This window comes from Ochotona princeps, chromosome 2 (assembly GCF_030435755.1).
Source record: "Ochotona princeps isolate mOchPri1 chromosome 2, mOchPri1.hap1, whole genome shotgun sequence".
In the NCBI taxonomy this organism is placed as follows: Eukaryota; Metazoa; Chordata; class Mammalia; order Lagomorpha; family Ochotonidae; genus Ochotona; species Ochotona princeps.
This window is the reverse complement of record NC_080833.1, coordinates 113,203,373-113,275,461: the sequence shown is the minus strand read 5'-3', so window position 1 is coordinate 113,275,461 and position 72,089 is coordinate 113,203,373. Positions and strand designations below refer to the sequence as shown.

Sequence of the window (72,089 nt, the reverse complement as noted above, 5' to 3'; positions counted from 1 at the left end):
GTGGTCCAGACCTGGGAGTCGGTCAAGCTGGGCAAAGTAGCTCCAACAGCTGGGTAATGTGTCAGTTGGTAATGGAACAGGGTGGATGGGGCAGGACTGAGCAAAACTTAGCCCACAAGTGAAACTAGAGACCAGGATGGAGCACAGGTCATGCCGAGCTAGGCTCTTGCACCTACTGGTCTGCATGAGCCAGGAATGCTAAGCCACAGTGTCTAAGGCAGAGGTCGGGACAGGTGAGGGGCTGAGCCAAGCTGAGTCACAGCAACCACTGGCATGCGCATGATCTATGGCTGGGAACAGACCCAGTTGGGGAGCTAAGGGGACAACCCTAGCTGGGTTGAGGTTCCCACCAAGGGGAGTGTGGGCTGGAATGGGGGCTGCGTTCTGATCAGGAAACGGTTGTAGTCTCCCTTGGCACAAGTGTGGACTGGGATTAGATGCACTGAGCCGGGTCAGACTCCAACACCCTCTGGTGTCCTGGAGGACCAGGGTAGATGTGGGATGGACTAGGCCAGGTCTCAACCCCTACTGAGCTGTGTGTGAACCATATGTGGGTATGGATGAGCCATGGCTGGGCTGAAACATCCAACAGCAAGGACCAGTTTGGGTTGAAGGCCAGTCTGGAAAAGCCACTGTTCCTGCTAGGACAGGAGGTGAACTGAGTAGGGCTGGCTCATGGACCCACTGGTATGTGCAAAATCTGGCATTGGGAGAGGTTCTGATGGAGGAGCCTGGGCAACTCCTCTGGTAGGACACAGACCCGGCAGGTAAGCACAAGAAACGTGATAGGAAACAGCCCAGAATAGGCCATGGAAAGTGTCCCACTGGCATATATTTGTCATGGGTCGGGGGCAGACCAGGCTGAATCAGTTCTCGTCATCCACTGGCAAATCCAAGCACCAGAACAGTGTGGGTCGAGCCAGGTTTGGTTGCAACAAAAACTAGTGCACAATACGGAATGCCAAGCTGAAGTTGCCTGTACCGATGTGACCACAGCACCCAATCAGCACGTGTGAGAACCAGGAAGGGAGGGGCAGAGCTGGCAGGGGAATAAGGGGTGGTTCCCTTGCTGGACAGCTACTCCCACTGGAGAGCATGGGCTGGGATGGGGGCAGACCAGACTAGGCAGGGCTACAACACCTGTGCGCCTCATGTGGACCAGATCAGGGAAAAGCCAGGCTGGGCTGATTATTCCTACTGGTGCAAACAAAACTAGAGTGGGTGAGGGTTGTTTGGGCTTAGCCACAGCATCAGCTGGCAGAAGCTGGCACTGGGGGCTAATTCTGTCAAGTCAAATCACAGAACTACCTGGAGAGTGCATAATCCGGGAGTGGGAGAGGCCTGGGAGGGAAATAGTGGGCTCCTCCCTCTTGGGTTACCACTCCCACGGGAGGGCACGAAAACCAGGACAGGGGCTGGGGTGGCTAGACAGAGATACCCAACAGCATCTGTGTGGGCTGCATAGTGGAGCTGGTTAGATGGAACAAAGCTTTAATACCTATTGACATGTATGAGAGCCGAATGGGGCGTGGGACAGACTGGACTACTTCTACACGTACTGGCAAACCAGGGCAGGGGGCGGGCCTGGTGGGGGTTACTACAGGTCGATCTGACTAGGCTGCAGCTTCCACTGGTTTATGCGAGGGCCGAGTATGTGCTGGGCAGAACCAAGCTGGACTTTCCAGTGAAGTCGAGGCTGAAAACAGAACCAACCTAGCGATGGCAACACCAGCTGATCGTGGTTATGGACTGTGCTGGGTCCTGTACTTGCTAGTACATACAAGAATCTGGTCTGAGAACACCTCAGACAAAGTTTCTTTGGAGATCTCCCCAATCGAAATGCCGTACTCAGAACCCTAACCAGGAAAAGACAGAAGACAGAACAGGTAAATCAACCACCTCAGTTATATGTTGGCAGCGAAATATGGGGCAAATGGAGACTCTATGATGGACTATGTCAATCAGTGGATTCTCCAAAGACCTCATCTTGCTTGGAGTGGCAAGATTGGCAGCGATTCATAATGGGTAAACCATCAAAACCACTTGAGCAAGAACCGCGGAGCATGCCCTACATCCGGGTCCTGGGGAGGGTAGGAAATTGGGTGGACCTTCTCACTTAATATACCCCTTTAAACATGAAGGAAACAATATGGAAATAATAGTATTACCCATTTTCCTATAGCCCTTGAACCTTTTTTTACCCTAATTAACTATGTAAAGATTGTCAAAAATACAATAAAAAATTTGATTTTTTTTAACTCAAAAAAAAAGATAAAGCTATACAAATTTCAAATAGTGTTATATTAGCATACAAGCAGACCAACACAACTAAAAGCAAATCCAGATGTGGATTCCTATGTACAGGGGGATTTAGCCTCTGATAAAAACATCATTTCAAACAGTAGTAGAAACGAAGCACATTCAAACTAGAGGCCTTTGCAGTAAGTGAAATAGTCAGATAAAGACATGCTCTCCCTTTCACCTGGAATCTAAAAACTACAGCTGAGCATAGAACCAGATTACCCGATTACCAGAAACTTAGGAGTGGCAGGGGGAAATACCTACTCAAAGTTGGGTCAAAGGAATATGTTTCCTTTAGAATTACATAACACAGTGACACGCTCATAGTCCACAATAACCTAGTACATACTTTATGAACAAATAGAAGAAAAGGAGTTCAAATTCTCCACTCATCATGTAATGCAGAAGAATGGGGATTTATGATCACCCTGATTTGATCAGTACACAATGTATACATGTATTGGGATGCTATTCTGTAGCTCATAAAGGTGCTCAATTATTGTGAATAATTTTTTATTGTCTGGGTAGTTATCTGGAAAAAAATGTTGTGTAAAGCCTATTTAATGATTTCCAAGTGGATTAAAGAAGTGATCACTGGTTAGAAAATAGTCAACTAAATCTTTAAGAATATTTCCAGTGTGAATATTTCCATCTCAGCAGGTCTGAAAGTTGAGCAGTCATGAAAATATGAAGAAGCACAGTTATAGAAGCATGTGTTCAAAATGCTCAGGAAATCTATGCATGGACTACAAAACATTTTCACACTGAAATAAGCTTATCTTTTAATTCCGTTTTTCATGAAAATTTTGAAGTACTGTTGTATTACAGATATTCTATGACAAAAACGTTGTCAAAACACAAATGACCTAGGAAAAATATTTACAAGTCATCTTACATGGGACTGGCTTCTGTGTTATACATGTGGCTTTTACACATTGTTTGGGAACACACCAACAGCCTGCTAGAATTACAGGCAAAAGGCTGAAGTAGTTCAGTGGAAAGGACATATAAGCGACTCAAAAACTCATGAGAAGATCTATAATTCCCTTTGTAATGGAAGAATGCAAATTAAAACATGGCTGCGATGTTAACTTTCATCAGTCAGACTGGCAAAAAGTCAAAAGGTTGAAAGGACAGTGAGTAAGCAAGGGACACTCATTACCAACTTTTCCTGTAGGGGAAAAGGGACACTCATTTATGGCTGTAGCAAAATGAATTGTTACACTGCCTATGGCCACATGATTGTGTTTTGCTAGATTTTGTGGCTGCAATTTCAGGGGAATGATTGGAGAGGAATCCAGATTTCAGGATATAAAGATAACATTGTACCTCATGGTGTAATGCTACTTTTATGCTTGTCTTGTACTATAACTGTAATATTGTGTAGCGGTTTGTGAAAGTTTACATCATTTACAAATGATCTGCAAATATCTACCTGCAACTTACTCCCTGACTTAATTTCTGCAGTTTTCATGAAGATTTTATTTCTTCCATTAATTAATGTGACAAATATTCATTTTGTGTGTAGTCTTAGAAACTCTTTGACTCTTTACTTGTACTCTAGTTCTCGCCTCAGGTGTAGCTGACTGGACTCCCATCTTGGAGATTAATGGTGTTTGCTCTCATATTCCTCAGAACCGATTCCACTGTTTTACCTTTGGCCTTGTGAACTGGGGAGCTGGAATAAGATTCATATTTCTTCTCGTGCTATCTCTAACAAGCTGGGGTTGTTGTATTCTGTGTCTACAGCCAAGTGAAACTGCCTAAGACACTATGGGACATCTGCTGTCTCAACCACAGGATGTTAATTCAAAAAACAAATATGAATTGATTGTCCACTAAAGCACTGAGCTAGAGACACAGCAATTAACGAAAGACAGAGTTTTTCTCTTCTGATGGATGAGAGTGTGAACACTGAACTCTAGAACTACTGCCCAGGGAGCATGGAGCCTGCTGCTCGACAATCGTCTTCCATTTAGAGCTGAAAGGGATAGACCAATTAGAAATGTGGCTAAATGTGCCCTCGAGTAAGGGATGCATTTGGTAAAGTGAAGCAGGTGTGCCAGGCTGGACCATAAAGTTTCCCCATGTAAGACAGGGAAGCAATGTCACTAGGGAGGCTCCTCAGTGCCCACTATCCAAAGGAAGAGGTAAGGAAATGAATTTATATGACTCTCATTAACAGGAAAGAGCTCTGTAACAGAAGATATTCTCCCCGCAATTCTGTCCAGTGACTTCAGATAACCTAAAAGCTTAATGCAGGTGGGAATTGTAACCTAAGATTTTTGAAATTAGGAGGGCAAGACATAATGCAGAACAAAGCAGGTGGGGGGGAGCAGAGACAGGGAGTGTGTGGTACCCTCTCTACAAACAGAATAAGATTGTTCGTGGGATCAGGACCCCTTTTAACATTTATAATTAAATGTGCCTTAAATATGCAGAGGATGATAAATATTAATTGATATAAACTGGAGAAAAGGAATCTCTTTGTAAGTATATATGTGTTCCAGAAGGCTAAAAATTAAGGAGTTTTCTAAGGGTATGATTCCTTTTGTTCAGCTCTAAGAATAGAAATTATGAGAATGGATAAATCCCCACTATCTCAGATGACATGGAGGCTATAACTGCCTGCTCTCAGACACCTGCCACTGAACGTTTACTCAGCTTCAGCCTTGGCTGCAAAGCATTGATAAGGGAGTCAGAGATCTACACTGCTACAAACGCACATTTTCAGCTTCCATCATGTTCTTCCCTACAGTTTATATTTACTAAGGATCTAGTGTGGCAACAGCTACTAACGTTGCATTACAAACATTATAATTTTAAAAATGAGGGTTTAAAAATAGTGTTTTCTAAGGAACTTTGAAAAAGATCATGGAAAATGAGTTTAAAAGAGAAGTTTGTTCTACTGTGAAAAAATTTTGAAATCCACGCCTATAAGTGATCTTCAAAAAAGTTCACAAAAAACAGGCATGTTGCCAAGAAAACTATGCATGGGTTTTAGATTTATTTTGCACTAAATAAGGTTTTCTTTCTCTCTCTTTTTGGATGGACTTTTGGAAGTCCCTTCAAAAACACATAGACGTGTACACAAAGATGAAGAAACCTGGAAGGACAGTCTGGACATCCCAGAAGTAGTCTCATGACATTCTCCAAACACCTATCCTGTTTTTCTCTAAAAGTTGCACTTCCTAACTTGTAACTTCATAGATTGCTTTTGTTTGTTTTTGAAATTCATGTAAAACACAGCCTAACAGATTGAATTATTGTTTTGTGTTTGTCTTTTTTCTTCAATACAATGTTGGCAAAATCTATTCATTTTTGTTCCACTTAGTTATTAATTCTTGTTTCAGCATTCTGGTGTGTGATATAACACAATGTATCTATAGTGCTGCTAATAGATATGTAGAAAATTACCACTCTTTAGCAATTATAATTACTGCTTAAAGTTTCTTTTAATTCTGTTTAATTTTCGTTTGAAGACTAGACAGATGTATTTCCATATTTTCATCTGTTGGTCACACTCCAAATGATGGCAACTGGTAGGTTTGTATTATGGTGAATCAGAGCCAATATAAATCCCCAACATGACTCAAGCCATTATCTTCTAAAGTTGGATGGGCAGCCATATAATTGGGACTCAAATCAAGCACTCATGATATTTCATGTGGGTGTCCCAAGTAGCAACTTAAGCAGTGGAGCCAAATACCTACACTGATTTTGTTTATTGTCCACAACTTCTGGAGGAAAATATATACGTAGTTTGGGTTATACTTTTAACTGCTGAATCATGAGATGTTTGTATTAAGGGTTAGTAGAGACTACCACATAGTATTACAAAGTGGATACATGCTATTTTACCTTTGCAATAGCAGTGTGTGAGAGGTTCCAGTGCTGCACTTTTCCAAAGCTGACCATATCAAGTTTTTTTTTAATGAAAGATTATTTATTAGCAAGAGAGAGGAGAGATGACCCCAAATGGCACATCATTTCCCAAAACAAAGTGCAGATGGATTGCAGATGTAAATAAGGGAGAGTAACTCCAAAGCAGATCAGATTGACTCCATCCTGCAGCTCCTTGGCAGCCTGAACAGGAGATGGAAGCCCCTTCTAATACACTTGTCAACAATGACAGTATCCAAGTTTTGATAAAAACAAGCTAGGAAGGGCTCCATGAAGACTGTCTCTTACCCTGGTCTTCATTGTAGCTAGTGCATAGCCACTGCTTCATTCCTTGGAAATACCATGGTAAAGACACGCAAATACCTCTGGACTGTGAGACCTCAGTGGCTTATTCTGCCTGCCCCTCTGACTATATCGTTCAGGGCTTCTCTTTCTATTGCTTAAAAATAAAACTTCACTTCTACTTTCACTGTTGTGTCTGGTCTCCTAAATTGTCATTGACACTGGGACACACACCGATCACACCAGTTCTGAAACATAAACATGTAAACCAAAATGATACATTTTAGGAATGTCACACAGGTAAACTCATTCATGAGCTTGCGGAAAGGGAAAGGTTTCTTCAACAGAAGACACAGCCACTAACTCTGAAGGAAAATACTGATGAATTGAATGGCAATGCAATGAAGAATGTTCATCGAACGTTATCACTAGGAAAGTTAAAAAAGCAAGCCACAGAATGGTAGCTTGTACTTACAGTAGGAGTTTGCAACTTGGGACCGTTTATTTCTGTCTGGCTTCAGACCATGAATGGAAGATCAGAAGATTGAAAAGAGGGAGAAGCTAAGGTGCTTTGGGTGGCATCTTCGGCAGAATCTGCATTTCTTCCTTGGTTACCACTCCAAACCCAGCCTTTATTGGTGACCTCTGGGTTCCAGGAATACTTATTGTGCTTAACCCCAGCAGTGCTCTAACTCACATCCCTTCAATCACACCTCTGATTTAAGCGCAGCCTAGGAGGGCTGCTCTGGGAGGCAAAGGTATTGCATTACAAGCACTAGCACACCCGTTTACTTCCACTCTTGGGAAAAGTGGATACATGCTACTGCACTGTGGAGCAAGCAACCATGCGTTGCCAGCAAATGTAGGCCATCACTCCTTGAAGGTAACCCCCAGCAACTGAAGGAAGCCAAGGAATAAATACTTTTCCTACTCAATGCTTACATGGAAAAATACGAAAGGTTTTTATTTGCTTCCCGAAAGATCCTTGGTGGGAATGTCCCATGCACTGAGTCCACTCCAAGCCCTCACACTGGACTTCGTTTTCTGCTCTCTCTCTGGTACCTCACTGCAGCTCCTTGGATCAAACTTCTCTATCAGCTTCTTAGAAGCGAACCCTGGTTTCAGCTCTACTTTGCAAGTAGGGGTGTGGCAGGAAACAAGGAAACAAGATGCTTCTTTTTTCTTGTTCTTCCAATTTGGGGTGATATCAGATTCTTGGTGTTGGCTCATTGGTATTCTCAGCCTTTTCTATTTCTGATTCCATTTCCTTTACTAATTTCCTTCTGGCTCACATGTGTAGAGTGAACTCTTGCTTCCTTACTGACCAACTGTTCTGAACTCTTTTTTTTTAAACCATATCACCTTTTACTTTTCCCAATTGCCATGAATTTACATTGGCACGTGCCATTTTTTTCTTCAAAGAGTTTTATTATAAATAGGTCATTTGATATTATTCATCCTTCATTCCTTGTTGCAGGAAATTGAAAGCATAACATATCATTGACCTTTACGAATGTTCAGATCTTGACTTGGCCATGTCTATTATTGGGCAAATTCTTATCCTGTTTCTCTTTCAAGTTCCTTACTTGCAAGATGATGGCTATAACAACGTCTGAGTTTATTTTCTGCTAACAGAAAAATTTTGGCAAAGAAAGTGTGCTAAGTGAATGTTAGCTTCAGTTATGACTCAAAAATTTACATCTCTATGTTTTCTCAGAATTAAGGTACAAGTCTGTACTTAATGATTCATCATGAATTTTTACCTTGACACTTTGATAAACTAATTAGTACCTTCCATCGATTTAAAGTACCCCTGTTAAATGTCTTTTTTTATATTCTTTATTTACTGTTGCAGGTGTCTTTGACACTTTCAGCTCAACACATAGGAAGTCAAATTCTTCATTTACTGTATCTACCAATAATTCTTTATTCTTCGAGATAAGTTTTTGTTCTTAGTATTTTTGAAAATGCCATTTTATCATTTTTTAGACAATAATCACATCAACAATAATTTTAATACTTTATAGGATGGTTTACATTTCATAAAGCATTTTCACAATTAAAGTACTATATACCTGTTGAGGGATGGATTAGTGTCTCTATTATATATCTCCAGCAGCTAACATACCGTTTAATGTTCAGCAAATGATCTGGAAATGTTTGTCCAATGAGTAATTTTATTCTTTGTCTTTGACTTGTAATAGCTTATGAAATTGATCATTTTGTGGTTAACTTTTTGACTCAAAAATTTACACAATATTCAAATGGTTGAGAAGGTATTACATTTATTTCTATCATTTATTATCCTAACTTACGATTTATTCCTTTGAATTATGCCTCTTCTCTGGATTTTGATAGACATTATTTTTACTCTTGGCTCACCCTCTCATTCTGGGCTCCCCAGCCTGTGCCCTTGCTTAGTCAGCTTTTAATATCCTTATTTGTGGTCTTAAGGGGCTAAGGACAACCTGAGTCTTGTAATGGAACAGCAGTAATCAGAATAAAAGCTTCTGGAATTTGTTGTTAATAGGAGCCTTCTGACTTGGCTCAAGTCACTTAACGGCTCTTAGTCTCAGTGTTCTATATATGGAAATCAATGAATGTAGTTATGGGATCTGTATGATGATTTGAAATGGAAATAATCTGATTGTATGAGTTTCCTCTGTCAGTGTGACTGTATTTCTAATACATCTTTATATTTTATTATTTCATTTATTTAAAAATTTTATTAATATGAGGATAATAAATTTCATAGGTATAATTCTAAGAAGATAACTGTACTTCCCTCCCTTTCACTCTTCTTTCCTCATTTCTTCCTTTCCTTCTTCTTTCAGTTTTTGCAAAGACATAATTTGAATCCACTCTATAACTCCAGGCTAAATTCCACCACTATCCATAGCATTCAACAAATAAACAAAGATAGTTCCACAAGAATCTAAACAAGGTTGAAAACCATAATCATCTCACAATATGTCCATTTCCTTCCTGTACGTTTTCTTCCGTATTTTGTATTAACTGCCATTGATCAGAGAAAACTTGTTATTTGTCCTTTGGGTACTGGCTTATTTAATTAAGATTAATTTGCATTTGCATCTGTTTTGATGCAAAATACAAAATTCACTCTTTTTTTATGACTGAGTAGCATTTCGTAGTGTATTTATACCACATTTTCTTTCTCTAGTCATCAACTGATGGACATTTGGGATGGTTCTGTATCTCAAAGCTTGTTTATCCATTTATTTGAGAGGAAGAGAGATCTCCCATTTCTTGATTCATTTATCCAATGTCTTAAAATCTGGGGCTGAAAACAGGAGCAAGAAAGTCAACCCAGGTCTACTGTGTGAGAGGCAAGAATCCAACTAGTGTGGACACACCACCATCTATGTGGATCTTCATTAGTGAGAAGCTGAGTTAAGAGCCTGGAGTCAAACCCAGGCATAGAGTCAAATCCATGGACATCGGCATCTGATTGATCAGGCTAAATACCTGCCCCCATTTCATCTTTATGTCCCTCCTGGCTTTGCTTTTCATCTGAGAACAGTTTCACATTGTCTTGGCTCCTTCTTCTCCAGGCATAAGAACATAGTAAATTTCTTATTTACCACTGTGTTTTTGTGAGGATTTGTAAATATGAGGTTAGGTTCAGAAATGGCTGAGATACCAACATTTCTCAATTACAACCTCTCAGAGTTTAAACTGAGAGATTATCCACATAGTTTTTTGCTTATACAAAATACCATGTATGTACATTTTTATTTAATTTACATCATCATCAATGCCAGTCTTGTAAAAAATATGATTTTCACAAAAGCTCAAAGCTTGTGCAAGAGTAAGAAGTCACTCTTCATCTGTTTTTGTTGGTGATAGTGATAGCTGTGGTATTTGGGTTTGGGGTGAGTTAGAAGGTGATTCTCAAGTTCATTGTAACCTAGTCACATAAGTTTTCCAGTGCTGAGTCACTGAAGCTAGCCATGTTGCAAAATACTGGAGTCCTGTTTTCTGAGCTCTAGTATAGTTCTGTACAAAAAAAAAATGCCACTGGGGAACTTTCCAAATGTCATATTAAGAAAGAGTCTTGCAAATGTATGCAAAACAGTATGATAACCCAAACTAAAAATACCACAGGGAAGAAAACTCAACAGGAGTGAAAAATGTGGAAATATTTTTATTTGTCAAAAAATAAAGACAGCAAATGATGTGTACATGAAGGCAATGCACTTAGGAAAAATGTGAATCTAAAGGAGAGGGAATACTGACAATCTGATAGTGCAAAGAAACAATATATTTAAATGTAAGCTCTGGGCCTGAAGGGAATCTTGTTTTGTCTAGAAATAAATTAAAATAAGTGAAAAAGATAATCTTCTGCAAATATGACTTACGTGTTAATGACTGCAGTAAAAAAAAATAACCTCAGGCCACTTCTGCTGAGGTCTTTAAAAACCAATGCATTCTAAGGTGCAAAGAATAGGTTAAATAGTGCCTGGCAGTGTGGCCTACCGGCTAAAGTCCTCGCCTTGAAAGCCCCAGGATCGCATATGGGTGCCGGTTCTAATCCCGGCAGCTCCACTTCCCATCCAGCTCCCTGATTGTGGCCTGGGAAGGCAGTCGAGAACTGCCCAATGCATTGGGACACTGCACCCGCGTGGGAGACCTGGAAGAGGTTCCTGGTTCCTGGCATCGGATCGGCGCGCACCGGCCGTTGCGACTCACTTAGGGAGTGAATCATCGGACGGAAGATCTTCCTTTCCTCTCTGTATATCTGATTTTGTAATAAAAATAAATCTTAAAAAAAAGAATAGGTTAAATAATCTCCTAAGTAGTTTTTGGTAATTAAACATGAAAAAGCATACAACTGGAAAAATAGCCATCACCCCTATTCTGAAACCTATTTGCTCATGGAACATCCAAAATTGCCAGGGGAAGAATGTGAAGGTCTGTGCTTTGATGCTTTGATTATGCTTTGATGCACGTAGGTCCACCTGTGCTGTGTCAGGCTCTGAAGTTCTGGCTTTGGATGCAACCTGATTCCAAGTGCACATCCTAGCTTGACCTGTTGGTTGATATGCTCACAGGGACTTCTGTCTGTGGGCTGAAGTTCAGTCACTTGTCAAAGTAAAATAAGCAGGAGGGCCATTCACCTGGGGTTGTTTCTGTGCCCATGAGCTTTATGCAAATTAAAGTGTAACTCAGAGGACGTCCTAATAACTGATTGATTTTGAGTTGAGCTTGCATCAGTTATAGATGGCCAGATAGCTGATTTGTCACATATCTAGGAATCCTCTGTTGGACCATATGGAAATACGGCAGAAGCTTAGGTATGGCCAATCAAGTGATTCCTTTAGTTTGCTTCCTTGTCCAGCCTATAGAAATCCTGTTCACATTCCAGGACTGGAACTCCGAACCTCCTCCAGGTGTCAGTGCTGCTTAGCTCATTATGTTTTTCTTTGCTCAATAAACTCTGCTACATCTATTTGATATAATATTTTTCTTTTTTTTTTTTATTTTGGTGCCAGCATGGTGGCATAGCAAGCTAATGCTTGAACCCACAAGCACAAGTATCCCATTTGTCCCAACTGCTCTACTTCTTTTTTTCTTATTATTTTGAATTTTAGGTACAATTCCATGGGGTCTGGGCTTTCTTATCACCTCCCCATGTCCTCATCCCCCTGACTGATTTTCTGCATATTGTTACAATCGTGTGGTCCTTCATACGCAGTCATAAGTCCCTCCATGTCTTATTTAAGTGTGCCTTGACATTGCTGGTACAATGTCAGAGAGTCTAGCATCCTATTGTTTAGATATGTCCATTAGTTTCATTGGGAGTTCATCTTTGATTTGGATGTACAGATGCATATTGCATTTTATCTTCACATCTGGATATGACAGTCTGTATTACACTGTCACTACACATTTCCTTAAATGAGAAGCCACAGAACAAAGTCAACAACATGTATGAAATTAAAATAAAAAATTTACAGCACCATGGAGTTGAAAAATGCACCACTGAATAACCAATGCTTGGTGAAGAAATGAAAAGGAAAACACAAAAGCCTCTTGGGTAAAATGACTCCACTGTGTGATACATGCAGCTGCTCCACTTCTGATCCAGCTCTCTGTTTATGGTTGGGAAAGCAGCAGACGATGGCCTGGGGCCTTGGGACCCTGAAGCATATGGGGGAGATCTGCAGGAGGCTCCAGGACACAAGCCTCAGATCAGCTCAGCTGTGGTCACTGCAGTCATTTGGGGAGTGAACCAGTCGATGAAGGATCTTTCTGTCTCTGTAAAAATCTGCATTTCAAATTAAACAAATAAATTTTTAATAAAGTTTAACAACCATTTTTAAAATTTTATTAACATGTTAGACTCTCAGGATCAAGGAAGTCATAAGGAAGGGCTCTTAACCTTCTCTCCTTGCTCAGACTTTTTTATTGTTGAAATTTTTGATTCCCTGAAGGTGGAATCTTCTGGAATCCTCTGATCTTGATCCAGTATGGGTTTCCTGGTCCATCTGGGCTTTGGGCAAAAGGTTCAGCAGATTGTCCTTGCCTATCTTCGTCCATATGAGCTAAGCCCCTTTCCTTCTCATCTTCCTCACAATGGTTTCCTTTGCTGTGTTTTTGCTCTGCATTATGACCTTTGTCATGTCTGTTTACGTAAGTCACTCACTGGATTGCAAGCTCCTTGTTGAAGGATTCTGCACTGGAAAACCTCGGGAAATGACAACTGAATTAATGAATGAAGCAATTAACACATTTTTCCCAGGTGTGGATTTCATTTATTTTTATTGGAAAGTCAGATTTACAGAGGGATGTAGAGAGAGAGATATTTCATCCACTGGTTCACTCCCCAAGTAGCCACAATGGCTGGAGCTAAGCCAATCTGAATCCAGGAGTTTCTTCTGGGTCTTGTGTACAGGTTGCAGGGTCCCAAGGCTTTGGGCTGTCCTGGAGTGCTTTTCCAGGCTACAAGTAGGGAGCCAGAAGGGAAGTGGAGCAGCTGGGACATAAACTAGTGCTCATACGGCATCCCGACGCATGCAAGGCGAGGGCTTTAGCTATTAGGCTATCATGCCAGGTCCTTTAGGCATCTGTTTTGCTCCATTCCAGGTGTACAAACTGGGACATTGTCTTGCCAGACAATGATTCATCTTTGGTAATAAAAGCAGATATAGCAAATCTTAGCTCAAGACCTCCTATCTGGAAAATTACACATGCTCTTATCTTTTGGTAGATAGTCTGACTCCTTCATTTGTTACCACTTGCATGTGCAAATTAGAACTGCAAAGTGTATGCTGTACTACTGATCTATCTTTTTCATGGACTGCTAAACAGCTTTTGTTATCAACAACTGTCCTTCAGTGCTTCTCTGGATTTTGTGAATTGCTCCAAAGCAGTGTTTCTCAGGGCGTAGTTCCTAGGCACCCTGTATGAAGACATTAGCGGGTCTAATTAAAATTGAAGAATCTGGACTGGCGTTGCGGCATCAAAAGTTAAGCTTTCACCTGCAATGCTGGCATCTCGTACGCTGTTAGTTTGAGTCCTAGCTGCTCTATTTCTCATCCAATTCCCTGACAATGCACCTGGGAAAGCAGCAATAGATGGCTCAGGTCGTTGGTCCCCTGCACCCATGTGGCAGATCCAGAGGAAGCTCAGGGTTCCTGGCTTAGGATCTGTCCAGCTCTGTCCATTGTGGTCATTTGGGAAGTGAATGAGTGGATTGAAAGAGCTCATTCTCTTTCCTCCTCTCTTTAAATCTCTGCCTTTTAAGCAAATAAAAAAATCATTCAGAAAAGGTAAATATTCTAAGGTTCTTCCCTTTAGAAATTCAACAGCAGAGTCGGTATGTGTGTTCAGGCTGATTTCATGGATGTGCAACCCAAGAGGTGCACAAAGCCTGTGCTTACAAGGACCTCACACTGGGTTTAATGAAACTTTCTATAATTTTGCATACAGGCCATTTTGCACTGTAGTCTTGAGCCTATCCTGTGTGCACATAAACCTGTATCTATTTGAGAACAATGCTAGAGATATTCATTTTGGAGAAACATGTATTTCTTGGCTTTTCTTTACAAAATTTACTATAACGACTTTTTTTTGAAGTCATTTTCTAATGGTAGCAATGATATGAGAAGTCTCACGTATTTGATAATGCAATTTTCCTAGAGGGAAATTTAATTTCATGGACACACACACAGACACACACAGACACACACACACACAAGAAGTTCCCTTGGATTAGAAATTTAAAATCTTTGATACATTATTTTTCATAACTTGGCCCTTAGGGCTATTTATTTCATTTTGACTTTTATTACTTTTGTTTTTAAATTTTATTCTTATGGAGGCAATATATGCATATTGCTTAAAAATAAGATAGTACTAAAAATCTTACAATAAAAACAGTATTTTTAAACTTTCTTCCTCATTCTTAAGTCTGACTACGTGGGCGTAATTAATTTACCTTTGCTTTCTGGTATTTACTTCTATATTTTTACGTTACTCTTCTTCTTGATTGATCAAACTGAAGCAGTCTATCTTACTTAATAAATATCTATTTTGTATGCATTCTTCAGTTGTTCTGCTTTCATGTGCACGTGCTGTCAGGCTTACGAGGCTGCTATGCTTTATAGTTACACTCTCACCGAGCACTGTGTGTGTAAGATTTGTCCACGTGGTTTTATACTTGCACGTGGATGGGATAGCATATGAATATGTTGTCCACTGAAGCATAATCAGAAATGGAAAAAATAATGTCAAAATAAATATCTATTAGGAATGAAAATAGAAAATAACAACAGAAGACTAAATCAAACAATGAACAACCCATTGCTAAAATGACAGGACCAAATTACCACCTAGTCATGTTAGCCCTGAATGTAAATAACTTAAATTCATCAATGAAATGTCATAGATTAGTGGATTGGATCAAAAAAACAAAACCCTTCTATTTGTTGCCTACAGAAGACACATTTCACCAGAAATTATATCATAGGTTTTGATTTTTTTTTAATTTTCTTTTCTTCAAAACAGTTTTTTTTTCATATTAAATTCTTCACTGAGTCATAGGTCATACAGTAGCATCATTTTCTTCAAGAAGATTCTTGATTTTCTTTTTTCATTTCTTCAGTGACACATTTCTCTTTTTCTTCCTGTTGCTGATTTTGTTTTGTGGCCTTTCATCTAAGAGGATGCATAGCAACTGTGTAATGGAGACTATCATATCCAGATGTGAGGATACAATGCAGTATGCATCTCTACTACCAGATCAAATATGAACTCCCAATGCAACTGTGAACTATAGCTTGGCAATAGGATGCTGGACTCTCTGCCATTGTCCATGCCCACAATGATGGACCTATGACTGTTTTTATGAACTATACTATTAAAATAATAGAGGGAAAAATCAGGGGGGCAGGGAAGGGATTTGGGGAGGGGGTAAGGGAAATCTCAGAGCCTATGGAACTGTGTCATGAAATAATAATTATAATAAAAATGGAAAAAAGATAAAATAAAAAAGCAGATGTATAATCACATATATATATAACTATATTTGTATAAACATAAAAGTATATAAGGAAGCTTTTTTAAAATTCATGGAGAATGGAGTTAAACCTAGGCATAGATTATTTTCATAACAGACATTTTCCATAAACATTTTGAGGGGCCCTCAGATTCGTGCATAGTTATGAATATAAAATGTATGTTATATATAGCTAAAAAAAGAATGAATGGATTACATAAACATAGGGGAATGCTCCGTCTCAATTGAGAAACATGATCTGACTGCTATTCTTGGTCAGCCAGTGCGGGACAGGTACAGGCAGGCCAAAGTTTCTAAGGAGCAGCAGCCAGGAATAATCCCTCTTTGGGGCCATTTGAAACTTTTAATTTTGTACAAGCTGAGTGTTTGACTGGTACACTGAGGTGTTCACCCATATCCATGCTTTTCCATGATTCTTTTTTTTCAAAAGACCTATATTAATTTTTACCTGAAAGACAGATTTTACAGAAAGAAGGAGAGACAGTGATATAGGTCTTCCATCCATTGTCTTATTCCCCAGATGGCCCCAACAGGGGAGCTGAGCTGAACTGAGCTGAAACTGGGAGCCAGGGATTTCCTCTGTGTCTCCCACATGAGTTCAGGAGCCCAAAGCCTTGGGCCATTCTCTGACACTTTTCCAAGCCATTAAAAAAAGCTGCATCAGAAGTGAAACAGCTGGGACAAAAACTGGCACTCATATGGCATGGGAGTTATGTAGGCAGAGGATTAGCCTGCTCTGCCACCACACTAGCCCTTCCATGATACTTCTTCAGACCAACCTGGCCATGGCTTTTTTGGGTACTAGTTCTTCTTTTGGGTCATGTTTTTCTGTATGCATCCAGTTCTTTGGAATATTCTACATTTCCTAGTTCTTTTCCTGCCTGTACTTACTCCAAGTCCTTTTTATCCCACTGGGAAGAACTCTAATTGCCTACTAAAACAGAGCTCAAGTCATTAATAATGGGAAGAAGAATCAGTATCTTCATTCCTTACAGGCCAAGCCTTCAATTACAGAAGATGAAAAGGCTTAGATCTGTACATGTGTATTATATATATATAGTAGATGTATATACTATATAATATAGGATGTGTATTATGTACTGTCCTTTCCATGATTTTTTAAGATTTATTTATTTTTATTGGAAATTCATATATACAGATAGGAGGAGAGACAGAGAGGAAGATCTTCTGGCTGCTGATTCACTCCCCAAGTGGCCGTAATGACTGGAGATGTACCGATCCAAAGCCAGGAGCCTCTTCCGGGTTTCCCATGTGGGTGCAGGGTCCCAAGGCTTTGGACCATCCTTGACTGCTTTCACAGGCCACAAGCAGGGAGTTGGATGGGAAGTGGGGCTGCTGGGATTAGAACCAGGGCTCACATGGGATCCTGGTGCATGCAAGGTGAGGACTCCAGCTACTAGGCTACTGCATTGTGCCCACATTTCCATGTTTTGTTGTTTCCTTTTTCTCCACATGCCATTTTTTTTCCCTGAGGGGAAGGAGGCTTAGTAAAGGATGATTACAGATAAGGATGGTGGAAAACAACACAGGTTTTCAGAGACTCGTTACACAGTGATTTTGTTTTTTCCTCAAAGTAATTTCATGAGAATGGAAATCAATACTTTCCCTAGGTTTGCGGTCTACAACTGGGGTTTCACTATTTAGCTGCATAAGGAAAGACCAGATTAAATCAGAAGTCTAAGCTTGTGTCTTACTGAGAGTGTTAAGTAAGACATGTAGGTGATCACTCTGAAACCATTCTCTCAGGGAGTGTCTAAACAGTCCTCTGTGGGGGGCCTCTAAACTGGGAATGAGTCTGAGGTAAGGGCTGGGGAGAGATGGGCTGTTCCTTTTTGAGGAGACTGTTATTTCAGGACCAGAAGCTCAGTGCGTGCTTCCCTCTTGTTGGCTCTTAGGTGTTGAGTTCTAAAAGATTTCATGGGGTTACAGGCTAGACTGTTTCTGAATGTCTAACTCTGAATGGGAGTAATATTAGGACAGGGGTAGTGCAGATACGATTGAAAGAATGGAAAGAATGTTTCAGATATGGATCCTGGGTCATGATTTATTATTTTTAAATGGTACAGGTATATGAGCAGGAATGGTTTCCAGGGGTGGGAAACTTATGGTTTGTCTGCTGTATGAAGCCCGTCTGGTCTGGCCTTGCCAAAACAACTACAAGTAGGACTTAAAAAAAAAACTGAGTAAATTTATAACAGGATCATTTTTAGCTTGATCATTTTGTCTGGCCCATGGATGATGTTATTAATATCCAGATTGCCCTTGGCAGACAAAAATGTTCCCACTCCTCAACAGATGCCTTTCATATTTCTTTCTTACTTTTTTGTCCAAATCAGAGTAAAGAATTTGTGTATATATAGGCAGCACATTGTTTAGGCAAGGTGAGACGCAGGTCGTATCTGTAACTAGCTCCTGCTTTTTTGCAGCCAAACCCCATCCCCACTGAAATACATGCAGTTGTTCTTATTTAACTAATGTTTGGTTACCGGGCTTCTGTAAAATGACAGGCATAGTCCTCTGCATAGATGCATAGTGGAATTTGAAAATGTGTACAAACTTCTTACTTTTAAAGGTGGGGCAAAATCGTTATGTGTTTCTAAATGGTCTCCACTGAGAGCCATACAATCATACAAAATCCTGTGTTTTTGTGTCATTAGTTTATCGATCTCTTTAAACACAATTGGAAGGAAATGTATATGAATTGTTTTTTTTTTCTCCCTCCAATCTCAGATTTCAATGAGGAGTTGTAGAATTCTTATTTCCTGCCTCTTACTGTTACTCTGGGCAGATTGTATAATGATTCTGTCTCTTTCAGCTATTAAAAGTCAAGATTTCCCTCTCTTAATTATCTTTATCTTCCTTTCCAGTGGCCTGGCTAGCAAGACAAAAGACCAGTGGAGTAGGGACAATGCTCTTTTGATTTTTTTTTTCTACTCCAGTTGCAGTGGGATGTGGATGAGAAAGACAGTCTACTATTTAATTATCTTCCTCTCCTACTTTAGATATTGTGACTGGGAGGAAGTGCTAACCTGGATTTGAAGTTTCTTCACTGCTTTGTATCTTAGCACCTGACAATCATGTGAAGAAGTAGAGGGATACAAAAAAAGCCTGTGCTAAATCCACTGATATCCTTATTTGCAGTTCCCTGGGAGTGGTTATCATGGCTTCTCTGGCTTTCATTGTCAGATTTTTTTGTGTGGGACTTTTGTCTGTTAAATGGAAACCCTATGCATGCATGGGTTCTGTGGAGGTCCCACAAACTCCTCCTCTCCAGATAGTTACTTGGTGTGGGGAATGTAGGATCCCACCCTTCTCAAACTTTACTTACAGCATCCTCAACTTCTTGCTCCTGGACGCCCTTGCCTGACACACTGTCTGTGAGTGAAAATTTCTAAGTCAGGCAGCACACGACAAAGTCCATTTGGACTCAAAAAGGTCTCATTCTTTGATGCTGTTGACAGATCATCTACCTTGTGATTGGATGACCACCTTCCTATCCTATTTGTGAAGGAGAGCTCCTCCACAGTTAATAGCACAAGATGACTAAACACAAAACCCCTGACACTGGACAGATGAGGCTGGCAGCAGTTTCTCACATGACCTCTGTTGCTGGGAGGATATCACAAGCCAGGTAGAGATACATGAGATTCGTGCTAAAGAATAGAGTGAACCAGCAAGGACTGTGGGGGGAAGCCTTACAGTGACAAAACGCTGAGGGAACCTTGATAGATTTAAAAAAAATGTGAGAGCAGGCAGAGAGGTGAAATCCATTAGGTGGAGTGTGGGAGGAGATGGAGCTGGTTCTGCTAATAGGGGAACTAGTCAGATGAGGCCCCTTGCCTTTTGGATAGGAGACGCACCGGGCCAGAGCAGAGGAATTCAGGACCTTTGGGGCTTTGTGAATCTCAGGAATGTCAAAGCCACATGTGGGATTTCAGATATTTGGAGGCATCTTGTTGTGTCCTTCTGACTGCTTCTCTGTACCTTCTAGTTCCAGAGTCAATGAGTTTGTTCTTCAACAAAAATTCCAACAATGGAATTAGACATTGGTAAGCTCGTTTCACAGCACTTCCCCATTTTGATGAGTCATTATTTTGGTTTCAAGAAAGTGAGAGGATGAGGATGATGCGGCAACATTTCCTATCCCACAACATGATATTCCAAGACTTAGGGTTGTTCAGCTTATTCTGGGGTTCCTTAATAAAGCCCGAGGGAAGGTGTTGGACCTTGTTTATTACTTATCATCTTTAAGATGTGTTTTCTTTTCAGAGAGGATTTTGATTTTAACAATCACACCTGCTATTCTTTTGCACATGTTTCTTCAAGATATGAACTCCTTGGCAAGGCACTTCTAAAGGCAGCTGGGTGCCGGAAGGGAGAAGACCATAGGGGCCCTGAGGTTTGCTGCCTGGTCAGCGCTTTCCCACGAAATTCACTCCCTCTTTGTTCTTCTCCCTGTTTGTTTCCACCAAGAATAGAGAAGAGGTTGGAGGCTGACAGGACTCCTACTTCTGCACTTGGAAGAAAACTATGTGTGAAGGGTTTCTGTATGACTTCGGGTGACCCCATGCATGAAAGAGGAGGAATGAGAGAGTCAAAGGAAGAGTGGGACATTTTGCCTTTGCTCAACAACTACAAGGTCTCAGGTCTAATAGCAGTAAAATCTAAGTCTCAGTTGTCCTCTGCTGTCTCTTCCAAGCACCCGAAGGCATAAGAACGGATTATTGAACAACTTGGGACCTGGCACCCAGATGAGGCACATGTGCTGCAGCTAGTTTTCCTGACAGTACTACCTTCCCAAGCCTGAACACAGTTATTGCATCAGAAGCTCCTCAGCGTTTCACCCTAGGGCAGCATCTACCTTCCCACACATTCTTCCAGGAAAACTTACTTTAGAAAATGCAATGTTTGTGTTTATGATTCCTGCAACTCAAACGTCTGTACTCAGTTCCAAATTCATCCATCTAGTTGCTTTCTGGATATCTCCATTTCATTACTTCACAGGTGCTTTAATCTTGCAAGCCTCAGAGCAAACGTATTATCTCCTTTACACCCTAACTTGCTTCTCTTCCAGGGTTCTTGGTCAAGAGCACTGCTGTTTACTCAGTTGCCCAAGCCAGATATCTCGGGATTATCTTGACCCGATTGCCTCTCCTATTTAATCCATTACTAAGAGATGTCAGTCTTACCTTTAATAAATTTCTCAAATCTGTGAATTTTTCACACCCCAAACACAACTCCCACCGCAGCCAAATTTACTATTACCTGTCTTTTGTAGTCCCACACTATATTCCCAATCAGTTTTGCCACTTTATATTCAGTTCTTCCCTTTCACCAGCAGGTTGTCTTCAGAATTACAAATTAAACACACCGCTTCACTTAAGGACACACACATGCTTTTATTCCTCTTTAGCACCCGCCCTCCTTAGGATGGGTTATAAAGCTCTTCGTCACATGATTCCCATTATTTCTCTACTTTGCTCTCCTGTCACTCATGAGTTTTACATGTCAGTTCCATTAAACATTTGTGATTGATTTTGTTTTCCCCTTACATACCTTTCCAATTGCTACACCCTTTGCCTGGAATGTATTTCTGATCGTGCTTTCTCAGGTACTTCTGCCAAACTTTCATCCAGCTGACTCTCACTGAGTCTTTATAGTGTAAGCTCAAACTTTTCTTCTCCTGGGCATTCTCCTCTGACTCCTTTGTTTGACTAGGACCCACCAATATGTGCTCCAATGGTATCCTATATTTCTCTCATCATAAGATTTATCACACTGATGGAAACTACTTGATTGTTTCTCAGGCTTCCCTATTTCTCTGCTAGTACCATGAAAACAGGGATTGTAATATCTTTACCAATAATCTAGCCCCAGTGTCTAGCAAAGCGTCTGCATGAACGACCACTTCAATAAAGGATTTATGATACTACGTTGGTGTTGTAAATAAACATCTGCATTTATGTAGAGACCTGTTATCTTTCTAGCTCTCTTTCCTACAACCTAGAAATAGCATAAGTAGTGTAGGATTTGATGTCAGTCAGGGAGTTCTACTACTTATTGACTGAACAGCAGTTTACATGACCTTGCTAAATTGCAGGTATAATGATGGGAATAGTGAAATCTGCCGTCTTAGGTATTAGCACTACCACGTGTTATCCAATCTGGAAATACATACAGGAAGAGATCAGAACATTGAGTGAATTTGAAGAGGATAAATTAGAGCCTAGATAGGTTGATTGCAGATCCTTGTTCTTCATCTTTGTGCAATGATATCTCGTAAGGGTGCTCTTCTGAGGTAATTCTATATATTGTTCACTTGCTTTTCCTACTCTATCATAATTTGGAAACAGTGTACAAGAAGGCTTGTTGCTGTGGTCCAGCACAGTGACAGCTTAGCAGTATGATAGCTCTTATCTCGAAAACAGGAAAGGAGGCTGAAAAAGCACACAAAAAAAAAATAAGAATAAAATTTATGAACCAGAAGACTTGGTAAACTCTTTAAAATTGAGACAAAATCTGTGAGCTGGAGAACCTGGGTGTGCCACAATATGGAAGAGTGAAGGACGCCCATTGAGTCAGCAAGAGGCAGTTATAAACCTGATCATTATACATTTCAGGAACTTCATACATTACAAAGGCACTTTACAGAGCTAGCTTAAAGCAAAATTGAAAGAGTTTTGATTTGGGAATCCATGCATGAGGAGGGCTCAAAAAGTTCATGAAAAATGTTTATTATGAAAAGAAACAAACTAAGCATGGGTTTCGCAATGTTTGAAGTCTTAATGTTTTAATAAGTGGCTTACTAAGATCTATCCTGCACTAAGAGCTTTGCTAGGCACTGTAGACGCAGGAGCAGTTCTTGTGCTGATGGATTTGCTACGGTGAAGGAGACGAACCACAGCAGTACTCCAGATCTGTTGCCAAGGCAGAGGCCAGCTTAGAATGGTGCGGGAACTCATGGGAGGTACATCCTCAAGCTTTCTAAGAAGGAATCTTGTCAGAAGTGTTGTCCAGGATGAAGCCAGAGTGAGTCAAATTGGGGAAAATCGACAGTCTCAAGAAAGATTAGAGACCAGAGATGATGCTTATGTAGTGAAAACACACACTGCTTGAAATTAGGTAGTGGGCCTTGATATTAGTCCTAGTTCTGCCAATTATCAACTGTGTAACTTAAAGCAAATTAGTTAACTTTTCTGCTACTAACAAACACATACTCATATTTCATAAAGTTGTTGTAAGGATCAAATAGGACATGGTACTTGCAGACTGCTCTGAAGTGCCACATACTATAAAATTTAAGTATTAAGTAAAATGCTGTGCATGGCTGCCACTTAGCAATCATGCCTGCCCTCAAGAAATGATAATTGCCTTCTGCTTTATAGCACAGGACTTTGATGTTTAGCAATTCCTGTTCCCTTCAAAGACAAGTTTTTCAAATGCCAGACTTATCTCCCCTCTACAACTTGTCCAGTCCTCAGAGTCACCTCCTCCTTCTTTCTTCTCTCATTTTACAGAGGCAAGGCACTCCTTCAACAACGCCTTTTATAATGGTAGTCATATTTTTAATGTCTGTTTTTCTCATCTAGTTACTATCTTCATTACAATAGAAATAGGTATTGAGGAATTAGTTGCTGAGAATTTGAGGGATTGGACCACAGCATAAAGGAGGGTAAGTGTCTGCTACAGCATCCTTTAAAATCTGAAACTGTGGAAAGAATTTCTGGCTCTGGATACAGATCTGTTTGTTGTTTTGCCAAAAGTGCAATTAGGAGGCATCTTTACTCTTAATTGTATATGATGCATCATTGTCTATTTTAAAAATCTATTTCTTAAGTAAGTTTCAAAGACTACATTTCTTATTAGTGTAATAGTGATTTTTTTTTCGGTAACAATGACATTTTGTGAAAAACTTACTTGCTTCTAGTTTTGTGCCACTAACAGATTCATTAGAGCAAGTGATCAGGTTAACACTGGGCCTGGGTGAAGGTTCAAACAGTAGAGAAGTGGCTTGCAGGTATTCCTGGGAAGGAGAAAAATAGGCCCCTGTAGCTCCATCATTATGGACCTATTATTCATGTTTGTTTTAAAATGAGAGAAAACTCACAGCAGGTGCTGTGGTTTGGATGTTTGTGTCCTCTCTGAAATTCATGTTGGAACTTAAAACTCCATTTTATAACATTAAGAGATGAAGCTTTTGGGAGTGATTAAATAAGGACAAAGCCTTCACAAATGGGATTGCAACACTTAGCTAAGCTACTGCTTAACACCAGCCTTACACATTAGAGTGTTAGTTTGAGTCCTGGCTGCTCAGCTTCCTGTCCAGCTACCTGCTAAAACACCTGGGCAGGCCGTAGGAGATGGCCCAAGCATCTGGCCTGCTGCTACTCATGTGTGAGACCAACATGTAGTTATTGGCTCCCACACTTTGGGCTTGCCCAAGCATGGCTATGACAGTCATTTGTGGAGAGAACTAGTGGGTATATCTTCCTCTCTTTCTGATTCTCCCTTCTTACTGTTGCTCTGTCTTTTAATTAAGTAAGTAAGTAAATAAATTTTAAAAGGGCTGGAGGGATCTGTTTAGGTTGTTGTTTGATCTCATCTTTTCTGCCTTGAGACAGCAGGGGACCTTCTGGAGTATATGGCAACAGTGCACCATCTTGGAAGCAGACACTGGGTCTTCACCAAGCACCAAATCTGCTGAATCCTTGAGCATGGACTTCTCATTCTCCAAAATTCTGAGAAATAAGTGTCTGTTGTTTATAAACTACATTGGTTCAGGTATTTTGTTATAGCAGTCCTATTAGATGAAGATGGCTGAAGGTTTGCAAAATCTAGGATTTGGCTGGGAGTTACAGCCAAGAATGCATTCCAAATCTACATGTGCGTGGCAGAAGTTCAATTACATGAGCCGTCATTATTGCTAGGAGTTTATATCATGAAGTTTGAGGCAGGAGCTGTCGTCACCAATTGAACATATGTATACCAATGTGGAACATAGGTTTCTTAATTTCTAGGCTAAAGGCTGAGTCTTCAAGAGAGCTTTTAAAGAACTTTTTGATGAACATTGAAAAATGTTATTGTATTCAGAGATATAATTGTGATTATATCTCCGAACTCCTTGTGACTGTGGTACTGCTTTGTTTTGTTATGATATTACCTGGGAACTGCCATGATGTGTGCAATTAAAGAATGTTTTCATGGTTCTACCTCCAAACAGGGCACACATCATTTTGACCAACTCATTTTTTTTTTTTTTAAAAATGATGGTAGTAAGACAGAAGCTAATTCTATGGAAAGAACTGGAGAATAGAGAGAAATGAATTAGCACTTAGATTATAGAGATGAGAACTATGCACAATCTGTGGACGAGGCTAGCCCTCTGCAGGCGATGTCAGATGGAAGAAACAACTTCAGTATAAACTGATTCATAAATTAAAATTTCAGGAACTGGGCTAGCATTTACCAACCTTATTATTTTTTATTTGTTTTTTAAAGTACACAAATCTTATCTTTCTCATAACATCCTGATACAATTTTCTCTCAAGGGAATCCCTTAATATTGACCATCCTTATCTCACTGGGACAATTTTGTTCAGTTTTATTTTCTGTAGGTGACACTATGTAAGCAATAGATTGTTCTTTTTTTCCTAAATACAAAATGAACACATTTAATAGACTCTTTAGTTCTTTGCTCCTTCCAACAAGCTAAGATATGCTTTCTTGAAAACCATGCCCATTCTCTGCAACTTCTCACTGTTCCTTTGAAAACACCTGCACCAAACTTGGAATGCAGCCAAGTAAACTAACACTGAGATTTTTGTAATAAAGGTGCGTTCACTCGATGTGCACAGTGTATCGCAGAGCAGATCGCACAGGACAGAGTGGAGCATTTGTTGAATGCAAAGAGGAAACACATTGCTCAGGGACAAATGTCTTTATAAAAGAGCAACAGGTTAAAAACATTTCTGCGCATAACTATGTGAAAGAAGGCTTTGACTTCCTTGTTTCTTAGGTTGTAAACAACAGAGATCAACAGGGAGGATGATGGTGAAGATGACTGGGAGGATTTCCTGAGTTTGGTTTCAGGTAGGCAGTGGAGGCACAGCTATAGCAGACAAGTTTCACAGGGAAGGGCGAGCACAGGGGGCAAAGGCCTTCTTCCAGCCTTCAACAGAGGGATTTTTGAGAATAATGGAAATGTTTAGAATGTAGGTGACAAAGCCCAGGGACACTGAGTGCTGCAATCACAAGTAAATTATGCAATTGATTATCTAACGGACAGTTATCAGTGCAGGGACATTTTATGACAAGAAGGTTGTTATGGAAGAAACTACTTTGTGACAAAAAGGTAAGCTAAATATGAATGTCATCCCCACAGATGCTGTGCTCATGCTGATGCCAAAGGCACCACGCATGGCCAAGCACATACCTTCTTGTTCATGGTGACTGTGTATCTTAGACGCCCACCTAGTGGTCATACCCCATTATCTGAGCTAGAAGAAGCTGCTGCTGCTGCTGGTGTGTGTGTGTGTGTGTGTGTGTGTGTGTACAAAGAAGAACATTTCTGTGGCATGACCTGCTGGGGAGATAGACTGAATCTGGACTGTGAAGTTGGAGAGCATTTGTGAAATGCTGAGCACTGGGCATATTACCTGTGCCAGTATACTCCAGAAGCATGTGGATATGTAGAGATGACATTCAGTGCAGATGATGGACACAATGGTGATATTGCCAGCCAGTGTGAATGTGTACAGGACACAAAAGACCACAATGAGGAGGATCTGGTGTCCATGAAATCTGGAGAATCTTAGACAGAAACAACTTGGTCACTCTGTGGGATTATTTTTCCACATCCTTGAACTCAAGTGTCTTGAAGCAGAGAGTCAATACAAAGAAATTTCCATCATAACATCAAGTCTGGAACAGGGCTGGAGCAGGTATAGAGAGAGCCAAAGGGGTAAAATCAGTCAATTTCTATGTTTGCTCATTAGGAGCATTATAACTTGTGCTGTATTGCTATCTTATTCTCTATTACTTTTTAAAAAAGATTTATTTATTTTTATTACAAAGTCATATACAGATAGGAGGAGAGACAGGGAGGAAGATCTTCCGTCTGATGATTCACTCCCCAAGTGAGCCGCAACGGCCGGTGCTGTGCAGATCCAAAGCCAGGAACCAGGAACCACACGGGTGCAGGGTCCCAAAGCTTTGGGCAGTGCTCGACTGCTTTCCCAGGCCACAAGCAGGGAGCTGGATGGGAAGTGGAGCTGCTGGGATTAGAACCGGCGACCATATGGGATCCCGGGGTGTTCAAGGTGAGTGCTTTAGGCACTAGGCCATGCTGCCGCTGGGCCCCTCTATTACTTTTTGATATTGCAATCCCAATGATATCCCCCTGAGATGCTGGCCTAGAAATCAGCAATAAGTGACTTTATTGTCCCGATGTTTCCAAAGTTGTAGTTCATGGATGGCAGGCTTTTCTGTCTTTTTTTTTTTCTTTTTTCTTTTTAAAGATTCATTATTTTTATTGCAAAGTGAGATATACAGAGAGGAGGAGAGACAGAGAGAAAGATCTTGGGTCCGATGATTCACTCCTAAAGTGACTGCAATGGCCAGTACTGCGTCGATCCAAAGCTGGAGTTAGGAGTTCTTCTGGGTCTCCCACGTGGGTGCAGGGTCCCAAGGCTTTGGGTCGTCCTTGACTTCTTTCTCAGGCCACAAGCAGGGAGCTGGATGGGAAGTGTGGCTGCCGGGATTAGAACCGGTGCCCATATGGGATCCTGGCATGTTCAAGGTGAGGACTTTAGCCGCTAGGCCATTGCGCTGGGCCCGGCAGGCTCTTCTTCTATGATTGCAAGCCACCGCAACTGTGCCCCACACCATACCAGCTTTGTCCCATTTTTCTTCTGGGCAAAATACGAGTGCTGAGATGACAGCCTCTAAGCTACTAAAGTAGGAGACTTATGGTTACAGAATGGGAATCATTGGTTGGTAACTCTCCTAAAGTAAAACCTCTGGCTAATGCAGAAGGAGCAGAAATAGTGACACATGACTTCCAGGGACATTTCTTTTCTTTTTTTTAAAGCTTTATTTATTTTTATTGCAAAACCAGATATATATAGAGAGGAGGATAGACAGAGAGGAAGATCTTCTATCTGATGATTCACTCCCCAAGTGGCTGCAAGAGCTGGAGCTGAGCAGATCTGAAGCCAGGAACTCTTCCGGGTCTCCCACATGGGTGCAGGGTCCCAAGACTTTAGGCTGTCCTCAGCTGCTTTCCCAGGCCACAAGCAGAGAGCTGGATGGGAAGTGAGGCAGCTGGGATTAGAACTGGCGCTGATATGGGATCCTGGCTCATTCAAGGCTGGGACCTCAGGGACGGTCAGTAGGAGTGAAGATGAAGGGTTCTGGACCCAGGTTAGATGTCAGGGAGAGACAAATCATTGGTAAAATTGCCTTGTTGTAAATTTTTTTAAAATATATTTATTTATGAAAGATTTATACATACTTCTCTTTGAAAGGCAGATTTACAGAGAGCAGGAGAGACAGATAAATTGATCATCCACCGTTTGATTCACTCACCAAATGGCTCCAACAACTGAGATTGTGTTGATCTACAACTCTGCTGCTTTCCCAGGCTGTTGACAGGAAACTAGAATGGGAGTGGAGAAGCCAGCATTGCGAGGCACAGCATTAGCTTGTTGGACCACAATGTTGCCCTCCTCATCCCCAAATTTATTTATTTTATTAACAAGGACTTGAGTGTTTAGGGCAAGCAAACTGGGAGAGAAGGCAAAATCGGTGAAGTGAGAGGAAGATCAGCACCACAACAGAGGTTAGATCTCAAGGGAAAGAAAAAAAATTATTTTGGCAGAAGAGATTGTCTGAATAAAGAGATATGACACTTGATGTAAAATTGTTTGCTGTACCATGTTATGATGTAACCTTCCTGAGGGTCCCAAAGCCACCTTTAAAGTTTCCTCACAGACACGCTTGAGTTACGCTGCTTGGAAAGCAGAGGCGAATGGATGATGATGAGGTGCAGAGAAAGGGCCCCACATGCACAGGGCCAAATTCAGAGTGAGGAAGCAGGGAAATGCAAGGCTCTCTACCACTCTTGCAATTTCCCAGAAATCTGGGGAGCAATGCTGGAATTCCCTCTGTGGATCAAATGGTAACATGTGCCACTTTACTTATTGAACAAGATAACTCTCACAGGTTGGAAAATTTTGAAACATTTGAGGAAAAATGTTAGATTCCTAGAAGTCAAGGGAGCATACTTTAGGAAACACTGTGAGTATTCTGGAACATAACCTTCATGAAAATAAGGAGGCAAGTGGCTTGAGATAAAAGTTTCATTTATAGTAAGAGTCATTTACATGAGAAGATTCCTGAGACAATAATCCAACAGGCAAATATTAAGGATAGTGATAGGAAAGGTCTAATCAGCGTTTTAGAAAGCATGGATGGAACCACATATCTGTGGTTCCTTTATCTAAATGAACTACCTTTAATTAAAATGAAATAAAACTAGAAATCTCAGGTCTTCAGTCATACTATCCATATGTGCTAAAGAGCTACACGTGAGAAGTGGTGATCAGATTGGATAGTGGGGACATCGAGCATTTGTTTCATAATTGAAAGTCTGGTGCTCGCTTCGGCAGCATATACACTAAAAATTGGAATGAAAGTCTGTTGGATTGTACTATTACAGTGTCTTTTTAAAAAAAGATTTGTTTTCTTTTCATTACAAAGTCAGCTATAAAGAGAAGAGGAGAGACAGAGAGGAAGATTTTCCATCTGATGATTCACTCCCCAAGTGACCACAACGGCCAATGCTGCGCCGATCCGAAGCCAGGAGCCAGGAGCCAGGAACTTCCTCCAGGTCTCCCATGAGGGTGCAGGGTCCCAAGGCTTTGGGCCGTCCTCTACTGCTTTCCCAGGCCACATGCAGGGAGCTGGATGGGAAATGGAGCTGCTGGGACTAGAAACGGCGCCCATATGAGATCCCAGTGCATTCAAGGCGAGGACTGTAACCACTACGCTATTGCGCTGGGCTCTGTTACAGTGTCTTATTCTGGACAGATGTGTGGAATACATTAAATAATAGCAGGAACAAAATTCTGCCATAGGTACAGTAACATGGTATACCTCCACATTGGTTAAAAATGTGTGTGTTCATACTTATCAACATTTTATATGTGAGATAAAATATCTAAAGCAATTTGTTCCTGATACTACCATGAATTCACTATTAAACCGTGGTGGGAGTGAGTACAGAGAACTCTGAATTTTTACGCTACCATTTTTATAGGGGTGATTATAACTTTGTCTTTTAAAAATGTTTTAAGTATAAAATTATGGCTGATAAGTAGTTTGGAAGACTCGAGGAGGATGGCAGTTGAGAACAAGTACTAGACTGAGCAAACAGGAGGTTGTTGCTGTTCTTGGTGGTCAGTTTCAGGAGAGTCTTGGAATGCAAAGTCTGATTTCAAGGAGTAAGCAAAATGGGCTTTGCTAACAAGTCAGAGGAGACTAGCAGATCTTCCATACATTTCCCCTCCATGATGAATCCATAGCAGTGAGCGATATGATGAAGGTGAATCAGAGCCAGGAAAAGCAAAAGATGTAGTTGGATTAGTGAAGTGGAAGTAAATGCAAAATTGAATTTAGGAACAAAGAAACAAAATTCCTAGTATGTTTACTTTAGTGGCTGCAGAGTGCTGTTTTTTCACTCCAAAATCAGCTATTGATCTGTACTAAACATGTTGTACGCATGTAAGTGTGAATTTATGCTCTTTGGATATGTTGTAAATGTGTAGACAGGAGGGCTAATGACTCTGAACTGAATGTTGCAAAGAGCTTTATGTAGCTGTAAGTCATTGTTTTACAAATAAAAGGAGAAAAATCTAAGTTTATTGCTCATGCTACATATCTGAATTTGAATGAGCAATGAAAGAGCATCTTAAGTTATTCTTAAAATTTGGGAAACAAATGCAAAAAGGAAGGTTAGTTCAAGATATATGAAAGCAAGAAAAACTCCTTCAAATCAATTTGTTCCAAATTATTTTGATGAAAGATGTGAAGTGCGTGATGGAAGCATAAAGTATCATCATGAGAAGCTAGTGTTTCTCCCTGCCACAACTCCCTATAGCCACAATGCACAAATGGAGCAGGAGCCTGTGGATTTGATCTCCATGGAGAGCCCTTCAGTAGCTGCCTCCATGGGCCTCTGAGGGCAGGAGCCACCACTCACCCCAAGAGTAGTTTAAACATTTCTCTCTGTTTTTGTAAACCCAGAGATCTTTTGGGTTCCCTTGAGAATTAAGAGCAATTACCTAGTTATCTTACTTTTCCACTTCTGTCCTTTTTTTAATATGTGGAAATTAACTGAAAGTGCTGCTTTGAAGGTAATTATGGCTCAGATGGCAAGTATAGGGTCTGTGACTTCCTGGTGTTGAAGTCGGTAGGTCCCAGTGAAAGAGATGTGGGTGTTGGGGTACAGGAGTAAAGCGTGTTGCTACTCTTGGTTGGTCTTCTTGTGGTTGGACACAGAAGGAATCAAACAGCAATGAGCAGCAATGGAAGGGAGAAGACATTACAAAGGATACCATGGAGCCAAGAAGTATGCCAAGAACAGATGGGTCAGTTTCAACAGTGGAAGCTGTTCTCAGCAGTTAGAACTTGTGTCAATGAACTTTTAAAAAATATATATTTATTTATTTGAAAGAGAAGGAGAGAGGGAAGGAGGGAGGGAGGGAGAGACAGATATCTTCCTTCTTTTGATTTACTTCTCAAATGTCCTCAGCCTCGAGGGTTAGACCAAACTGAAGACAGTAGCCAGAAGCCAGGAACTCCACACGGGTCTCCCACGTGGATGGGAGGGTCCTAAGAACTTGGACCATCATCAGTTGCTTTCCAAGGCTCATTAGCAGGGAGCTGTGTCAGAAGCATCCCCTAAGACTTGAACCAGTGTTGTTATTTGGGATGCCATTGCCACCACCTGGCAAGCAGTGGCTTAACTGGCTGCACCACAACAGTGGCCCCAGGGCATGTGTTGATGAACTTGAGGACTGTTTTAACTACCAGATACTCACCAATTTCTTTCTTACCCGTTGCATTTTTGAATCTCTGCACAGCCAACACCGAGTGCAGCTGAGAATAGCAGCAATAGCTCTTCTACTAGACATCCCTGTGGTTGAACCCTAAGGTGTTTCTGTGGAAGATGCACACTGGTAGATAATCTCAAAAGCAGGATAGAGAGCAGAAAGGAGCTTTCAAAATGATTTATACATTCCAGAAGGCTAAAACCCTATGGGAGAGTAAAAACATCGAAATGTGCTCACACATCAAAACCGTAGTCATGAACCAAGATTTCCATCAGAGGAAAAAGGAAAGTGAATTGCAGGGGAGAACACAACTTGAGGGGAAAGAGGAAATACTGTCTACTGAAACCATGGATATCCTTAAAATTTCAATCATCATGAGCTACATTTGTGCCTAGAAATAGAATCTTTGCTTCTACAAAAAGATTTTGCAGACACATAACAATTGTGTGTGCTCGGGATGCTTCATGATGATGCTTCTGTAAATGTATACGTTGCGTAATGGCCTGTCAAGGTAAATGTTTATATCACTTTAGATATGTCACATTTCTTTAGAGTGAAAGCCTACCAAATCCTATCGAAGAATTTTTAAATAGAGAGCATGCAGCACATAAAAATAATCTAGTTACTATATTGTGCAATGGAATCCCAGAGCTTCTTATTGCCATACAGCTGTAACTTCCTAATCATCAACCAGCCTTTGCTCATGTCTCCTTCCCCTTCTTTCCTTCACAGTCTCTGTGAACCACCACATAAATGAAATCAGGTGATACTTGTCTTTGCATGCCTGGTTTATTTCCCTTAAGGCAATGAACTTCAGTTCCAACTATGTTGTTGCAAATTAAGAACTCAAAATACATGAAGTAAAACTGGGACTCTAAAGTTATACTTTTGCGTAATTGCATGGCACAGTTCAAACAACCATAATTCCTTTTGCCATTTCTCCCTTCCTCCCTTTCTTCTCCCCTGTTCTCCACTCCCTCCCCTCTCTCCTCTCTTTTCCTCTTCTGCCCTCCTCTCTCCTCTCATCTCCTCCCCTCTCCTTTACCTTTCAACAAGGTAAATCAAAGGATTCAGGCATGGAGGAGTTGAATTTTCTTCTTTAAAAAAAAAGATTTATTTATTTTTATTGCAAAGTCTGTCTTTCATATCTGATCTTCACAAGAGGCCCTGAAGCCATATGCAGAAGCAGCTGCAGCACCTACAGCTCTTGGCACAATGTAAGCCTTCATATAGGCCTTTGATCTCTCACTCTAGACGATGCTCTATGACTAGGGGCCACAGTGCAGTGTACCGGTAATGTTAGATGAACTTTCATTGTGCGTCTTATGGTTGTCTATAACTGATGAATATGCCTTAACCAGTATTCAAATTGTAAAATGGTGCATTTTGTAAAAAGAATAGCCATCGCCAGAAAAAAAAATGGAGAAGTTTCAAATACACATAGAGTTCATTTTAATTTAATCTCATTTTGAAATTCATTTCAAGTTAATCAGCTGTTTATTCTTGGCCAGGTAAGCATGTAAGGTGACTCAACTCATGTTTTGCTTTTCCTTGCCTTGTTTGAATGATTCTAATCCCTAATAAGATGTTTGAATGATTCTAATCCTTAATAAGATGTTTCTACCTTGCTCTCTCCAGACCACACATTGATTCTCTTGAGTGCCGACAAGACAAAGTATCTTTTCTAGTCCTTCATATCAAGCCTGACCTAAGGCATAATTAAAATTCAGAAAGACCATTACTTTCACCTGAGGTCTGCCTAATGAATTTCTCATAAAAAACATATACAGAGAATTAATTGTAAGTCCTCTTATCCAGGAAAATCATTTATGGGATTCTCTGGTATCACTGAACTTGAAATCATGTGGCTAACAGGTCCTGTTTGTTTCTCTGTGTCCTAACAATATGAACTGGATTCTTATTTGCACAAGAGTCAAAAGCTACTTTTCTTAGGAGCTACACTTCCTGTACTACACATTGAATGTCTTGTATATTACTTATTCTCTCAGCTTCAGTGAGGAGTTTGATAATTATCAAGGCAATTATTGAATCACTACTTAATTATTTTCTTGGGTTATCATGACTTTCAAATCCTTCCACTTTTCTTTAGGATTCTGAATCACTCAGGTAGTTTCCTTTGTGACTTTTGCTGCTTTCTTTGTTGTGAGACCCACTGTCCCCTTGAAAAATTCCCAAAGCAAGTTGTAAGAAATTTCATTTCTATTTTAAATGCTAAAATGAAAATGTCCATTCTTCAGTTTTGAATGAGCCATCGATATGATCCACATTAGATGATAAAAATAGTACACATAGATTCACTTGCATGAAAAATTTAGAAAGGAAATGATTAAAAAACCAAATCTATGACTCTTTTTATTCTTTGAACAGCACAAGATGTACTAAGAGAATGTGAGAATGAAAAGAAAAAAAAGCTTCTCTAAGGAACTTTGAGAGAGCTATTTCTTTTCTGCTGTTGCTTTGGGGGAATAGTGTGTCATGTTTCTGGAAACGTGAGAGTGTGATTGTTGGTCTTCCTACTTTCTTTCCTTTGGCCTAGTCAGGGGGCTTCCATGGATGCTCCATATTGGGAGGACCAGAGGAGTTGAGAAGATCAACAGTCCCTGTAGCAACAGCACAGTATAAATTACATTAAGATTATCACAAATGTCTAGGACTTATAGAGAAAATGGATGCCAGAGTGTTTCTTTGGGGCAAAGCATGGATCACATAATCTTGAATTCTGTCCAGAACACCCATATCAAGGGGGGCTAATACTCCCAAGAGCAAGGAATTACACATGAACATGTAAGGTCCTAGGAGATGCAGGACTTTCAAGTGATCACAAAAAACTGATATATTTAAAGTAGATGAAGTTGGGAGAAAGAGTTAGAATAAAGCTTTACAATGTGAGGAATGGCTTATAAAATAGGCTATTATTAACAGGAACCCATGTTTAGATGACAAAGTTTATCAGAATACAAACTTCACAATGTAAGGACTATGAATATCTCATGCCATGTTATGTTTTTAAGATCTGTCACAGTACCTAACTTATAGCAGTTGCTCCTTAAGTAACTGAACAAATGCACACCACAACTTGAGAGTGTGCTGGCTTCATTTCTGAAACATGGTTTTGCTTCCTTTATAGAAAGTGTTACACTGAAACAACCTACCATTCAGTGGTTACATAATGTTGCTGCAATGTGTTCACATGTTCTTAGTGGAAACATGGGTCACAAAAGAACAGGAAGGCCTTCTAGTACTCCTAGCACAAGCTTACGGAAAGGTGGTTCATATTCAGAAATCAGAAAACAAGTTTAATCTGTGAAATGGTAAGTGGAAGCATGGTTTTCTACATTGCTAAAATCAATGTCTAACCAATTTAATGTTCTCAGCAGAGAAGAAAACTCTGCAGCTTTGTGTAAGGACTTATGCGATTCTCCCCAGATCCCATGTAATCCCCAGCGTCCTGTGCTGCTGCTGGAAAGAATACCTGTGTGCCTCCGTGTTCATTCTGAGCGAAATGGGCATCATGAGTTTGAAGTAAACACTTAGGTTATCATTTTGAAGCTTTGCTAGAAGTTATCTTTCTACTTTCTCTTATCTTTGGGTTCTTTTATCCTTGAGAACAACTTGCCTTATCTTAACCTCTGTAGCCCAGTCCCCATCTGAGGTCCTTGCTTCTTGAGGAAGATAAATTCTACCTGCTGAAAATGTGCCAGGCACTATGCTTATCACAATTGTGAAAAGAACTACTCAAAGCTTCTGACAATTGTTTTGAAGTGCTTTAGTTAGGATGTTTCTTGCTGAACTTGGAGTTGAATCTGAAATGGACACAGAGAGGTGAGCAGACCAGTTACAGAGGGTAGAGACAACTTAATGGTTTAAATTGCACCCTCTGTGGAAGAATTCTAAGCAAAGGATTCATGTGAGCAATAGTCAGAGTTTGTTTCTTGATGACGTTAGGGCCGTGTTGTAAAAGCCAAGTGCTATACAGTACAGGAGGGATATTTCTTTTGGTTAAATTTTTATTTTGAATTTTTAAATTTTATGGTACAATTTCATATAGACTGAGATTCTCCCCACCCCCAAACTCCCATCCCGTGACAGATTTTCCCCCTGTTGCTACATAGTATAGTCCTTCATAAGGAGTCATAATTCCATCAGTCTGTTATTTAAGTGTGCACTGACATTGCTAGTACAGACAATATCAGACAGTCCAGCATCCCATTGTCTACACATTTCCAACAGTTTCACTGGGAGTCCATCTTTGATTTGGAAGCAGGGATGCACACTGCACTGTATCCCCACATCTGGATATGATAGTCTCCGTTACTCCAGCACTATATATTCTCGTAAATGAGAAGCCATGAAATAAGGTCAACAACCAGTATGAATTAGAACAAAAGCAACAACAACAGCAGCAGCAGCAACAACAACAACAACAACAACAAAATTACAGCACCATGAAAAAACGCACCACTGAGTAACCAACGCATGGGTGACAAAAAGAAAACACAAAAGTCTCTTGGGTAAAATGATGCCACCTTGTAATCCATGAGCCAGCGATGAATTTGACAAGAGGAAAGAAAGTATTTGGAATAAAAAAAACTGAAATAAAAAACCATCAAAACACATGGGATGCAGCCAGAAAAAAAAAAAACCCAGTATGGAATGGGTTATTGAAGTTATATTTTGCATGATGGTTTCCTTGCAAGAGGCATTTTTAAGACATAGAGGCATGTTGGTTCTTCTTCAAAATTATCACAGCCTTGTATGTTTTTAGTTTTCATTACTAATTTTTGTAGAGTTTTCTCCCCTTGTCTGATCACTCACTGTCAGATTCTCAACTATTGCTTACTTATCTCATAGTTGTCTCCCTGGAGCAAATTCAGAATGCCTTATGATTGATTTGTAGCTTGAAAAGCAAATAGAAAAATTTCTATTGCAATTTGACATGTCTTTTGAGTTGTTATTAAAATAATTTTTAGTTGCTGCTGAGTCATTTAGAGTGCCCTGACTTTGTGATATTATTCTAGTTAAAGTTTTCCCTGTCTATAATGCATAACCTTTTTTTTTCTGGATAATGAAATACCAGTTACCAAATAAGGAGATATGAGAAAAAGTATTCACATACTAAACAATTGCAGGTGAAATAAAGTGATACTGTTTTAGTAGGCAGACAGGTAGATAAGAAATTCACAGCAGAGAGAGCTAACAGCATCTAGCTGTTCAGGGCAAATCTGTAGATGTCAATCATTTCGTTTTCAAGTGCTCTTATTAATTCAAGACCTCAAACCCACACCAGGGGTTTGATGACAACATAGCCATTCATTTCAAAGTTCAGGGCCTGCCAGTCAAGGATATTAGGATTGACGGCAGAACTGCTATATGTAAAGAAGATGTCCTCTGGGGACTGCACCGAATCCCACATGTACACATCCCTGATCTCTCCCACAAAGGACTGGCTCCTATCAAACCCACCCCCGAAGGACTCTTGCTCCTGTCCTAGGACTATCTTGGGCTAAGCATCAATAGAGTAACCTTTCTTCAGACCCTTTTTCACCAAAGGCTTCTCATTGACCCAAAATTCAACAATGCCTGAGGAAGACTCCCAGCTGACACAGATGTGCACTGGGGCTGGGAATTCTTCATTGACTTTGACTGTGACTGGATCATCCAACATGCAGGCTGTACTCTCCACGTTTTTCTTTATAAAGGAGCAGCTCATTATCTTTGCCCTGTGCATTACAGGAGAAGAGGCTGTAGCCACGGGAAAGGTCGCTGTAGGCTCGAAGACACAAGGTGAAGTTCTGTAGAGGTTTCTTCAGGTTTTTGATAATGTCCACATGAGCAGTAGAAGATTCTACAGGGAACACAAAGACCTTCCCACTGAGGTCTGTGGAATCAAGAAAGAAACATGACTTCCTCCCATAAACAGAAAAACAGCTCAGATTTAAGTTCTTTTCTCATCTTATGTTCCTTAACCAGCCCCTGACCTCCTTACCTGTCTGAGACAGGTGAAGAAAAGCATCCAAAGTAGCAGCCTGTACATGTCCTTGTGCTGGACTTTTACAGCAGTAACGATGATCAGTATGCGAGTAGCTGAAAGCACAGGGCACTGTTTACCCAGCTTCTTTAGTTATACAAAGATTCCCTGTCTCAGGCCTTGCAGGATTTATTCATAGGCTCCATGAGGATGGGTGGTGGTGTGGTGGAGAGTACCAATAGCAAATTAATGATTTTCCAGGCCTGCTTCCTGGTGCCAGGATTCAGAAGTACAGATGGAAATAGAATAGTGAAGCCCTAGGCTGGGAAATCAATTAGAGTTATTTATTAGACACAAATGACTTCCCAGAACTCCAGATTTCATTGCTGAGAAGGAAGTGGATGTAGAGTTGCAAGATTGTGGGTTGGTGAAAGACTGGCAGCATCAGGAAAATTTCACACTGTGTTCTGGGCACCTCTCAGTCCGAGGACCCTGTGTTCTACCAGGAGTTCCTGAAGCACGTGAGCATTGGAAACAAAGGCTTCCCCCCAACCCCACCCCGTTTGTAGAGCATTCTGTAATTCTGCTTTTTGCTGAAAACCCTGAAAATTCCTTTATTTTTGGTCAAGTTAATGATGAGGCAGTGTTAAAGTGAAAACAGATAACTGAGGTACAGACTTCGTATCTCCACCAAACACCGTTACCACCGTTACACTATTTTTCTGCTACTATTTCTCTCTCTCTCTCCCTTTTTCTCTCCTTTCTCTTCTTTCTCTTTCACCTACACAATGGTGGCTTGGATCTCCTCACTTCTCAGTATGCCTTATTTTTCTGAAGACCTATGGACTCTGTGCAGGGATACACCATCTTTCCCAGTTTGGGTTTACTTTTCTTTGAGTTCTTCGCTATTAAAGGTCTATATAACTCATCTTTGTTGGTGACATTACACATTATATTCATATTTACTCAGCAATCTCTAGACTGCTAGCTCTGAGGATAGATTGGTTTTGACCCTCATATTACATATTACTCTGAGACGTCATTTCTCTCTCTCTTTCTCACTCTCTCCCTCTTGCTGTTATCTAATTTTTCACATTTTGTTTGCTACCACGCAAACATGATGTGTCTTTAGGATAGCAAACTAAAATTTCTCTTTTTGATATCATTATTTTGCTACTGTGTCATCTCCAAATTTTTTGGAATCTTTACTCTCAATCTTTACACCTCAAGAATTCACTTTCTCTACCAGTGTTCAAATCATGCTTCTGATCTTCACCTCTGGGAAGTATCAATGTTCTACTAATTTCATTCTAAGTTGAATTCCAGGTTATAAAACTTTATTTGACTTGTACAGGATTAGCACTAGAGTTGGAGTTATACTCTATGGTCATTTGAATTAAATATCTAGCTTTCACCTTGAAGACAATGGTATGTTCAGTTTAACTCCCACTTGGTTACAAAATTTTCCCCAAATTCTGTGCTTCAGTCAAATGTATTACATTGCTGTTCTTTTTATATGCTAACTTTCCTGTTTTGTTACTTTTAATTATTGTCTTCAATTGATCTTTTATTATGTTTCATGAAATCCTGTTTTTCATAATTAATCAAAAAGCGTGATGGGCTTCATGAAGCTTTATGTTCTAATTACAGATGATTTTTACCTCTCTGGAGATTCTCAAAGGTTAAGTTAAAAAAATTAGAGTATAATTCCAGTCATCTAATCTGCAAGCTGTTGATTATTGTGAAAATCATTAGTGTTCTCTGAAAGTTAATTTACTTCTCTGTGAAACAAACAGAACTGTCCATTTCCCAGTGACTTTTCTGAGAAAAAAATTAGATTGTATCATATTCACAAAGCACATAGAAAGTTTTAGGCTTTTATGACTATTATCATGAACTGCCTCATATTAAAGGCAATATTGTGTTTATTGCTTATCACCTCGAGAATGAATCTGGGTATTAGATCTTACTCATATTTATGTCATTCATTTTTTCTAACAATTATTCTGCATGAAATGAATCTGACATGTATTTGTGGAGTCAAGTTCTCCAAACAGGATGGAGTCCGTTTACACAGAATCCTTAAGTAACAATGCATTGTAAGCACAATTGAGTGATAAGAGCAGGTAATTCTCTAGTTAGGACCTGGACTGGGAAGGGTTGCCCTGATTGAGAATGTAGGGAAAGTGCACATCCTCCAAGAGGATAATTAATGAGTGGCATAAAATTCAGAGAACACAGGGCTCACCAGGTGCTCCTAGTTTTCATCATAGATAAATAAATTATTATTATGTCAACAGAAAGATTTGAAGTTAACGTAGAAAAGAGTCTTGTAATGGGAGATGAATCTATGGAACTGGTCTTGGGGGAAGAGTGAGCCTATAGAGTTTATACTGTGTGTGGATCAAGGCGCAGAGTTCACATGGACCATGGAGGAACTATATTCAGATATGCTAAAAACACGAGCTTAAAAGTAGACTTTGTGTGCAATGGGAAAAGGAGAAGAAATTTGGAACATATTTTGTTTTGTTTGTTTATTTCCTTCCTTAAAATAAGCTTTTTTGGTTTTTAGAAGATGACATTCTCAACATTAGAAACTGAAGATCATTTGTCTTGGAGAAAGGACTCTGAGGTCAAGTGTAGGAATATGAATACTGGGTCTTCAGAACTGGGAAGAACTCAAAAGGCAAACCAATTCTTGCTGCTGCTTTTTGGCTGCTGAGAGGCTCTTGGGTGCCTTTTTTTTTTTTTGTAATAAACTTTCAGGTGAAAGCAGTGCTTCTATCTGGGTAACTCTGGAAGCGCTGATGTTAGGTTGCAAGCATGACTGTATGTTGAGGAAAAGCAGATGCATCTGTTCTTTAAGGAGAGGTGTTCTGGTTACATCAGTTGGCAGGCACTATAGCTTGCCTTTGGAAAGGAAGGGCACCAAGGCATAGCAGGTGCCAGAAAAGTGATATGATTTAGTTGCACAAAGCAGGGAATGTGCCTTATAACTGAAGAGTATCTGAGAAGTTAAAGAATACCTTGAATATAGTTTCTTAAGGCTTAAACACTCATGGAAGATTGAAGTAATAGTAACATTAGGAAATGCAAAGAAAAAAAAAGACATCAAAGTAAAACATGAATTAAAACAGTATTTTGCTATTAACAAAGAATCGTTTGCTAGGTGTTCTGTTAATTTTAAGGAAATATAAAGGTATCTAGGTGGAAAGAGGCAGTGGGGGCATCAAAGTACCTGAGTATTACTCTGATACATGGTTATATTAAATTAAATGTACAATATCTTATATTGATGGGACAATTTAATGATAAATGTAGAAAAGGAAAATATGGGTATTTCAAAAAGAAAGCAATGAAATGTGAGGCCAAGTGATTTTTTTTCAAAATTATTTATCTATTTTCTTCAGAGAGAAAGAGAGAGTGATAAAGATCTTACAAATAAGCTCCCATACACTCTTCAAATGCCTACCACAGTTGGAGATTGGCTAGACCAAAGCCAAGAGACAGGAACTTGGTCCACATTTTGCATGTTGATGGAAATAACCTAATCACTTATGCCATTGTTGCTGCTTCCCAGTATCTGTACTAGCCGCAAGCAATAGTAAGCACCTGGAGGTAAGTGTTCAGTTCAGGTACTCCATTGTGGGATGGAGGTGTCCCAGTTGGCAGTTAAGCCAAACACTGGTTCCCCAAACACCTCTTGACAGATTTTGCTTCAAATTATGATTGTGTAGTTTTTGATACATTTCTGTTGCTATAACTGACCGTAACAACTATACGAAGTATGAAGAATAGAGTGAGTTTTATTTAATTCATAATTCTGGAGGTTAGGAAATCCAAGCATTGGGCATCAGTGTCTTGTGTGAGCCTTCTTGCTGTAGCATGACATGGCAGAGGGCATCACATGTTCAGACAGACAGCAAGTCAGAATCTGATTTATTTAGTTAGTTTAAGAAAGCATGATGCTATACGTTTATATTATTGGAGAGGCAGAGAGACAACAGTAGAGATAAACAGGAGGATACATCCACAGATGTAACAACAGGTACAAAGACTGATGGTAACAACCAGGGGAACTCCCATTTGCTGATTCATTCCTTTAAAATTTGCAAAGACGTGTAGGACCTGGGCCAGGACTGAATCCGGGAGTCAGATGCTCCATCCATGGAGAAACCTAATTTCTTGAGCAGTAACGACTGCTACCCAGGGTATATGCCAGTGGGAAGTAGAAGGAAGGGACTGGACCTAGACACTACGTTATGGGTCAAGCACATTGAACCAGAATCCTAATTGGCCAATGCCTGTACCCAAAACTCACTTTCAGAATGAAGGCATTCCCTCAATAAATCAGTAATCCATGAATGGGTCAATCCATTCATGTGATTCAGTTACCACCAAAGTCCCACCTATTAAACCTCATTAGCATATGACTTTGGAGGTTCAGTTTTCAAGGTGTGAAACTCAAGTGACACATTTAAACTGTAATATTTAGAATTTGGGAAGATAGGATACTTTTAATGCACATGGATAACTGAAAGAAAGTGCATTTGGAGGCGATAGATGGTAGGGAGGTTTCCAAAACGCTACATTTGATGTGATAGGATCATGCACACATAGAAAAGGCCAACGGAGAATTTAAAATATGTGACTGACATTTGGAATTTGAAATTTAGGTTTCAAATAAATCATCATGAGTAATGATGAAACTCAAATGGATTATCACATATGAGCAAAATAGAGGAGAGAAAATCTCACAGTCAAAACACTTAAGGGAATATTTGCATTCATGAGACCGAAGCAAGAAAAGAGCTGGGAGGGAGACACAGAGACAGGGCATGTTTGGCAGAGAGAAGGATGGAGTGTGTGGTGTCATAGAAACCAAGTCAGTTTAGGTTTCTGATAGGCAGTGTCCAGTGATATTAAATGCAGCAGAGAGATCTAAGAAGAAAGGATGTTGGATCTAGAAATAAAAATTTCATTGGCGACCTTTGAAACAGTGACTTTTGTAAAGCAAGCATGGTAGAATTCAAGTAGAAGGGAATGATGGGAGGGAGAAAGAGGAAAGAGTTGTTTTCCAAAGGTTCAGTATGAAAGGAAAGAACCAAGGTTCTCCTAGGAGACTCACGGTCCATTGTGTATCTCCCACAGAGATTATAAACAGTCTCTTCTACATAGAATGATATTGTGCCTCTGTTTCCCACCCCACAACATTCCATCCAACAACAGAAAACATCAACATCCACCTGAAATTATGACTGACCTTTCTGTCAAATAATTCAGATTCTAAATGCCAGGCTCTGGGTTGTTGGCAACCCCCATTTCCCCTTCCCAGTCCTGGCATTTTCACAAATTGGCCCACAGCTTTCCAGGTCCTGTTGATACACCTTTAAATGGTAACGAGGGCATGAAGACTCTGCCCTCATTAACGGATTAATGTTATTATTATGAGAATCGATTTTATAGAAAAGAAAGTTCAGCTCTCCCTGCCCCTCCTTTCTGTCTTGCCACATGATGGTTTTCACAGAAAACAGAGCCATGCCAGTCTTTCTGGCCTCCACAAAAACCAGCCAAACAAACTTCAATTGCTGATAAATTATCCAGTCTGTAGCATGCTGTTACAGTGCAGAAAATGGACTAAAATAATTGGAACTGGGTAGTGTGGCTGCCGTTATAGCAATCCGAAAATGTGGAGGTACCCCTGAAACTGGGTAATAATGGGTAGAACCTGAAAGAATTTAGAGAAACAGTGTAGAAAAAAAAAAAAAAAAAACAATTTCTATGACTAGAGAAGAAAGGGCAAGCCCGGCAAGAATGTGGAAGATAGGAACTGTAGAGTAAGTCTGAAACTTAGAGATTGCTTTAGTGGTTGTTTCTTAGGATGCTGATACAAATATGGGCATGAAGGGCCTTTTGGTGAGGTCTCAGGAATGAATGAGGAGCAATGTACTAAAAGCTGGAGCAAAGGCTGTCCTTGAGATACAATGGCAAAGAAGCTGGATGAATGACCTGTCTTCTTTGCGTCCTTTTGACTGCCATCAACCACTAAGTGGTTATCTGGAGATTCCTAAGGTAAAGTCTTCATGGGCAGGAAGAAATGTGCCCAGCTGGCATACGGTACCTTTACATTGACCTGACCACAACAATTGTTCAGATGACACTTGCATTCTTATTGCACTTGTGCGACACTGGAATCCATTTTTGTGATGTTCTTTCTGCCAGAAAACTGTCCTACCTTGACAGTGCTGTCCGTGAAATATTATCTCATTCACTACATGTAAGTGGGTATTTTTAAAAAGTTCATTAAAATTAAACAATAAAATAATAGATAATAATAATAAATAAATAAAAATAATAAAACCAATCCAGGAATTTCACTGTTTCTAAGGCAAGTTTTAGGAATTTTTATTGGAGAACGAGAGGAGAGAGAGAGAGAGAGAGAATGAGAGAGAATTCTGTCTGCTGGTTCACTTGTAATAGCATCTGGTTGGAAACCTGGAACTCAAATCATTTCTGCCACATTGTTACAGAGACCCAACTGTTTGTGCATCACCACCTTCCAGTGTTCACATTATTTGGAAGCTGCAGTAAGGAGTTGAGGTGGGTGTTAGGTCCAGGCACTCTGATGTGTGGTGTGGGCGTCTTTACTGCTAAGTCAAACATCTGCCCCAGTATTTCACAATTTTCCTCACCAAATAGGATTGTGTTCAAAGAGTATTCAGATGTATTTTTTCCCATGGGTTTGGTTTATATTTCTACATCAATATCCTTATCACCCCCACCATAATTATGATGGCCTCATATGAAGGTTGCCCACTTGTGCTTTGCCCACTTGTGCTTCCCACTGCACCATGGTCCTTGGCTGATGTGGAGGTACCTCTACTGCCTACATCATGTACAGAGCATTGCATTTAATAGAAAATGAACCTTCTATCAGAGATTCATACCATCATGACTCTGCTGCCGCACCTATTGTTTACAATCTTATACCACGTACACAGAGGCCAAGGATATATCATATACAGTGACGTGGACAGAAGAATTTCTTAACAGATTGACTCATTTTATCAGAAGACCTTTAACTCAGGACAATGTTTCTCCTGCTCACAAACATTTCACATTTCTTAAGTAGGCAGAACAAGAAAGCCATGCTGTGAATTAGTTCTAACACTTACACACTCTTCTGCGTAAACTCTAGAATGAAAGCAGAAGCTGGGATTTTTGTCAAGAGTGTGCATTACAGCAGGGGCTTCAGCACTCCAGGAGCACTTGGATGATTCATTCTTACACTTTAGAATTAAAAATCTTCCTGGCTTCCACGTTACCTAATTACTGGGTTGTTGATTTTTGCCTTTGAGTGCAGCAAACACAGTGGCTATGAGGGCAGCAGCAACTCTAGCTGGAGATCCCAGTGACCTCCCGAGACTTTCCCCAGGTCCATGCCTTCAGGTATTTGATCCTTGCTAGGTATTGGTAAGAGGCTATTTGTTTTCTTTTTCACTATTTGCTTATGGCAAAATAAATAGTTTCAGGTAAAAGAGGCATTTTTTTCATGAATTTATCCCCTCTGAACACTTAAATGGCATGTTTTTAGGTAAAGTACTCTTATTTCCATAACAGAAAACCAGCATCATTTTAAGCTACATTACTTTTTTTTAAAAAGTTATTTTTGTGATGCAGTTGTTTAGACTCAGGGATTTCCCCTTCCACCACCTCCTCCCACCTCCCCCAACTGTTTTCTCCTGTATTATGATAATAGTAGAGTTCAACAACAGTCACAAGTCCATCTGCTATTTAAGTATATCCTGACATTGTAGGCAGAGACAATGGTATAAAGGCCAGCATTCTAATGTCAAGGTGTATTTAACAGTTTCATTGGGATTATATTACCCTTAAAATCCTGTGAGAACAGATGTTACATGTTCTTTCTGATATAATGCAACCTTCATGCAAAATTCAAGATCAATAGATACATAGATAAGCATGTATATGCATATATTTGTCTAGAGGATCTGTATAATGGGGGCAAGTATACCATGAGGTGGAGATACACTGTAGTATGCATGTCTACTTCTAAATAGACGGGTGACTTCCAATGAAATTTGGTAAGTATGGTTGAAGCAGGGAAATGATTATTTATTGAAATATAAGAAACATGAAAAATGAAAACAGTATGATGTTCCAAAAGGAACACAGCAATACTTCAATAATAGACTGTGAAGATGAAGATACTGACAAATATGACTGAAATGATTTAAAAATAATGATTATAGGATTACTAAAAACTGCAGGGAAGGAAATACATGAGTTAAGAAAACCTAAGTAAGCCAACAACCAATACAGTGATTGAATCAATATCAAAGACCCTACAGGATGGATGGCTTCGCTGTTGATGTCTACTGGAATTTTAAAGAGGTACTAATCCTAAATCTTAAACTATTCAAAATAGTTGAAAGGGAGAAAATAATTTCAAACTCCTATTAGTCCCTCATCACCTTAGTTCAAAAGCCAGAAAATGATACAAAAATGAAAGAGAACTATAGACCAATATCACTGATCATTATATGTGTAAAAATCTTCAAATAATAGCTGATTGACTCAAAAACGCATCAAAGAGCTCACCCACCTGGAAGAAGTGGGATTTATCTCGGGGATGTGCAAATAAATAAACATGATACACCATATTAGCAAACTGAAGAATGACATCCACACGAGCATCTCCAGAGGTGTAAAGAAAGTATTTGACATAAATTACAACATTTCTTCATGACAAACTATTAAGCTAATTGGGTATAAAAGGAATATCTAAATATAATCAAAGTAATATATGATAATCTCTCATGCAATTTCACATTGAATGGGAAAAGTTGCAAATATTTCTACTAAGATCCAGAATCAAACAGGGATGCCTACTGTCACAATTACTATTCAATATACTCATGGAAGTATTAGTCAAGACCATTAGACAACAGAAAGAAATCAAAGGGATACAAATTACAAAGGAGGAAGTCAAGTGATCCCTGTTTATTAAAGATATGATCCTATTGATAAATGACCCAAAAAACTCCAGTAAGAATAAAACTCATAAAAGAGCTTTGGAAAGTTGTAGGATATAAAAATAACACAGAGAAGTGAATAGGATTTGTATACATAAACAATGAATGTCTGATAAAAAATATTTTTAGATGAGTTGATTTAAATACCTTGTGATAAATTTATTGAAGGATGTGAAGGAGCTCTACAATGAAAATCACAAAACACAAAGGAAGATTCAGAAGACATTAACAATGGCAATGTCTTCTATGTTCATGGGTTAGAATAATCAATATCATCAAAATGTCCATACTATGCATCGCAATTTGCATATGCAATCCCAATCAAAATAGCAAGGACATTTTTCTCAATCTAGAAACTATGATCCTAAAATTTCATGTGAAAATACAAAAGACACAAATAGCTAAAGCAAATTTAACAACAAAAACAAGGGTATGGGCATCACAATACCAGATTTTTTTTAAAGGATTTATTTATTTTTATTGGAAAGCAGATATTCAGAGAGAAGGAGAGACAGAGAGGAAGATCATTCATCCAATGATTCACTCCCCAAGCGGCTGCAATGGTTGGAGCTGAGCCAATCCGAAGCCAGGAGCCAGGAGCAACTTCCGGGTCTCCCACGTGGGTGCAGGGTCCCAAATCTTTGGGCCGTCCTCAACTACTGTCCCAGGCCACAAGCAGGGAACTGGATGGAAAGCAGGGATGCTAGGATTAGAACCAGCACCTATATGGATTCCGGGCGTGCAAGGTGAGGACTTTAACCACTACACTATGGCGCCAGTCCCCATAATACCAGATTTTTAGATGTCTTAAGAGCAGCCTAGTACCAGCACAGAAATGGACGTGTAGATACACAGTATACAATAGAAACCTTAGAAGTTAGTTCACACATTTATAACCAATAATACTTGACAAATGAACTAGAAATCTTTACCTAGAGAAAGGACATTCTCTTCAACACCTGACATAGGAAAAATCTGATTTCTGCATGTGGAAGTCAAGACCTTACATCCTATACAGAAATCAACCCACATTGCATCCATGGTTAAAGAGAAAGAGTTGGAACTATCAAACTGCTAGAGGAAAATATGGGGGCACAATGCAAGAGATTGGCCTAGGTAAATACTTCCTCTGTAAGATCCCAGAAGCACAAGTCATAAAAGGAAAAATAGACATGACATTATGCCAAACTAAGAAGCTTCTGCACAGCAAAGGAAACACACATTAAGATGAAGAGGTAATCAACACAATAGAAGAAAATATTTACAAATCATGCATGTGATAAAGAATTAATATCCACAATAGGTGAGGAACTCAACTGCAGCAAAAACAATCAAGTTAAAAAATGAGCAAGGGATATGAACAGACATATTCTCAGAGCGTGAAAATCAAACGGCCATCAAACACATGAAAAGGATTGCAGGTCATTAGGGAATGCTAATAAAGCTGCAACAATCATGCAAAAAATTTTAAAAAATAACAAATGCTGATGAGGATGCGGTCCCTAATATACTGATGGTGGGAATGTAAACTAGTAAAACTGTTATGGAAGGTAGTATGCACATTCTTCAGAAATCTGCAAACGGATCTACTCAATAACCCAGTCATCTCACTCCTTGAAATTTACCCAAAGGAAATGAAGTTAGCAATGGAATGGCTATTTGTATTCCCATTGTTACAGCAGTTCAATTCATATTATCTACAACATGGAATTAGTCCAGATCTGGTGCCCAGGTAAAAATGTGATCTACACATGAGAGAATACTATTCCGCCAGATGAAGAATGTCGTTTGCAACAAAGTGGATGCTACTGTAGACAATTATGCAGTGAAATAAGCCAGTCCCCAAAAGTTAAGTATCATGTTTTCTATGATTTGTGATGACTAATACAGAGTACAAAGATGCCATGTGTATCGGTGAAATTGAAATCTTGATATTTCATTATTGTTGGTAGCTCTTGCCTGTTCTGAGGAACAGTGGTCTTTCTACTTAGTACTGGTTGAATTGTTTCCTTAGTGGAGGTGCAAGCTTGTGATTGCAAATTGGAAGTATGACATTGTAAAAACTGAAACAAAAATAAGAAAGGAGGATGCGTGTAAGTGAGGGAGAGACAGTGGACAGGATATCACAATCTTAAAACTTTATATATGAAGAACATGAATTCTATTACCTTTATGTAAATAAAACATAACACAAAAAAGGACTTTTCTATGTATCTCCACTATGAGACAGAACGAGCAGACACGCTGCAAAATCCCTGGTGTGGCGGCATGTTTTCACACATCCCTATAGTTTGTAAGTAAGTTACTTCAGTTTCAACCTTCGTTCTCTGACTTACGATTTTTTCATAATTTTCAAGAATGCAAGCAGGCTTAAAACACGTTTTTGGTCACGTATGATTTGTTCTCTTTTCAACAGACTACTGGAGGTCAAGAATCGTAGGAATCATTGGCATTTTCTCCTAAATTTTAATTTCCTGTCCTTTGGTAGACAGGGCACAAAAATAGGATAGTTCAACTTCTCAGTAGTGATCTGCTGCAGCTCATGTATCTTTAGAGAAGATTTTAAAGAGATGTTGCTAGGTCTCCAAAGAGATCTTCCATTGGCTTCAGTGGGGTTTCAAGCTCTCTGCAATTGTATGAAAAAATGTTGTGAGTAGAGGCACATGTGCATTTTTTAAAATCAAGGTTTTGAAGAAGTCTATGATCTACTCAAGCGCTAAAGTCTCTTGATCTAGAATAGCTAGAGTCACAGTAACAAGTAACTATTATATTGAAATTCCATTATATCATAACTAATAATTTAATAGTCTCATGAAACAATATAAAATTTTACATTAGAAAACTCCTGGAAAATTTGAGAAACAAAGGGTACTTCCATAAGGATAAAGAGGAGTTGCTAAAGGAGAGAATGCTATAAACACATAGATATTGTCCTCCATAGTTCATAATGATTGGGGCTGTCTTCTTCATCTTCATCCTCATCCTCATTGTCATTTCCATTCTCTTTTATTCCCTAACACTTTCAGACTGGGTTGGTTGCTACTTCATTTTTGTCCCATACTTAGCAAATACCATTAATATATTGATAATTATTATTTATTTTAATTTTTAAAATTCAGATTTCCTCCAATAAGAAATAGTATTTTTACTATAAATAATAGTACAAAATATAATGTACCAGTTACTATTCTATGCAAGAGAAAATCTGTACTCCTAAGAACCCTAGGGCTTCAGTGTGTAGAAGCTGTGATAGGTGCACAACAAGGAAGGTTATGGAAGTAAGAGTTGCTGCTGTGGGAAGGTTTGGCACAAGGAAATGAACCCTCAGTTCTACTTGGAATAGTCAAGAACGAGTATGAGACAAGAGTTGTTTATTCAACCAAGTTGAATTTGGATAAGAAAATAAAGGAGTATAATAAGATGATAGAGCATAGCTCACACAGAAACTGGAAAAGTGTGGTTGTTATAGAAGGACAAGCATAGTGACATCCAACTGTGCCATGCCTGGTATCCATGATGTGGTCTTATCTTATGTGACTGTGGATGAACTTGCAAAGTACAAGACCTTATACTTGCTTTTCCTGTTATTATATGCCCAATAGAAGTACCTGGACACATTCCCTTAGCTCCTTTGTAATGTGGCTTTATCTTATTGCGAAAAGAAAGACAAAAAGCAGATCGAAAAGGTGAAATCTCCATCATCTCTCTTCCTTCTCTTATCAGATCCCTCTGCAGCTTAGGAAATATTCTTCTCCTGCTCTCCTCATCCTATACCCAAAAAGACTGGAGCAGAGAATATCTGCAACATATCCACCAAATTTTTGAGTAAAATCTTAGTGGAGGATGCAAGTGTTTTGGAAGAATAGAGAGAAATTGCAGAAGAGATGAGCTTAGGCTTAAGGGCCGGATGAGCCCGGTTCACAGAACCAGGGTTTTAGAAACAAACCTTTAAAAGGTTCCACATCCCAATTCACTCTTATACTGTGTGTGTGTGTGTGTGTGTGTGTGTGTGTGAAGAGAGAAGAGAAAAGGTAGGAAACTAGCATTTGAAGACCTCAAACGTGGCAAGCATGATAAAGGGAATCACATTACTTATTAATTCCTAAAATTAACATGTTCATATAAATTTGCCCAACCTTCATCCTTTAATTGGAGTGCTAAGTCCATTTACATTCTGTATTATTCCTGGGAAGTAATGACTTGGTTTTGCCAATTTTCAACTGGTTGTCTTTCTGTTTCTGTATAGTATACCCTTTAGTACCACTTTTAAGACTGACTGGGTAGTGTCAAATACTTTTAGTTTTTCTTTATTTTGGAAGGTCTTTATGTGACTTTCATTATTGAATGAGAACTTTGCTGGGTATAATGTTCTGAACTGACAACTTTCTTTCCTTTAAAGATTTGAATTATATATCTCAATTCTCTTTTTGCCTGTAGGATTTCTGATGAGAATATACTGTCAAACTAATCGAAAATCTCGGCAACATAATATAGCCTTGTTGTCTTGCACGCTTTAGGACTTTTCCTAAGTTTTACTTTCAAAGTTTTATTATAATGGGACATGGTGAAGATATCTGGCAAAGCCTATTTGGGGTTTTATGTACTTTTTACACTAGGATATTCTTATTGTTGTCCAGATTAGGAAACTTCTATGCTGTTACTCCACTATATGGATTTTCTAAGTCATTCTGTTTTTCAATACCTTCAGGAACTCCTATGACACATATATTTTGTTGCTTGATATATCTCATTGATACAGAACATTGTTTCTGGTTTTTATAAATTTTTGTTCTTTTTCTGCCTAAGTTATTCAAAAACGTTTTCTCCCAGCCTGGGTATTTTCCTTATCTACCGAAGTGTGCTGTTTAGGCTTACGTTGTTATTATTACTATCATTATTATTTTTACTTCACATAGTGAATTCTTCATATTTATTATTTCAGTTTGAATGGCCTTCAGTATTTTTATTTGCCAATAGGATTTCTCATTCATATCTCTCCACATATTTCTTTAACTCATATAATTGACTTTGTGTGTTTCTGAGTAACCTTACAACAGTTCTGATTTTTTTCCAGGTATTTCAAGTATTTGTTCATCTTCACAGCCTATTAGTGAAGTGTTATCACGTCCTTTTGGGGAAGACATATTGTCTCCTTGTTTATGTTTTTTTAAATATATTTTACTTTTACACATCTTAGAAAACACTGTTTGGAATCTTCTATAAAATATTTGTTTTGGAGAATATCCTCCAGGTTAATGGAAATTCTGAACCTTTTCTGGATAGTTAGAGTTGGATGCTAGGTGGGGCCTGGGAGCTCTGGACAGAACTTGTTTGAGGGGCTGAAGTGAAGAGTGATACCCAGGTTATGCAAGGTGTATCTGCAGTCAAGAGAGGAATGGCGATGTTTGCCCTGGCTGGCTTGATTGCTACATTTCCTCTTCTCTGTGCCAAGCTAAACCAACTCTTCTAAGGAGAATTCACTATGCCTGCCCTCTCCACTCAACCCGATGCATGAACAACTCCAAGAATTCATGTACTTCTTAGTGTGATGTCCTCACCAAGGCATTTCTGAGCTTCCAGATTCCTACTCAGCAGTTGCCCAAAGACTTAGCCAGAGCTCATGCCTTTGTCAGTTTCATATCCTAGAGAACATTCTCAAGATTCTCACAATCCTGGAGTGCAGGATTCATAAAGTCATGGGATGAAAGGAATCCCCTCTCTGTGCTGTAAGCATCTTCATCCAAAGAGAGAGCCATCCATCCCTGGAGCCAGCTGCCTGCATGACGGTTGAGCTGAATCTGGTGTTTCAGTGGCAGAAGGAGAGGGGAGGCTCATGTCAAGTGACTGCTCCATTTGCCAGATTAGACAGTGGGAACCATGGATTCCTTCTCATGACAAGTTCCACCAGAGGCACTCAGGCCATAGCAACCTCTACTCACCTTATTCTGGGAAGATGGTGCTCCTTCCACTCTTGTGTTCACCAGGTACCTTGATGGAGAAAGGAGCGGAAATCCATGACGGCCCTCGTCCCTGCATTCACAGAGTTAATTGGTCATTCTGACCTTCACCAGTTCATCTGCCCAGACTCAATCAATAGGGAGAATGGATTTCTTTGTCAGGAATAATCAGAGATTCACTTGCTACAGCAGGCTCCCCTTACCTTGTTACAGGAAGAGGGTATTTCCTCTGCAGGTCACTGGGTGTTTTTGGTGGGGAGAGGGAGAAAACCAATGTGGTTTCTGTTCACAGAGTTAAGTGAGCAGCTGGCTCGCCTCTAACTTGTCCACCTGGACTCAAAACTAGTAGGGACAACGAGATTTCCTTAGACAGTATTATCAGGGAAGCACAGGCTTCTTCAGACTCCTCACCTCACTCTGGGAAGGTGGCTTCTCCATTAATCATTGACTGAAGGAGTTGCTGCTGGCAACCTGAAAACTGCTGTATGTTCATTGATTCATGGAATCTCTCTTCTTTCTATAGACTTTTCATTGATAACTATCTCTCCAACTATTCCAGGAATTAAGATCCTTCCCCTGCTTTTCTCATGCATGAGAAAATCCGTGCATCTTTTCCCTATTTTGTCATCTTGGAATTCCTGAATGAATGTCATGCTTTTTGTAATGTCTCTGGTTTTGGTATCAGGGCAATGAGCACCTTGTAGTGTGTCATAGGAACATGATTACAAATATAATTCAGGAGATGTTGTGTTTGTTTGGTTAAGTTTCATTCGAGAGGTGCATTTTATGTAGTATGACAAAAATATGAAGAAGTACATTGTGTGTGTAGGGATGTGTGTATGTATGTAATTCTATGTCATTGTGTCTCTTATGGAGATGCATATAACTATGATTGAAGTAACTTTCTCTGATCATAATGTATTTTTTAAAAATTTGTTTTCTAGATGCTTTGAAAACCATATGAAGCAATGCCTTAGCCTTTGTTTAAACTATCAATTTAGAAAATTAGGAGAAGGAAAGTCTACAGTACTTCTCTATTTCTGTTCATTATGTTCTTTCTTCCTTCTGGATATTCCAAGAAATCCTCTTTACTTCTCTTTCAGCTTAGAGAACATGTGTTATTCATTCCTTAAGGGTAATATGCTGGTGTTTTATTTTTGAGGGTTATTTTTACTCACTAGAATTCTGGTGGACAGCTCATTTCTTTCAGCCTCAAAACATACTATGCAGGTTTCACTCTCCCTGTGCAGTTTCCTGAGGAGAGACCTGCGGCATGAATGTTCTCACCACATCTCTGGTTGCTTCTGATCTTTTGTCTGTGTTTCATTGTTGGAAGTTTGACTCTCATGATTTTTTGGGTATTCCTCACTTTATTCCATTTATAACATTTTTGGGTTCTTATGTTGAGATTTAGGGATTATGGCAAATTTTCATAAATGTCATTCACGCTTCATATTTTAGTCTTAGCTTTTTATCTCTCTGGGATTCTGATGAGATAAACACTAGATCTTTTGTTATAAATCTACTGTATACACTTTTTAAAGTTTCTTTTCTCTCATTTTGTCAGATTAAGTACTTTCTTTTTCGTTGTGCTTGAGTTCACAAATTGCTCTGTGAAGTTTTTTTCTCTTTTGTTGAGCCTAAACTTTAGTGAGCCTAAACTTTGAGTTGTTAAGACTTTGATTATCATAGATTTTGGCTCTAAATTTCTATTTGGATTTTATGTATATTTCATATTTCTTTGCCAATGCTTTGTTTGCTGTTTTGCTTATTCACCCATTTTAAGTATATTAATTCTCATTAGAATTTTTATGATGATTTCTTTAAATTCATTATAAAATAATTCTGGAATTTGTGCCATGTCCATCTATTCCTTATCTTTTATTATTCAGTATGAAGTCTTTCAGAACCTTGGCGCAGTCAATGGCTTTTAATTTCAATTCAATGGCATTTTGAGTATTACATTATAAAAATCTGGTTAGTATTTAAACTGTACTTTAGTAGATGTCTGACATGTTTCTTTTGGCTGGAGAGGTTGTTACCATTTTGACAGATGTCCAGGTTCTCTTCTCAGCTTCCGTTGACAATAGAGTTTTAGGGGGTTTTGGGTTTGATGAGGGTTGTCATTCAGACATCCCACTGGGTCTGAGCTGGCATTACCTTAGTTGGTATAGGTGGAGGCATGCCTTTTCACTATATCTTGTTCCACTGAAATTGTAGATGTCTTTATCAATGCTGAATGGTGGCAAAAAATCTTGATTTTTAAGATAGCTTTCCCCTGTACTCCCTTTAGGTAGGGATATAAGACCCTTATTAGCACTACAAATGGCAGAAGTGCAAACTCTGCAGCTGGTGTGCGCTGAGTCTACAAGGAAGAGTGCTGTTCATGCCTATCAGTGATCAAATTCCTAGTTGTTCATGTATTCTTTTTGTCATTGTTCCAGTGAGAGATTAAAGTGTTTCATTAACACCTAGCAAAGATGGTCTTTGTTAGCAGTGGTGGGATTGAGAAAGCAGTTTTTTCTCCGTGGCATTTTGTTGGAACGATGTAGTTATTCTTATAAAGTTTTATGTCCCTGTAGGCTGCCTTTTCCTTGTCCTAGGATCAGAGAAAGCCAATTTTTCTCAAAACATTTTTGTCTGTTCCCATTGGCACTTCCAGGTTTCTAGTTATTCCAGTTATCAGCCCAGGTTGTACGAGGCAAAAAGGAACTCATATCATAACATCTCATCATCATAATTCCTCATTTCTGTAGTCCATAGATAATCTTGTTCCTTATCTTGAACTTTGAAATTGATATTGTTGGTTTCAAATATGATGTCCTAAGGTTTTAACTGTACTTTTAAAGAGAATAATGAAAAACTCTTCTCTGTTATCTTAGAAAGGGAAATCTTAATGTCTCATTTAAATTTTATTTAATAAATGTGGAGAACATGTAGGTAAATTATCTTTTATGGTTGGCTATTATTTACCAGTACAACAGCTTTGTTCTTGTTTTTCCCATTGGATGAAATTATATCAGATGTCTCTTTCAGCTTAGAAATTTTTAAAGTAATTCTTATACAACAGATGTTAGCAAACAACTCTGTTTATTTCACCTAGGATTTCTATGTAATCAGTTTTGAAAGATGATTTTGATGAATGCAGGGTTCTTGAGTGGCAACTGCCTCAGGACTTGAGATGTGTCATTTTAATGGCTTCTCATTTCTGTATTTTTCTGATGATAATTCAATGATTATTTTGATTGGAATTCTCTTAGATGTGTATGAGATGATTTTTTTTTTATAATTAGATTCATGATTTCATTCTATTTTGGCTTTTAACATCTTGGCAATGAAGCATCTGGGCATGACTTTCTGCAGTAATCCTCCTGAGAGTTCATTCAGATATTTGGCTGTTAAGATTCTTGGATTAATATTGTCTCATCAAACCTGAAAACTATTAGACTCTTCATTTATGTTTTTTTCCTTTCACCTTCTCTGATACTACCATTAATCATATGTTGGTCTTCTTAATAGCATCCCATATATTATCAGTAGGACTATTTATTTTTATTTCTTATTCTTAACATTTTATAAATTATCATGATATGAGTTCTGGTTACTGATCATTTCTACTGCCAGCTCTATTTTTAAAAAAATAGTTATCTTATTTATTTGAAAGGCATAGTGTAAGACAGAGAGAAAGAAGGAGAAAATGAAGAAGAAAAAGAAGATGAAGAAGAAGAGAGAGAGAGAGAGGAGAGAGAGATCTTCCATCCACTGATTCACTTCCCAGTTGACCACAGTGACCAGGATTGGTCCAGGCAGAACTCAAGATCAAGGAATTTCGCCTGTGTAACCACTGTGAATGGCAGGGTCCCAAAAATGTGGGCATCTTCGAAAGCTTTCTCAGGCATATTAGCAAGGAGTTGAATTGGAAGCAGAGCAGCCAGAACGCCCATTGGCAGTCGATATGGGATGCCAGCACTGGACTCTCAAATTTATTCATCAGCTCATTTATTAAAATTTTATACCATTATTTAAAAAATAATCTCTATTTATTTGCAATTTTATTTGTGAAATTACTGTTGTCATACTTTCCTTTAATCTTTTTTTTTAAAGATCAATTTATTTGTATCGGGAAAGACAGATCCACAGAGAGAAGGAGATACAGAGAGAAAGATCCTCCATCCACCAGGCCACTCCCCAAGTGGCCACAATGGCTGGCGTTGAGCTGATCTGAAGCTAGGAGCCAGGGGGCAGGATCCTCCCCCAGTTCTCCCATGAGGGCACAGGATCCCAAAGCTCTGGGTCATCGTCCACTGCCTTCCCAGGACGCAATCAAGAAGCTGGATGGAGAGGGCCTGGCGGTGTGGCCTAGTGGCTAAAGTCCTCGCCTTGAACGCCCCGGGAGCCCATATGGGCACTGGTTCTAATCCCGGCAGCTCCACTTCCCATCCAGCTCCCTGCTTGTGACCTGGGAAAGCAGTCAAGGACGGCCCAAAGCTTTGGGACCCTGCACCCGCGTGGGAGACCCGGAAGAGGTTCCTGGTTCCCGGCATCGGATCATCGCGCATCGGCCCGTTGCGGCTCACTTGGGGAGTGAATCATCGGACGGAAAATCTTCCTCTCTGTCTCTCCTCCTCTCTGTATATCTGACTTTGTAATAAAAATAAATCTTTAAAAAAAAAAAAAAAAAGAAGCTGGATGGAGAGAGGAGTAGCTGGGACATGAACCAACACTCATATGGGATGCCAGTGCTTGCAGGTGGAAGATTAGTTCACTGAGTCATCATGTTGCCCCCCCAACACACACACACACACACACACACACACACACACACACACACACACTCTTAGATATATTTAATTTTTATTTCAAAGGCATATTTACATAGAGAAAGACAGAGACAGATGATCTTCTATCCACTGGTTTACTCTCCAAATGGCCTTAATGGGCAGAGCTGAGCTAATCCCAAACCAGAAGCGCTTCTGGGTTCCCCATGTGGGTGGGCCATAAGCAGAGAGTCAGATTGAAAGTGGAGCAACCAGGACACAAATGGACACTCACATGAGATTCTGGGGTCGCAGGGTGGAGGATTAACTTGTTGAGCCATTGCACTGACCCCAGAAATCTCCTTTTAAATAGTGTTACATCTCCAGAATCCTTGTTTATATATTTTTAAATAATGTATTTTTAAGTTTGACTTCTTAGGGATTATCCTTTACCAGTGAGGTTCAATTGTTATTCACCGATTACCAGAATGTATACTTATACCCTGTAAGAAGTTCTGTGCATGAAGCAGCAGGTGAGAGTGGGGGTGGGGATGACTTGCTTTTTATTATCTTGGCACTTCACCTTGCAGCAGAAATGGGGAGAATGAGCACTGAAGTTCCTCTTTTATCTGGGGGGGAAGGAATATGCTGATGATAACCAGCTTCAAAACCACAGAGAATAACTGTTGTGCCGGTTTCTGAAATCCCCAGATAATCATCAAGCCTGAAGTCTGTGCTAAGGCAAAAAGGTGGTTTATTCAAACTAACCTACGTCTCCCAGCCACCTCCCCCAGCCCAGCATGGCTGGGCGAGGGAGGGGCAGCCTGCAGGATCCGCAGGGCTAGCAAACAGCAAGCCCGCAAGCCAGAGAGAGAGCCCGAGAGAAAGACCCCTAGAGCCCAAGCTCCCCAGTTTTTATACATTTCAGGCTATTAATTATACAGTCATGATCTAGCAGGCTTCTATTGGTGGGTTTGAAACTAGCAACTTTCAAAAAGTACAAATCGATGAGCTATAGGGTGGTGGATCTTATCAAACACCAGGTACCTCCTTCCTGAGGAGTGGTCTGCCTACGTGACCTGCCAGGTGTCCTGCTGGGTGTCAGGCCTAGAATCCACACAGCCCACAGCCAAGCCATCAAGGCAGGATCACAAAGGGCAGAAAACTCCCAGGCTCTTCATAACAATGCTACAACTCGGGTTGGGAGTAGATACTGTGGGAAATGTCAGCCTCCCATCCTGTTTACCAGCATGTTCTTTTAATGTTTCCATATACTTTTCTGAACAAGCAACTTTCAGTTTGTTTTAAGGTCGTTGGTCAATACCAAGAGGAAGGAAGGAAGAAAAGTATTGCTTTTCAAGATGCCCATCATTTTTTGCCAGAGAAGTTTCATAGGTTTTCTCATACATTTCCATATATGACAATTTAATGCATATTTGAAATTTTTCTGAGGTAAAAATAGGTTTTATAACTGTAAGCAATTTATAGTTTCAACACTTTTTGATCACCAATCTTGTGCAATGCATTTCTGTTCTTTGAATTTTGTTTTCTACTAAGTGAAGAGAAACTTGAGACAAAGTTATCTGCCCCATTTTTTCCATTAATTATTTCAGTTTTTGACGATTTTTACATAGTTGATTAGGGTGATAAGGGTCTAGGGTTACAGGAGGGTGGGTGAGATCACCATTTCAGCATTCTCTCTCTCTCTTATTTTTTTTCCCTAAATCTGGGGGAAGGAAGCAGATAAGGAGAGAAGCCACACCCAGCCTCCCAAACATCTCTGCATGCTGAGATGGAGGACAACCACCTGAAACCACCTCAGGGTTCCCAATGGGGTGCATGCTCCGAGGGTCCTGCTCAGGAGGTTTCGATAGTTCAACAGTTCTGAATTACTGCTAATCTCACCACTCTAAGCATGGTGAAATCTCTCCAGAATCCACTGGTTGACATAGCCCACCTTAAAGTCTCCGTTTGCCCAGATATTCACTGACAACACTTGGCTGGGGTAGTTGATCAATTTGTTCTGTCTTCCATCTTCTGTTGTAGTACCATGTGTTTCCTACAGACTCCAATGTACTTCCATATCCTCCATGTACACCTGGATATGCTGTCCACTGCTCCATCTAGGCCACTGAGGAGGCCCAGCTCTGGCACATGCAGGCCATGATCAGACCCTGGAACCTGCAATTCTTTCCATGGCTGGAGTTCTGAGTCCAGCAATTGAGTTGGGGGAATCCCCAAAGAAACTCCATCTGAGGTGATCCCATTCCTGATTCTTGTGTGTGTCTGCCAATATAGGGTCTGGCACAGTCCATCGTCCAAATCGACCTACGTGCACACTGTTAGTTGTGATTGCTGAGTCAGTTGTCTGTAGCCCTGTCTTCTACACCTACCAACGGGTGTTGCAACCCAGCCAGATCCTGACCGCCACACACTTGGCCTTCACGTACATTAATGGGAGTGACCACCTAGTCAGAGCGACTCACTATAACCCCCATCATGCTGCCCCTGCCCTGGTTCCCTTACTTGCCAATATATACACTCTGTCTAGTTACACCTGCCCCAGTCCTGGTTCTCATGCTTATCAGTCGGAATGGCAACTCACTGTTTCCCTACTTGATCTACTCCCATTCCCGGATCTTGCACTCTTCAGGTGGTACTGCAATTTAACTTGACAGAATTTGCCCCCCATGGTAGCCTCTGCCAGCTGATGCCTCGGCAAAGCTTGGCCAACCCACTCCCACCCTGACTTATAAATGCACCAGCAGGAACAGTCAACCCAACCTGACATTTCCCCAATCCAGCTCACATGAGGCCTACAGGTGTTGTAACCCTGCTCTCCTGGTCTGCCCTACCCCAACTCACACTCTCCAGTGGGAGGGGTGGCCCAGCGGGGGAGCTCTTCGCAGCCCCCTCCTATTGACTTTGCTGCTCCTCCCCAGATCTCACGTGTGCTGGTTGAGTGCTGCAGCCCAGCATGGCTTGCCTCACCTCGGTATTTGCCAGTGGGTGCTATAGTTTGGCCAGGACCGACCCACCACCAATTCCAGATCACATTGGCGGGCTGCCCCATTTTTTTTTTTTAAGATTTATTTATTTCTATTACAAAGTCAGATATACAGAGAGGAGGAGAGACAGAGAAGAAGATCTTTCCTCTAATGATTCACTCCCCAAGCAGCCGCAACGGCCGGTGCTGCACTGATCCGAAGCCAGGAACCAGGAACCTCCTCCAGGTCTCCCACGCTGGTGCAGGGTCCCAAAGCTTTGGGCCATCCTTGACTGCTTTCCCAGGCCACAAGCAGGGAGCTGGATGGGAAGTGGAGCTGCCGGGATTAGAACCAGCACCCATATGGGATCCTGGCGTGTTCAGGATGAGTACTTTAGCCAATAGGTCACGCTGCCGGGCCCATGCCCCATTTTTTTTTTAAATAAAGCAAACATTTATTAAACTATAATAAAAACATTCCATCAAATTACAAAACCTGAGCAAGAAAAACAAACGGCACATGCTTAACTGTAGTTGACATTCAAATAAAATTTGCATTCCCAAATCCCCATTTTTTTAAAAAAAGACTTATTTATTTTTATTGGAATGGAAGATCAGATTTACAGAGAGAAGGAGAGACAGGGAGAGAGATCTTCCATCTGCTGATTCACTCCCCAAATGCCACAGTGGTTAGCGTTTAAGTGGTCCAAAGCCAGTAACCAAGAGCTTCTATTAGGTCAGTCATGTGGGTGAAACATCCCAAGGCTTTGGGCCATGCGCCACTGTTTTTCCAGACTATAAGCAGGGAGCTGGATGGCAAGTGGAGCCAGGACAAGAACTGGTGTGCATATGAAATCCTGGCCTTATAGGTGAGGATTTGGCCACAGAGCCATTGTGCAGGGTCCCGTGCCCCCTGATATTTTGTTACAGTAATTAAAAGTGAAATAATAAGCAGAATTGTATTAAACACTTCTTTTATTATAAACGTTTCTTCCTTGGGTTATGTTTTAAAAACTAATTATCAATGTGCAGGTATCTTTTGGAAATTGAAAGTCATCACATTACTTGATATTCTAGTGGCCAAAGAGCAGGTTATGTAGTCAGGAGAAAGAATCAGTGTTCCTTAGAGAGGTTTTAGGAGATAACTAGGATTTTTAAGGACTCATTTAAGTCACTTCTGTGTATAGAGTCTGGAATAGAACCTAACAGAATAAACATTTTTAAAGTTTTAGCTCTCATTATTATTTATGTTTCCCCCTAGATGTGTGAATGAAAAAGACTGATTCTGACAAAAGCCGCATGAAAAGAGAATAAATTTAAAGGGTAAGAAAGGAAGAACTCCGCTTATATTTTAAGAGTTTTGAAGCATGAACTGATGCTAAATTTTATTAAATGTCTTCAAAACATATTAAATGATCCTACTTTTAAAAAATTCATATCTTTAATTTTTGGAAATTTTTGGAGTACAGCTAAATTGAGCAGACAGTACATAGAGTTCCTCCACAGTTTCCTTAATATATTGCATTAGTGTGGTGCATTTGTCACAATTGATGAACCAGTATTGTTACACATTATTAACTAATGTGCATAGTTTAAATGAGGATGTACTCTGTTATTGTACTTTTCTATGTACATTGACAAATACAGTCATGTTCCACCAATACAGCACCATGCAGTCATTTGACTACTGTATCACCTAATCATTTCTCCCTTTGTATCCTTCTCCTTCCTCTAGTGATCATTGATCTTTTTATTGTCTACACTTTTTCTTTCTCCAGAATGTCATATAGTTGGAATTTCCCAGTGTACAGTTTTGTAATGCTCTGTCTTCTCAATGAGTAATATGCCCATAAATTTTCTTCAGATCTCCTCACGGCTTGTTTGCTCTCTTCTTTTTAACTGCTCAGTAGTATCCATTGTATGGATATATCACAGTTTATTTCAAATAAAATTGAGGAATAGCTTGGCTGCTTTCAAATTTTGAAAAATTTGATAAATTTTTGAAAATTTTGAAAAAAAAAAAAAGCATTGTTTTGCTTTGTAAAAATGACCACAATGGCCTAATTAGTATCTCTAGTATTTGTACTGTTTACCTGGGGTGACTAAGCATTCCTGTTGCTTCATGACATCAGCAGCGTGGTGTCCAGTCTGTGACTTGCTCTTGCATTTTTCTGGACAGTGTCTTTTCACCCAGTAGAAAATTTTAATTTAATAAAGTTCTACCTTATATTGCTCCATAATGGTTTTGATGCTGTATCTATATAAGGTCAGCCTCAAATCTGAGGTTAGCTAGATGGTGCTCTGTTATCCTTTCAAAGCTTTGTGTTTGAGTTGATTAAAAAAAAAAAGTTTAAAAACTGAGTCTAGGTTCAATGTTTTTGCATGTGGATGTTCAGTTGTTCTATCATAATATTTTGCAAGATTACATTTTCATCCCTTGCAATGCATATACTTCTTTGCCAAAGATCAACTGGCTGTTATGGATCTATTTTTGGAATACTACTTTTATCCATTTGCCCATTTTTCCAATATAATTTGGATTATTGTCAGTGAGTCTCAAAGTTGAATGGTTTTAGTTCTGTGGTTTTACTGTTATTCTTTAGTACGTAGTGGATTTATTGAACTTTTTTCCTAGTAATTCTCAATTCTATCATGCAATCTGACATTGTTGTTAGACAATCTGGAACCAACTAGAAAACACAGTAATAGTTAATGAAAAATGTGGACAACATGTAAGTACAGGTGGATATTGTGGGAGAGATAATGTTAACCTCAAAATAAAATGGAGATGTTTAAAAGTAGAAATACTGTAAACAGGAATATCTCTGATGAACTTCTAAGTAGATTGGGCATAGTGAAGAAAAGAATTTTTAACTTTTCCTGTTATCACTGTTAGCATAGGAATCATAATTATTTTGAAAATCCAGTCTTCTGATAATTCTAAACTGTCAGCAACATCTGCATCCAGTTGTGTGCCTCTTCCAACTTTTGCCACATGCCTTTCAGAATGCTTTGCAATTCTTTCATGAAGCAGAGAAGGTTAATAGGGCTGCAGTGTGAAGTTTTACATATTTATGTGCTAAGAGTTAGGTTATGTTTTTGTACTACAGATTTAGACATCAAAGACATCGATTTCCTCTAACGTTGCTGTATTGATGTCCTTGTTCAGTTTGGGCTTCCCTGAAATTTCTTCTTAAATATAATCCATGTCTGTTATTTATTTACTTGATATTTGTTTTCAAAGAGAAGACTCAGTGTAGATCATGGTTAAAATTTTGGGATAGTATTTCCCTTACTCACAGTCTCCTTCTTCCTCTCTGTATCTCTTTCTTCCTTTCCAAATTTTTGAGATAACTCATTACTAATTTACATTATAGCCACTGTCTAATGGCCCACTAAATAGTTTAAGAAGTAAAAATTAATGACCATAGTTCAGAGCAAATATAGCCTAGAAGCAACATGGGTTCACTCCCCCAGTGTCCCCAATGGCTGGAGCTAAACCGATCCAAAGCCAGGAGTTGGGAGTTTCTTCCCTTCCCACTTCTTGAATCCAAGCTCCCCTAATTAATTTCCCCCATATCATTAAGATAGTTCAGTCCTTCACAATCAGTCATAATTCCACTGTTCTGCTATTTAAGTGTATCCTGACATTGTAGGCATGGAGAACAGCAGAAAAATAATTTATCTATTTAATTAAAAAGATTTATTTGTAAATTTTTATTGGAAAGGCAGATTTATTTTTTAATTTTTGTTGGGAAGGCAGATTTACAGAGAGCAGGAGAGACAGAATGATCTTTCATCCTGTGGTTCATTCCACAAATGACCACAATGGTGGGAGCTGAACTGATCTAAAGCCAGGAGCTAGGTGTTTCTTCCAGTTCTCCCATGTGGGTACAGAGTCTCAAGGCTTTGGGCCATCTTCTACTGCTTTCCCAGGCCAAAACAGGGAGCTAGATGGGAAGTGGAACAGCCAAGACACGAATTGGCACCCAAATGGGATCCTGGTGGATGCAAGATGAAAACTTCAGTCACTAGACTATCACGTTAGCCCCTATTTCATATTTTGATGATTATAAACAGTGCTACCAAAAACTTGATGGTAAAGGTATTTCTTTGATACAAAGTGCTCGTAACTTTTTGATATACACCCAATGTTAGCATTGCTGGATCACATGGCAAGTCTACTTCTAGTTTAAAATGACTGTTCATGATGTTTTCCACAGTGACTGCACTAATGAACATTCCTACCTGTGAGTAAAATATGGAGAAAGGTCCCCGCCCCCTCAGCACCTTTCACTGTGTGTTTTGGACATAGCCATTCTGACAGCAGTGATGGCTGGTGATGTTGAGAACTTTTTTTTTTTATTTGTTAGCTGTTTCTATTTCTTCTTTTGAGAATTGTCTTTTGAAACCTTTTGCCTATTTCTAAACTGGATTGGTTGTTTTTGATTGTTAAGCATTTTTAGTTGCTTATATATCTTACCTATTCATTGTTTGTCAGATAGTTTGTGAAGCGTTTTTCTCTGTTGTCTGCCTCTTCATTGCTATTGATTACTTGCTTTGTTGTCCAGAAGCTTCTGTGCTTTTTATAGATTTGTGTAGTTTTGATCTGGGATCTTGTGCTTAGTGGGGTCAGATCCAGGATATGGTCACCGATACCAGTGTCTTCAAGTGTTTTACTTGCATTTTCCTCAACAAATTTTATCATCTAAGTCTTAATTTGGGCCTCAGATCCATCTCAATGATCATCTCAAGCTGACTTTTTTTTTTAATTTATTTTATTTTTATTGGAAAGGCGGATATATAGAGAGGAGAGACAGAGAAGAAGATCTTCCATCCCAGGGTTCACTCCTCAAGTGTTACGCCCCGATTCCCATTGACCAGCAATGAAGAGTCAGGACGCTCGGAGTCTTCTGCAGTAAACTTTATTGCGCGCTCAACAAGTTGAAAGAGGAAGGCCCCGTCCCCGGGAAACGGGTTACTCTTATGCGAAGAGGGAGCAAAACTCATTGGTTGTTCAGCTATCACGCTTAATTTCTATGATTTCATTGGTGGCACATCACTGTTATGCTCTGATCATGCACCAACCTTACCCGAGGATTGGTCCATTGTGGAGATCATGCACTGATCCTGTTGTTACTCTCTGCGCATGCGCCACAAAGCGCATGCGCGGTGCTCAACGGGCTACGTGACATTTCACCCGTCTCTCCTTTAGACCCCGTGCCCTGGCGCCATCTTGACGTACATGTATATTCGGGCACCATCACAGCATAGCGAAGCGTATGGCAGGCAACACTCAAGCAGCCGCAATGGCTGGAGCTGTGCCAATCTGAAGCCAGGAGCCAGGAGCTTCTTCCGGGTCTCCCACGCGGGTGCAGGGTCCCAAAGCTTTGGGCCATCCTCGACTGCTTTCCCAGGCCACAAGCAGGGAGCTGGATGGGAAGCAGGGCTGCCGGGATTAGAAGTGGTGCCCATAAGAGATCCTGGCGTGTACAAGGCAAGGACTTTAACCACTACGCCATCACGCTGGGCCCTCAAGTTGACTTTTATACAGTGAGATACGAGGTTCTATTTCATGCAGTTTTCCAGCACCATTTAGCCCATGGATAATCCTCTCATCACTGAATCAGCTGCACATTTTTAGAGATTTGTTTATTTTACATGGAAGTCAGAGTTACACAGAAAGAGGAAGAGACACAGAGATATTTTTTTCTATTTGCTGGTTTACTCTGTAAATAGCTACAGTGCCAGAAATGGGCCAGACTGAAACTCAGAGCCAGGAGCTTGTTCCAGCTCTCCAAAATGGATGCATGGACCCAAGGCCCTGGGACATTCTCTGCTGCCTTCATTGGAGTGTTTAGGTTTTTCCCTGTGCAGCATCATGCCATCTGCCAATTTGGAGGTTTTGATTTTATTCTTCCAATTTTATGCCATTTATTTCATTCTCTAACTGGTCTTGCTAACGGGTCCAGCACTATCCTACCTAAGAGTTGTGGAAGTGGACATCATCATCTTGTTCTGAGGAAAATGCATTCTGCTTTCCCCCATTCATTATGATGCTGGTTGCTGAAACAACATATGTAGCCTTTATAATTTTGAGGTATCTTCTTTGTAAACCTAATTTGGAGAGGGCTTTTTAATCATGAAGAGATGTTGAATTTTAACACATGCTTTTTTTTTTTCTGAGTCTATTACCTTGACCATACGGTTTTTGTTTTTTATTCTGTTGGTGTGATTTGTGATGTTTATTAGATTAGCAAATGTTGAACTACCATTGCATCTGTGGGATAAATCCCATTTGATTATGATGTATGATATTTTTATGTGGTTTTTGGATTCAATTGGCCAGTATTTTATTGAGAATTTTTGCATCTATATTTATCAAGGATGGAGCTCTGATGTTCTTTTTTATGCAATGCCTTTGCTTGCTTTTGGTACCAGAGTGATGCTGGCCACACAAAGAGTTTAGGAGAGTTTTATCCTGTTCAATACTTTAGTTTAAAAAGCATTGAAATTAGTTCTTTTTTTAAGATTCATTTATTTTTATTGAAAAGTCAGATATACAGAGATAAAGAGAAAGATATCTGTCCACTGGTTCACTCCAAAAGTGGCTACAACTGACAGAGCTGAGAAAAGTTGAATCAGGAGTCAAGAGCTTCTTTTGGGTCTCTCATGTGGGTGCAGGGTCCCAACCATTTGGGCCATTCTCTACTTCTTTCCCAGACCACAAGCAGAAAGCAGGATAGGAAGAGGAGCTGCTGGTACATGAACTGGTACCCATATGGGATCTTGGCGCTTGCAAGATGAGAATTTAGCCATTGAGCTGTCATGGTGGATCTGGATTTTATGTTTCTTTCCATGAACCCAACTCTAATATTTTGGCTAGGCAGTATTACCCATTTATATACATGGTTAATGTTGACAGGTAAGAACTAACACCTGTTGACCAGTTACTGATTATACCTGCTCTATTCATGAATTTGGTAATGATATGTGTCATGACCATTTTTACTTTACCAGGATTCTTTGCAAAATTTAAGACTGGTCTGGTGGTGTTAGTGAATTTTTTTTCCTTGTCTTGGAAATATTTAATTTCTTCTTCCTTTCCAAAGGTTAGCTTTGTTGGGTATAACGTTTTGGTTGTAAATTTTTTCTTTTTAAGAACTTTATTATGTTATCCCACTGTATTTCAGCCTGTATGGTTTCTGTTGAGAAGTCTTCTGTTATTTTAATTGGTTTTCCTCCATGTGCCACTTGATGTTTTTCTCTTTCTGTCTTTAGGATTCTTTGCCTCATTTTAACTTGCACAATTTGCCCACAATGTCCAATAGAGATCTTACTTTTTTGTTGTTGTTGAATCTTCTTGGGGTCCTTAGAGCTTCACGTATCTGGGCGTCCATGTTTCTTTCAAGTCTTGGAAATTTTTCAACAATTATTAAATTTCACATCCTTCTTTTCTCCTTTAGAAATCTCCATAATAGCAATATTTGTTCACTCAAAGGTATCCCTTGTTTCATGTGGACGTTCTTCATGCTTTTAAATTATTTCTTATTTTTTGTCTGAATAATTTATTTCAAAACCTTGTTCTCCAGATCAGAAATTCTTTCTTTCACTTGGTCTATATTGTACTTGATACTCTTAACAGTTTTAATTTCACTTACTGAAGTTTTTAATCTCCAGAATTTCTGTTTAGCTTCTAACTATTTCTATGCTCTTAGTGAATTTTTCACTCATGTAACCTATTGATTTCCATATCTCTTTAAGCTATCTCTGTATTCTCTTGCTTTGTATTGAGCTTCCTTAAAATTGCTATTTTGATTTCTATTTGTGGCATTTTATAAATTTTATTAAAATCAGGATATAATTCTGGACAACTATTGTGTCCTTTTAGAGGTGTCATGTTACATTGTTTCTTTATGTTTCCCTACATTGATGTCTATAATCTGGCATAGATAATATATTCTTTATTGAGTATGTTTTATTTAAAAAGCATTTACAAGTTAGATGGAATATAAGGTATAACTTGATTTGTTGCTTTGGCTTTAATTCTAGGTGAACTCTGTTGTGTAACCTCCAGGTTATTTCTTTTATGTAACCCATATCAGATGTGTCTATAAGAGACACATAACGGTTCGTAGTTAAAGACATGTCAATTTGAGATGAATGTGAGCTCTCTAGGTTGTGTATCTTCAGTCTCCAGAAAAATTGGTGCCAATTACACTAGGGATTATGAGAGCCACGGCCTTATTTTTGGTGCTAAGGGACACAAAAAGGGCTGTCTCCCTTTACATAAGCTAGAATGATGCTGGGGTTTGCAGCACCAATAGCTTTTCTCCAGGACTGTGTAGTGTGAATTGGACTTTCTCTATTTCCTGCTTACAGTATAAGTGGTACTTGGACTTATAACATTGAACTCTCTAGTGCCAGGACTGGGGGATGAGAAATAAACTGCTCCAGTCCTACAGGGTGACTAAAAGGTATGCAGAATATTTTGTACTTGTAGATATGGGACTGGAATAGTGAAATGCAGGCGTGTTCTTCCCTAGGTTTCACCAGATAGATTGCAATGGATTTAAGGAAGTTACAATGCTAATGTTCCAGGAAGCAGTGGGATCATTATCCAGACTTCCCGGAGTGGAAGTCAGTGTTGGGAATAATGGTAGCCACTTGCCTGCAAGAGATAGAGAATTGCATATACTGCGAGTGAGTGCGACTTATTCCAGAGATTGCAGTACCAGCACAAGTAGCCCCCACTTTTAAAAGATTTATTTTTATTACAAAGGCAAATTTACAGAGATAAGGAGAGACAGAGAGAAAGATCCTCCATCCACTGCTTCACTCCCCAGGTGGCTGCAACTAACAGAGCTGAGCTAATCTAAAGTTAGGAGTCAGGTATCCCATGTGAGTGCAGAGTCCTAAGGTCTTGGGCCATCCTCCACTACATTCTATAAACAGGGACCTGGAAGGGAAGTGGATCAGCTGCGACATGAACCAGTGCCCATATAGGATCCTGGTGCTTGCAAGCTGAGGATTTAGCCATTGAATTATCACACTGGGCCCCAAAAGTCCTTGTTCTGTAAGGTACAAATGAAACTGCCCCACGCCTCATGAGATTTATAAGGCTGATGCTGGAGTTTGTGCCTAGGTCTCCCAGCACCTCAAACTAAAGGGTGTGTAAGAGACTTATTCAGGTTGTGCTAAATGTTTTTTAATGGACTACTGCTAGTAGCAACCCAAGAAATTGTGAGGAAATACATCTAGATCACATAGAGTGAGCACAGCTCTGTCAATTTATGTTCAAAGTGTTCATGGCTGCATGATGGGGGACTCTGCTTTCCACCCTGAAATTTCCCCTGACTGTGCCTCTGGTCACTTTTGATAGAATCTAAAATGATCCATTCTGTGACTTTACCCAGCCAATTGAGTCTGGTGTTTTGGGTGGTGGGGCTAGGGGAGCAATGTGACTTTGGTTTTCAGTAGAGTAATTGCTCAGACAGCAGTTAGCTCGGTGGGCTGGAATTGAAGTCAGTGGTGGGCTGTAGAATTCTCCCAATGGCAGCACACATGACTTGTTCCTAGCCTGACTTGATAAGCTGGTTGTGTGAATGGCTGCTGGCATGACTGGCTGTGGTGTGCCTGCCTTTTTTTCTTGCTATCACACAGAGTCTCTGTTCTGTCACTTCTCCACTCAAAATCTATCAGTCAATCCCCTGGGAATATGGTCTTCCCCCATTGTTTTTCTGATATCTTTCTGTGGATGAGGTCATTGTGACTCGGATCAATTTAAGCTACTGTCAATTTAATGTACTTCTAGTGAAGTAGTGGTAATGTATTTGAGAGAAGAAGTATTTTATCATCTTATGAAAAATGTTTTTGCTGTATTCTTAAGTAGGTCAGCATCCCTGATCTTCAAAAGAAAAGTGCCTTACTCTTATTTTCCTCTCTTCCTGGAAAACCAGAGGTAGCTCAAATTGTCTAGTTTCCTTTTCACTTTAACTTTATATGCCTTCATGAGCTGGGTGGTATTCTTTGAATAGCTGTCAAATACTTATTTAGGGGAAAGTTTCGGCACCGCTATGAAGGAAAAGAGGGAAATAGTTTCTTCCTTAATGTAAGTGGTTTTTCTCCTAGTCCTAAAATTACATGGCAATTTCAGCAAATATGGTTTACTTATCCAGATCTCTTATTCTATGGGAATGCATGTAGCTTTATTTATGATTTGTTTAGATATTCATTTTAATTTTATTTAAAAGGCTGACAGAAAGAGTAACAAAGAGTGAAAGCATCCTCCAACTGAGAGTTCATTGTCCCCCAAACCTGCCACAGCTTGGAATGAGCCAGGCTGAAATCAAGAGACCAGAAAACAACGGAATCCCCTGCAAGTGTGGCAGGAACAAAAGCCATCAAGCCATCATTAACTGCTCTCAGCATGCACATTAGCATGAGGCTGGGTCAGAAATGGGGCCAGGGCTTGAATGAGACACTCTGGTATGGGATTTGGGCATTCTATGCGGTGTCTTAAACTTCTGTACCAAACACCTGCCCCAGCAGTTGTGAGTTTAAATGCCTACAAATAGTTTGAAGCTTCTCCTTTTGGGACATAAAAAAAAAAATGCCCTTTCCTTTACTAGGTACTGAACTTAGTGACTCATTTCTGTTTCACAGAAAGAAGTGGTAGTGCTAAATTGTGAATTTCAAAATGAGGTCATAATAACTGCACTTTCTTTTTGTTCTCTTACCCACTCTTAGATCCTTATGTCATGGGAATATGCAGCCATGGAGTTAAGCAGTTTGCAACAACTGTGAACCATCTTGGAAGTGGATCTACTACTACCAAGCGGGCTTTGTGATGCCTGCACTCTGGGATGACATTGTGTGCAACTTCATGACAAAACCATTCAGTTATGCTATTCCAAGACAATGTGAGAGATAATAAATATTTGCATTTTCAATTACTGTCTACAATAGCTATCACATCTATTGGCATTCTTACCCTCTGAAATGTCACACATGCATGCACAAACACACTTATTGACTTCCGAAAAATTTCTCCAAATGTAATTTCTTGCATATTACAGTTTTGCCCATCTCATTGTATTTATTAAAATATTTAATTTATTTGTAGAAAATCAGACTTACAGGAAGGGAGGGAGAAACACACACACACATATACACATACACATC

The 72,089-nt window shown here is 39.7% G+C and overlaps 1 protein-coding gene across 1 annotated transcript; it reads right to left on the bottom strand.

Annotated features, from left to right (window-relative positions):
* Window positions 1-36,594: 36,594 nt before the first annotated feature.
* Window positions 36,595-66,072, bottom strand: APCS (amyloid P component, serum). Its single transcript, XM_058656155.1, is given in 4 exon segments — window positions 36,595-37,838; window positions 37,840-38,059; window positions 38,168-38,265; window positions 65,999-66,072. Coding segments are annotated over 4 exon segments (777 nt in total). The 3' UTR covers window positions 36,595-37,453.
* Between the last annotated feature and the right edge of the window lie 6,017 nt (window positions 66,073-72,089).